Source organism: Paramisgurnus dabryanus, chromosome 5 (assembly GCF_030506205.2).
Source record: "Paramisgurnus dabryanus chromosome 5, PD_genome_1.1, whole genome shotgun sequence".
Lineage (NCBI taxonomy): Eukaryota > Metazoa > Chordata > Actinopteri > Cypriniformes > Cobitidae > Paramisgurnus > Paramisgurnus dabryanus.
The window spans coordinates 5,315,277-5,377,277 of record NC_133341.1 but is presented as its reverse complement, the minus strand read 5'-3'; the positions used below and the strand labels follow the sequence as shown (position 1 = coordinate 5,377,277).

Genomic DNA, 62,001 nt, shown 5'->3' with positions numbered 1-62,001 from the left:
ACAGATCTGCTCTGATGCAGTAATCACAAACATCAGATTCAATTTCGCAGAGTAGCGGGACAAAGCACAATACACATACAAAAAATCTCCACAGATAACTGCAATTTTATGGTTCATACAGAGATGGCGATAAAGAGACAAAAGATACGGATTGCTGCTTTAAGAAACACTTTTTGTGTTCTTAAAAGAAAAGAAACTGTTGACCCTTAATCTCTTTCATTGCATACCTTTTATTATTTGTCTTGAATCTGGAGATTCTGTTCTCTGACCTTTAATTAAAAACATTAAGTAAAATTCGAGACCTGTCATAGGAACAAACTGGTAGAAATCTATACTGACCATGGTGAGCGAAGCTATGAAATGCCCATCTGATGGCCCTACAACAAGGCAAAAAGGAAGAGTAAAAAACATTGCCATACGTTTTGACACATGTTTTAAATCAAACAAAGTAACTCGATGTAAAGACAAGTCACAGTACTGTAATGCAAAAGAAACTACATTAAATTGGTCACATAAGTAGAAGTATATTAAATGAGACAATTCAAGTTTTCCTTGTTTATTAAACTTAAAATCTGGGTGGAGCGATATCTGTCTGCATTTACACTTATTTATACAGTTTTGTCTTTCCATAAATTACTTTTGAAGTGGGAAATCTGATCTGGGGAATATAACTTAGTAATTTTTTCAAATGTGCCAATATACATTAATGTGTGAAGAAGAGTGAAGACTTGCTTAAAGCGATTGTTTATCTTAAAATGAAATTTGTATGTTTATCAGCTTACTCCAAGTCTATCCAAGAAGTAGATGACTTTGTTTCTTCAGTAGAACACAAAGTTTCAGTCTGTCAGTCATTTAATGCATGTGGACCCATACAAAAATGTAATATATGGCCATATATGTACATATATTTTACATAGTATGACATATATTTATACATATATTTGACTTATCTGAGAACACAATATATGCCTGCAACATATATGTACATTTATATGTCCAAACATGTGAAAAAAATATTTGGTTTCATCAATATATGATACCATATATCTGCATATATTACACTATAGTATTTGTTTTTCGCATATATGGACAACATTAATTATAAATATGTGACATGCATATTTGTTTTCCACATATCTATACATATATTTGACTTATCTGAGAACACGATATATGCCTGCAACATATATGAACATTTATATGTCCAAACATGTGAAAAAAATATTTGGTGTCATCAATATATGATACCATATATCTGCATATATTACACTATAGTATTGGTTTTTCGCATATATGGACAACATTAATTATAAATATGTGACATACATATTTGTTTTCCACATATGTATACATATATTTGACCTATCTGAGAACACAATATATGCCTGCAACATATATGAACATTTATATGTCCAAACATGTGAAAAAAATATTTGGTGTCATCAATATATGATACCATATATCTGCATATATTACAGTATAGTATTGGTTTCTCGCATATATGGACAACATTAATTATAAATATGTGACATACATATATTAATTTCCACATATTTAATAAATTTAATACATGCATGTGCAGTGTTTCCTCTAGGATTTTTTTCAGCTGTGGCGGCAGGGGGCGCCCATGATGATTATAAATGTAAAAAAAAAAAATTAATGTAGAATATAGGCTATAGTAAACTAACATGTATTTTTTTATAATTTTCACGCTGTCATTTACTTTTCCTTATATTTATAGCATATTGCTTTTCTATGTTTGATCTAAACTGTATTTTCTTAAAAAAACTTTACACAGCTACGTACGTAGTTCGGATATTTCATTGTAGTTTTAATGTAGTGTGCATTGCAAGTTCGTCCTCGTGTTTAGCGTACAGAGCTGTTACAAAGTCATGCAGTCCTGTTTGATAATCCGCACCGCTGTGATTGACAGAACAACCGACCAGTTATCTGACATCAGCAGCAATTTTATTTCACACCCGTACCATTTGACATAAAGACTGTGACCCCGAGCCGGTCACACCGCAAATCGTGCAGTTAAATATAAACCTTTATCGGTCTTCAGACAGATCTTAAACACAAATAAGCACGGGACATTTAAAAACGAGTCGAATTTTGGTCTTGGATGTTAGACCCGCATTTTACTCTTGTCTATTGAGTCCCGACCTGCATCTACAACACAAATGACACGCAAATAGCCTATTACACCCGTTAGATCAAATATTATGCGGTTCACCCGCGGGTACCCCGACCCTGCTGTTTCGACTGAAAACAGATAAAGCAGTCTCACAGTCTGCCTCAAGTTTCTATTACCAACGTTCTTCTCTTCCACGGGAATAATGTAAGTTTCCTTACAAACAGATTCGACTATTAATGTCTTGCAGTCGCATATAAGTAGTATTCATTATTTAGCCTTTTGTTTTTGGACAAATATCTTATCATTTAATGTGAAACTTTGTGAGTGTTGATCTAAAGCACAGACGATTGACTGACAGCTGAGCGGTCAGCAGCGCGCTGCGGTTATCTATACTGAATAACTAATGGCCAGATAAGTGTATAATATGAGTACAGTGATTCCAAATGAATGTCCAAAAAACTCGTAATATGTCAAATCAAAAGTTTAATAATGTCTTTTCTCGCAGCCCTGCGCTGTGTTGGTGTAGATATGCGCCGGTGAACATCATATGCGTGATGACCTTGCAGCTTAAATTACCCTAAATTTATAGTCATAAAGATAAAAGTAAAACAACATTCGAAACTTCAAATGATGTATTTTTATTTGTGTAAACTCACAATAAGGAGAAAACCTTGTGCTTATTTATAATCATTAAAAACATGACGTGCTTTCTGCTGGTTTGGTTTTAGAGCGCGTCACAAAAAAAGAACAGAAACTCAAATATTTTTTTATTCGTTTTGTCAATTTAATAATTATTTAAGTGCAACATATTTCGTATAGGCTTATTTATTTAATTATTATTTCTCAAACAGAAACGTAGCTTAATAATCCTCTGTTGATTTAAATCTATTCGTGCATGAAACTAAGCCCATGGAGGAAATTATGATATTTTAGGACATTTATTTATAAATGAGTGAACAACGCAAATCCGGAAAGGAATTTATTTCTAGACAGCCAGTCTCGCAGAGCGGACATTTCGGTAGCTTTTTTGCGAGCTGCCGCTGTGGGTTTTGTCTAGAAGGGATACAGCAAATGCCGAAAAGTTAAGGATTAGATTTGGAGGTAGGATTATTAGGATGAAAACAGCGGTTCTGGCTAAATTAGATACAAATACATCCTACAATCGTGTGAAATTTTGTGTTTAGAGTTGGGTTTGGTTAAAGGATTAGGATAAAACAGTGCTCATCCAACGAGATTTCGTTTGCTGTATCCCTTCTATCCACAACCGCAGGCGTGGCGGGGATGTTTTAGGAGTGGCGGGCCGCCACGGTTGAATGTATATAGCGGAAACACTGATGTGATGATGCATTTTTAAAGCTGTGGCATATGGTTATGGTACTTTGTGGATGTATTTGTCAAAAATGACAAAGAAAACACTGCATTATTGTATTAAAAATACTATATTATGAAGTCCTGTTAGTTTTGTGACCTAAAGACCCCCCCCCCCAGGATCACCATCAGACAGGTTTTTGCTTTTATACAGCAAGTAAAAATTATCTGGTCAGATCATCTTTAAATATGTAAGTGAGTGTTCAAGAAGATTTGAAATGTATGATCATTATGGGGAATCAACAGCTATTTTAATTACTTTTAACAAAAATTACTTCTTTAGTTTACCATCATCAGAAAACTGCCAACTAAGTCTGTGTATATTAACAAACAGTGATAAGTTGATACTGATTATTATTAATAATCACAAATCAATTACATTGTTATTTTATTTTATTATTTATTTTATTTTATTTTTTTATTTTATTTGTGCAGGGATTGGTAAAGTTAATAAATAAATAAATAATAAAATAACCTAATGTTATTTTTTTTGTTGCTTTTATATCTTTTACTATAGTGTTATTAGCGAATTTACATATTATTATTATTATTATTATTATTATCAAATCGTGTTAAATGTATTGCTTAATTGATAATAAATAGTCAAAAGAACATAGCATATAATAAAAATTTCCTCACTGCCTATTGAATGCGCCACACCCAGTCCAGTAGGAGGCGCTAATGACCCTTCAGTTGCCAACCGCCACTCAGGCCAAAAGCGCAGAAGAACAAAAATGACCGGGAAAATCTGACAGGACTAATGCTGCGTTCCAGGCAACCTGTAACCCGTAACTCACGACTTCAAAACCACGACTCACGACTTTGATCTGGGAGTAGATCGATCTAGTACGAGTTCACGGGTGGGAAGTCACGGGTTTGACTGCCGTTCCAGTGCACTTTCACCGGTAGAAGGTTGTAAAAACACGAGTTACAGGCTGCCTGGAACGCATAGGGTCGTGAGTCGTGGTTTTGAAGTCGTAACTCACGGGTTTAAAAACCTGCCTGGAACGCACCATAAGGACTGAGAGAAGAGGATAACAGTACAGCGGGGTTTTAGAAGTAAGTTTAAAATATTTAATATATTTTGCATAAGTTTCTTGCTGTCTAGTTTGTTACAGCCTAATTAGTCATTACTGTTGGGGGAGGTTTGCAAGTTTTTGTCGTAGTAATCGTGTAGCTTGCAGTTTACTATGGTTTGATGCTTAATTTTTCTTGGGTGTTTTTGTAAGTAACGTTATGTTTTAATTTAATGTTATTGCACAATGCACAAAACTGTTCAGAATCTTTCAGTTTATATTATTCTGGTTAACCTTATGAAGCATGTACTTAAAGGAACAGTGATTAATAAGGCACTTATTTATGCAGTTAATTCATAATTTACAAAATACGATTTGTTTAAAAAACGCAATACATTTATGTTGCCTAACAGTCACTTGAGAAATAATTCTAGAAAAATAACGTGAACAGACATTTTCACAGACATTGTAATTTAACTGTTACATCTGCATGTAAATTATATAGATAAAAGCAGCTTTCTGGCAACAGGTGGTGTGCTTTATTAATATATTTAAAATGTTCATATCTAATGCATTTTGACATCCCTTATATTTATCTTTATGTAAGAGTTATACTTTTATTTTAGTGAGAGGGTTATGTTTGTGTTTAAGCAGACATTGCAAGCAGGCCAAGCACTTATAGCTTGACATGGCTGGAGTCAATACTACCTCACCAAAATTACAACTAATGTTTGGCTTAATCCTTGCCTAATCGCAGTGTTTTTCCCTTTTATTATTTCTCTTTTTGTAGGCCCATCAGAGTGATTTTCTGAGATCTTTCACATGCTGTATGGTAAGAGTGAATTTCTGCCAGTTGATACCGGTGACAGGTGTTAATTATTAAAAACTATTTATTTAATAATTACTTATTTAATAAACTTAAATTATTAAAGTTTATCTTTGTATTTTTTATTAAAGGTCAGCGAATGGATGGATTATCCAGTCATGGTACATAATGAAAGGTAAATGGCAAGTAATTAAGTAATGTACTAAATGTATAAACTGTAGTGTATTCAGTAGCTACTAATCACATTACCTCTATCACTCTCTCTAAAAGACTTGAGTGAGTTAGAAGAAACTGAGCGACTCTTCAGAGTGAAGATGTTATGGTAATGTAAATCTTAAGTTTTTATATTGCAGTTATATATAATATATCAGAGACAGCACGTCATTTTAACCCTGTTTTATGGTTAAAGGGGTTTTGCACCCTAAAGGCGCTTTTCCATTGCATAGTACCCTACAGGTAAGGTCGAGTCAGCTCACTTTACATTGGCTTGGTTAGCTTTTCCATTGAGGGAGGGATTATAGGGGTGTCAAATGTATATAGCACGACATTCGTTGGTCGACTTATCGAGGCTGTTTTTTAAGATGGCTCCTGTCTATATGTACTGTCTTTATAAAGGATCTTCTTATTAGGGCTGTCACTTTTGAGAAAAATCAAGCACACATATCCCGCGCTTGAGCGTGTTTCTGAAAAGTAATCGTCACTGAAAACAAGCACACATACATAGCCTATGTATGCGCGCGTGCATATACATTAACCCTGCGCGTGCTGTTTGCTTGACCGTTTTTAATGATAGAGAGCACAAACCATTGATATTTGAGAAATAAAACTTACCGCTGAGTTAAGCAGATCTTACTTCGCTCTGTCGTCTATGTGACATGCGACAGTCAGCATGTGATTAATTTTTTTCCCAATTGGTTCGTTCCGAACAGAAACAGTATTTTAACGTTTCCGTTTTTTGGTTCAACCCTAAAGTTGACGTTCCTGAACCGGTTAGAACAAAAAAATTAAGTTCCCGGACCGGTTAATAACGTTCCATGTCAGCTGTGGGACATAAAAATAAGTAGGCTGATCATTAGGACATTAAACCATAAGAAAAATTATGTAGACTAATAAGTTAAGTCTCTATCTTGTCATCGAACATTAAAAAGGCTAAATTATGTAAGCGACATAACTGACATGCCTACATTTGTTGAGTGCACTTAAACACACGCGCACACACTCAGACGGAGGACGAATTCCAAACGGCGCTTCGGGAAGAAGATGCTGCATAAACAGTCGCTCCACATAAAGTGAAAATTATGATGTTTTTCTGTGCTTTATTCGCCAAATGTATTTTATACATCAAGAGTTCTGATCTTTGAAGGGCATAGGGATAATCATGTTTGATTGGAGTTAGGGGTGTCACTTTTGAGAGAAATCAAATTCGAACGGATATCGAATATCATGCAATGTATCCGAATACATTCGAATATCTAGGTGCCCCCCGCGTGCATCAAAAAAAAAAAACCCACTATAATGGAGATTCAATCACAAATTTATTAACAGTGACAGTCATAAACAGGACTGTCTGAATTATTTATTTTACTTTTGAAACAGCAGGTTATAAACTTATGAATAACAACTTATATGAAAAAAACTATTCAGAACAGGTACAGACAATAACTTAAACTGCAGCAGGAAGCCCAAACGGAATTCGCGCCGCAGATTTCGGCGGAAAACTCAGCGGATTTAATGCACGTCATTGACAAGCAAACATATCCTGCGCTTGAGCGTGTTTGTGAGAAGTAATATCTTTGACAACAAGCACACATACATAGCCTATCCCACGCGTTTGTGAGCCGTCATTGACAAGTACATTAACCCTGCGCGTGCTGTTTGCTTGACCGGTTTTAATGATAGAGTGCACAAACCCTTTGATATTTGAGAAAAAATTTTACTTACCGCTAAGTTAAGCAGATCTCACTTGACTCTGTTGTCTATGTGACGCGCGACAGTCAGCACATGATCATTTCAAATCCGTTTACAAGACAAATGCTGTTGTTGTTTAATATAAAGTTTACATTGCATTGTAAAAATGATGAAATTATCTTCATACATGCTAATTTCATAATGTGAACGTATTAGCACAAGCTTTTTTATTCTGCTATAATATTTAATATAAACAATAATATGTCATTTTATATACAAACTATAATTCTATCTTGACATGCACATTAGGTTCATGTTGGTCCAATTTGATTCCCTCTCTTGCGCACAGTTGCTGTCGTCGGTCTCACTCTCAGCCTCCTTCCTATTACGAGGTGTTACTTAAAAAAATGCACTACACATGGTATTTTAAAAACCGGATGGTTTATTTATAGTTCGAATATGGATATTTCACGTCATGTTCGAATGCATATTCGAATATCGAATAAAAAGTGACAGCCCTAATTGGAGTTGGGCCGGACACATTCAAATACATGTGCATCTGTGTGTACAGATTTTTTTTTATTTTAGCGCCTTTTTGCGGTTAAATTGTTTAAAATCACTTAAGTGTTAACATTTGCAAGCCTTTGACACACGTGCAAATGATCAACTTTCACCCTATTTAAATTTGCATATTATTCCGCAAATCGCATGCGAGCCGAACTGTGGGTCGTGATCTGTACAGATCACTGACCAACTGTGATCCGTTACACCACTAATTAGTATTAAAAAAAAAAAAAAAACATCTTGAGATACTTGGTAGCCTACAATATTTACTAGGGCTGGGTATTGTTTAAAATCTTTCGATCCAGTGCCAGTTTCGATACCTCCGTTTCTATACCATTTCCTAACGGTACTTTTTCCCGATACCATATGATTAAAAATCCATTGAAACCTTAACACTTATTAGTTTTTTTATGAAAATAAGGGCAAAAATAAAGAATTTAAGAATATAATTAACAATGCTTTATTTTATGAAATGTAAAATGGTCTTTAGCTTGGACTAACAGTATTTAAATAAGTGGGTTCATTATATCTGCAACTTTGACAAAAAGTTACAATATTTAAATGGGTGACTTGAGTTTTACTGGGAAGATTTGTATGCATGTGTGTTTTTTGTAAACAATACTCAACTTAATATATCAAAATATTAAATACATTTGGGATGCGTTCAATGTCATTTCATTCAAGTGAAATTAGCAAACCAGTTAAATGCATGAAGTTTAAACCATAGACTGTAAAAAATAGGTTTAAACGCATCGTCCATTTTGGGAGATGAGGGCATGAAGGCTTTGTGATGCGGAGAGACAGGCGCGAGTATTTCATAAGGATTGAGAGACAGAAGCTGCGCGTGTGGGTCAAGTTTAAACACCTTGTCGAGAGACTGTTGTGCTTTAAATTGAAACCCCTCTTCACTTTAGGAGAAGCGCCGTTTTGGTTGACGTGCCTTTCACGGAGACAACACGGCCATACTTGCGCTAACTCTAAGACAAATGTCACAAAGACTTTCTGTATTTCTCATATTGCATCCTTTCTACACTTGTGCTGTTGAGTGACTGCGAGTATTTTCAGAAATCCTCCCCGTCACGTGGTGATGGACAGCCAATCACCAGCGCCTTAGGTCCTTACATGCAATTACAGGCTCACACAGACACAGCCGCTTGGCTTTTTGGAAGCGACATTTGGCACAGAAAGATAAATAATTTTTCGATACTTCAAGTATCGGAGTTTTTCGTTCGATACCATAAAAGTATCGACGTTTGGTACCCAGCCCTAATATTTACCTCTTATGATTGAGCATTAGAGACTTGGGCTTGAGTAGGCTACCTGCTGGTGGCAAGCTTCTCATTTCTCTGAGTCAACGATGACCGGAAGTGAACTTCACAGAGTCAAATTGCACAGAAATCTTGTCAAAGAACTGAAAAAATAACGTTATTAACCGGTTACCATTATTTTCAATTAACGGTTCTGTTCTGGAACATATATTTTTGGAAAGTTTCTGGTTTCGTTTCTGGTCCTTGCAAAACATCAAACGTTTCTGGTTTTCGTTTTCGTTCCTTGAACCGGTTCAAAGCCTTGGTTTACATTGGGTTGTAAAAAAGATTATGAAATTCTTCATACATGCTAATTTCACAACGAAACTGTATTAAAGGGACATTCCACTTTTTTTGAAAATATGCTCATTTTCCAGCTCCCCTAGAGTTAAATATTTGATTCAATCCAATCCATTGAATCTGATCAGACCATTAGCATTGTGCTAAAAAATAACCAAAGAGTTTCAATATTTTTCCTATTTAAAACTTGACTCTTCTGTAATTAAATTGTGTACTAAGACCGACGGAAATTAAAAGTTGTTATTTTCTAGGCAGATATGGTTAAAACTATACTCTCATTCTGGCATAATAATCAGTGACTTTGCTGATGTAACATGGCTGCAGCAGGCGTAGTGATATTACGCACTGCCCGAAAATAGTCCCCTGCCATTTGAAAGTAACGAAGGGGACTATTTTCGGGCAGTGTGTAATATCACTACACCTGCTGCAGCCATGTTACATCAGCAAAGTCACTGATTATTACGCCAGTTTGAGAGTATATTTTCTCGGTAAGAATCAAATGTTTAACTCGGGAGCTGAAAAATTTGCATATTTTCAAAAAAAGTGGAATGTCCCTTTAACACAAGCTTTTTATTCTGCTATAACACTATAAACAATAATATATGTAATTTTATATACAAACTATAATTCTATCTATCTGGTTCGTGTTGGTCCAATTTAATTCAGAGCACTTGTTTGGTTTGGTGTTTTCATTTCATTTCATTTCATTTCATTTCATTTCATTTCAATTATTTTAGATGCAATTTTGTAATATTTACGGCTTAAATTCTCTTATACTGTTTTTTAAATATTTAAAATCATTCCGCAGAATTATCCAAAAAATTTCCACAGAAAAAGCAAAAAAAGTCTGCAGAAGCCGGAGCCACGTCTTCCCTCTCTTGCGCACAATTGCCGTCGGTCTCCCTATTACGAGGTGTTAGACTGTAAAAAAAGCGCTACACATGGCATTTTAAAAACCGGATGGTTTATTTATAGTGGATATTTCACGTCATGTTTGAATGCATATTCGAATATCGATAAAAAGTGACAGCCCTACTTCTTATTATACTGTTTGTACACTTACAAAGTTCCACTTGGGGTTAAGTGCCTTGCTCAAGGGCACAACGGTGGTGACCAGGATTCAAATCACAAAATCTAGGCTAGCATACTAGCCAGGTTCCTTAACTGCTGTGCTACCACCACCCCTTTCGGCTTAGTGCTTGCTTTCGAACCACACCCATGGAGATATCTGCCAACAAATGGACAATCATTCATGGGGCTACAGATGCATTCAAGAATTTTCGATGAGAGGTGGTGGAGGGTGGTGTTTGGCACTATGACCCTATCTCGCCTGCAAATTAAATTGGTGCAAAACTGGCCGCCATGCTTGCACTAAGTGTGGCCTTACTTGCCTATTCACGTACTTTGTCACTTAATTTTACGGACTTGCACTAGAAGAAACTGCAATAAAGATTTTTTTTATCTTTGTGATAAGTTTATCCACCAGTGTTTTGTCTGCTTTATACCTAAAACTTTTTCTTTAAAATGTACCTTCTCAGATGCAGTTATGTCAAAGCACTCGTTTCGGCTGGACAGATTGGAACAGACCTGAATGGGAAGATGGCAGAGCTAAGACTGGCAATGTCCAGGAAAAATGTTAACTAAAAATGAGTGTGTTTTTCCCCAGCGAGTGAGTTTGGGAATGTTTTAAATGTGCCTAGAAGTTTGAAAATGTAATACTGAGGGAAAAAAGTGAGCGCTTTGAAAAGGCTTTAAAAAGAAAAAAAGTCTGATGTTGATGTTAAATGAAGTTAAAGTTTTTACTTGAAAAGTTTGTACTTGTTTGTACTTGTCAAGTCTGTGCTGAAAAAAATGCAGTAAAGTTTGTATTTGAAAAGACTTGGAATTGTGTGTTCTGTAGAATGAGTACAAATATATGTGCAGGCTGTATAAAAAACATAGTTGTGCCACTAATATAAGTGAAAGTACATGGTGTCATCATATTAGAAGCATATTTGTATCCCTAATATAAGTGAAAGTACATGGTGTCATCATATTAGAATCATATTTGTATCCCTAATATAAGTGAAAGTACATGGTGTCATCTTATTAGAATCATATTTGTATCCCTAATATAAGTGAAAGTACATGGTGGCATCATATAAGAAGCATATTTGTATCCCTAATATAAGTGAAAGTACATGGTGTCGTCATATTTGAAGCATATTTGTATCCCTAATATAAGTGAAAGTATGTACTATGGAAATAAGTACATATATGCATGTATACATATATGTGTCTTACATATATTTCACATGTATGTCCATATATGGGAAAATATATGACACTTACATGAAAACGGCCATTTTTGCTATATTTTGAAATATATTTTTCATATATGTCTATGTATTTTACATATATGAATTTTGCATATACTTTCATATATGCAGCAGACATACATGGGCACTGATATTATATATGTAATTTACATATATTGACATATATTACATTTCTGTATGGGGATGGTAACAAAATCTTATAAGAGGAAAAAATATGCACAGACAAATCCAAATTAAACCCTGTGGCTCATGACGGGACTCTGATGTCCTAAAACACAACTTCATAGGTGCATACCATCACCTACTGTATTGAGTGCATGGCATGAGGGTGCATATATTTAAAATATAATTTTAGCCAGAGAAATACATTTTTTTTTGCCTTATGGGTTTTTATGAAACTATAAAAACATTGTTTAAACACTGGCATTGAAGTTAATACTGGTTTCACATATGGCCAGACAGGTGTCATTATATTCATAAAATTTTTAATGGAAAACAAACTCAGAGGGAGATTAAATGTTTTTGACCAGCGGATGGTGGACATCGTTTCTGCTCATGTTCGTCTTTTTCTCAGGCGGCAAGTGCATCAATTATACCAGTGGTTCTCAAACTTTTTTGGCTAAAGTACCCCTTTTTATGATTTTTTCAAGCCAAGTACCCCTTAACCAGTCAACAACGTTTGATTTTGAGATACAGCGAAATGAGAGTGAGACAGTTATTATATCTGATGCCCCAGAGCAGGTTTATTGCTTATTAGTATTCATCACGAAACGTCTCGGTTACGGATGTAACCCTCGTTCCCTGAAGGAAAGAACGGAGACGTCACGTCGTGACCGACGAATTGGGAACTCGCTTAGAGAGACCAATCTGCTTCGTATACTACTAAAACGCCAATGAACTTGGCATTGAGATATTTGCATAATGCTGGCGCCGCCCGCCAGGTGCCTTTATAAGCAGCAGGTGCAAATAGGGAAATTAGCTTCTTTTCGCTGAGAAAGCCGGGAAAAAGTGACCAGTCGATAAACAGCAGGGAGCAGCCCTGTGGTGACGGGACGTGACGTCTCCGTTCCCTCCTTCAGGGAACGAGGGTTACATCCGTAACCGAGACGTTCCCTTTCAGTCGGTCACTACGACGTCACGTCGTGACCGACGAATTGGGAATCCCTACCAAAACGCCACTGAGGGCTGACCTCTTCCAGTGTCTGCGTAAAGCCCTCCGGTTCCACTTAAGGAGAAGGAGAATTAGGTTTTAAGGCAGAAGGCCGGGCACTAGATGTTCCTTTAACCCCACAGTAGTGCCAGCGACTGGGAAGAGCCCTATCTGAGCGGTATAGGAACGCTGCGGAAGCCACCGCCCCGTTAAGGGCCATTGGTGGGCGAAAGTCAACCGTAGTTGAGGTATAAATGACAGCCCTGGCTGTGTAAGCAAAGCAGTGCTCTGCTAAGGGAAACGTGGGCTGGAAGGATTAACCCCACGGAATAATACTCCCAAAGGAACCCGTTGGGACACAATGTGGAGCCCAAGCCAAACACGAAGTTTCGTAAGAATACAGCGAGTGAAAGGCTGACAGCCAATGCTCCGCAACAAAGGCTGCCTAGGCAGCGGAGGAAGAGCAATTCAAACCATTACGCATTTTTGCTCTGATGGCCTTCCATACTGAAACTCAATTTGGAGCCTCAGTCGGACGGGTCTGCGTCTGCGTCCCCCGGGGGCAGCGCTTGCAAGCTCACCACCTTATCTCTGAAGGGAGTGGTGGGAACTTTGGGCACGTAGCCTGGTCTGGGTCTCAATGTTACACTCGAGACAGCAGGGCCAAACTAAAGGCACGAATCGTCAACAGAGAATGCATGTAAATCCCCTACTCTCTTCATGGAGGCCAATGCTAGCAGGGTCAGAGTTTTCATTGATAAAAAACTTCAGACTCGCAGACTGCAAAGGCTAAAATCGGAGACCTGAAGGCTTCAGCACCATGGACAGGTCTCAGGAGGAAAGAGGGAGGGCGCGAGGGGTTTAGCCTGCGAGCGCCTCTTAAAATGTAATAATTAAATCATGCTGGCCAACTGATCTGCCGTTGATAAGTGAGTGATGAGCAGAAATAGCGGCGATATCAACAGCCCGGAGGGACAGCCTACCATCTAACCTATGTTAAAGATATAAAAGCACAATGTTAATGGGCATTCTCTGGGGTCCTCGCGTTGCGAAGAGCACCGGGTGACGAAAAGGTTTCATTAAGCGCGTAAGCCCGTCTTGTGGACGGTGCTCGAACCGCGTCGATGGTGTTAGATACCGCTTGCGATAAATCACCTAAACCTTGCGCGCGCTCAACGACCATACATGGAGATCGCACAGGTCGGGCGCAAGTGCCAATGTGCGCCTTCCTTGAGAAAGAAAGTCCTTCCTCAGGGGAATCCGCCAGGGAGGGCTGTCGCGAGGAGCATTAACTATGAAAACCAATTCTTGGTCGTCCAGTACGGACGATTAATAAAAGGCTCTCCTCGTCCTACCTGACTTTGCACAGTGTCTGCGCAATAAAGCTCACTGGAAGGAATGCGTATTTACGCACCCCCCGCGGCCAGCTGTGTGCCAACGCATCCACGCCGAGGCTGCCCTCGGTTAGTGAATAAAATAGGCGACAGTGGGTATCGTCCGGCGACGCAAACAGATCTATCTACGCACAACCGAACTAGTTCCAAATTAGCTGGACCGTCTGGAGGTGGAGTCGCCATTCGCCGGGGGCGCAGCACAGTTTCAACACAGTTTGGTGGTAAGCAAGTGGGTGACTGTTATCTTTAGATATCTCTAACAATAAAATGTATAATTTTCAAGACATTTGCATTAATTCCTCCTATAGCACTCATTTTAAGTATAGCTGAGGATGCAAAGAAGAATTAACACTGTTTATAATGCACAGCCAGACATTCAGGAATGCAACAACACAGTAGACCAGATGTTTTATATGCTTACATAAAGTACTGTATGCTTTGTGGGTACACTTTTTGATTATCTATCCAATATACACGATTGTTCATGTTTGCCATAGGCACCTAAATTTAAATATAAAATGTGATTGTATGATTAATACATTTTTTTGGATGTTTCCATTTAGGTGATCCTAAAGCAACAAAGAGGAACCATGGAGAGGAAGAAGTGGTGTCCAGATGTTTAAAAGGCGGTGTTCGGGACAGGAAACAAAGGCAACAAAGAGGAACCTTTAAGTTTTAAAGGCACTGCTTGCAGAGACGAGTGCAGAAAACAAAGACAGAAGACCTGACGAAAATGTTTTATGATTAAATGTTTTTGTTATGTACATGCACATTATTATTTACAATATATTTCTAAGATACATAAATATGTGACCTTGTATATGAAATCCAGGCTACTGTCTTAACATCTAATGACATCTAAAGTTTGAATTTACTGATTTAACATTGAGTTCAGTCTTTGGCATGACCTTACTGAGTCAGTATTGAAGATGTCAAGATTATGTTTTCAGATAATGTTTTCTGAATTGTGTAGGATGACTTTATGTAGAAAACAGTAAGTCACAAAGAAATACTTTGCTGGGTTTTCACAGGCCGTGTCCCATTTGTACAACATATGTGAATTATCTTGAGACTAAAACTTCTAAAATCCAAACTGTTATATTTTAGCCTTTCAAATGCAGCCACCCTTTGCCTAGAATTTGAAATATATATACCCTTGGGTTTTTTCAGTAATTTTTTGAGATCTCACCCTGAGATATTTTATAAGAGATTTCCATGTATTATGGGCTTGAATTACTTGTTTATTTTATCATTTTGTCCAAGTAATTTGAAAAAAAGTTTTCAATAAAATTTTAGTTCTCAGTTGAAATAAATGTATATGTTGAGACTATATTTTTGTCCACAAACGTAATTGAATCATATACCTTAAGAGTATATTATTTTGAAGGGTATAAGAAATATTTTAGTTAAGTGTTTCAAAACGTTTACACAGTAGTATAGCAGTGTATAATAGTTACAGAATATGTAATTTATGTGTGACACATCTAAATATTCTGTTACTGATTTTAAAAGTTGTTTATGTGTTATATTTGTCAAACGAATAAATTTGCAACGGTTATTGACAGTGGTGTACTTGTGCTTCTGTGCAATAATAACTAAAAACATTATTCTGAATAAGTGTGAATGAATAAAGGTTTAAATTAATAAATAAATGCCCGGTAAAGCCCGTGCAGAGCGTCTGAAATTGCATCGTTTAAACATCGGCCCGAGGGTATTTGCGACGATATGCCGACATCTAGACGTCATCTTCCCAATGAGGAAAGGCTCCCTGAGCGACATCTTGCCGATGGAACTTTGAAAGTCGGCACAACGTCGGCCAGATGTGTGCTGTCTGGGTAGAGGTTATTTTCAGAAGGTCATCCTAAACTTGAGCTAAACAATGTTGGCACAATAATGTAAATTTGACATCAACTAAATAAACTCAAGTACCAATAGGCATGGGAAACAGATATTTAGTCTTTTAGACTGTTTTAAAATTGGACTAATGTGGTCAAACTTTTTAGGGCGAGTAAGCACTGTTGCGGCGGCATTTTGAACCAGCTGTAGCTTGTTTACCTGATTTGCATTGCATCCCCCGGGTAACGAGTTACAATAGTCTATTCTAGAGGTCATAAAAGCATGGATAAGCTTTTCTGCATCTGATGCAGACAGCATATGGCGTATTTTTGAGATATTTCTAAGATGGAAGAATGCTGTGCGACAGACGTTGGAGATATGACTATCGAAAGATAGTTTGCTGTCAAACATTACGCCTAAATTCTTAACCATGGAAGATGGCACCACTGTGCAGCCATCCTTGGGCAACGTGTAATCTGACATATTATGTTTGGAGCGATTTGGTTCCATAATAAGTTTCTCAGTCTTATTGGACTTTAGCATAAGAAAGTTATCCCAGGTGAAAAAGAAATATTTTTAAATAGTATTTTTTGGGACATACTTAATATATTTAAAAGCTACTATACTAAATGCATATTAACCGATCCAGTTCCGCGTACATTTTAAAATAATTTTATTTGTCTATAAATGTCTACACAGTCTTGCGCCCAGCTATTTATCTGAACTCATTTCTCCTCACAACCCCACCCGAGCACTCCGATCTGGAAGCCAAAACTTACTAACGATTCCCTCATCCAGGTTAAAACGTAGAGGTGATAGAGCTTTCTCCATCACAGGCCCAAGGCTGTGGAACAGCCTACCTTTACATATTAGAACTGCTCCCTCTTTAGGGATTTTTAAATCGCTTTTAAAAACCCATCTTTTTTCCCTCGCCTTCCCTGATGATCACGTTTAGTTTTTAAGTTTTGTTTACAGCCTTGCTTGTTGTGATCTATCGTGAGTGCATAGGAATTGCACTTACTATTGTTGGAAGCCACGCACTAAAATTGTGTGTTTCCACTGTTGTTTTATTTAAATAACTTTTCTTTTTTATTTTTAATATTGTTTATTTGTACCTTGATCTGTTTTGCATTGTACAGCACTTTGGGCAGTCGTCTGACTGTGTGAAACTGTGCTTTATAAATAAACGAACTTGAACTTGATTAAATGTATTATATTGAACCCACTTCAAATATATTAAATGCATTTCAAGATATATTTAAAGTCAATTTTAATCTATTTTCATTATATTTAATATATTGAAATTGTGTTAAATTGGAACAACTTCAAATATATTTAGTGCAATTTAAGTGTACTTCTTTAAAATTCATTTGAAATGCACTTCTCATACACTTAAAAATACAGTTAGAATACATTTAAAGCTTAATTTAACTGTGCTTTAAGAACACTTTAATAGTACTTCAGCATATTAGAAATATACTAGCATTACATTAATAGAAATGTATTAGCATCACACTACTATTTTATTATAAAGCTGTTTTTAATATTTAAAATGTTATATTAAAATCATTAAATATTAAGACACATACACATATTTTGAATACAGAACAATTTAATATACTTCATATTGTGTTGTGTACATTACAAAAATATCTAAAGTAAATTAATCAAGCACAGAGACATACATAATCTCTTGACCAAAGAGAAAGAATATAAAATAAATATCATATAAATGCAATTACAGAGCTACTTCTATCAAATTGTACAACATTAACATTAAATGTATTAATGAAAAGTACACTATGAATATGCAATCACTAAATATTCATAAGCAATGATTATATAATAATCATAATGTAATTCTCTGCATAAAAAGTTACTGAAAAAAAATGTTTTAAGTGCAATTTAAAGACGGAGTGCACAATGTTTGAAAAACGCTTTGGAAAAGGAAATTGGGCCGACTACCAAAACACACTTGTAGCCAACCAGCAGTAAGGGGTGTGTCTACTAACCGACATCCTTGCCGGGGTTGCGTATGTGTGTGGTGGCTCTATCAAAAGAAGGTCCAGATTCTATTGGGGTAGAGGCATGTTTGTTTAGGTAATTTCAAATGTTAACATTGGCTTTCAAAAATAGTGCACTCCGCCTTTAACCAACTTAAGATAAACCTATAAAAAGCTGAACTAAAACACAAAACAGTTTAGATATCACATGTTTAAGTGGAGGGTCACTTCTTGCAATTCAGACACCGTAGTAATTGAAGACTGCTTTATCACACGGTCTGTGAAAAGGAAACAAAATATACCAATTAACCAATAATGAATGAACATTTGGCTATCCATGTTTAAAATAAATTGGCATAGATATGCATGTATGGAAGTTTTGTTAACTTCTCAGTTTACCTTTTAAAGCTTTGACTGTGTCCTCATCAAGTGTGTCAGTTTTATCTGTCAGAGCACTCTACAAGTGGGAATGAAGATAGGATTAGAACAGGCTCATGAAATAAAACAACCTGTGTGTATTACAGGATATGTTTTACATTGATAATTGTGTTTTATTTGAACCTAGATCATTTTCCATTGTTTGTCTATTGTGGTCTTGCAAACTTAAGGTTCACCTCTGTTTAATGAGATTTAAGGAAATCAGAATGATGCCAAACAGGGCTCCAGACTGCTATCAAATGGTGGCCACCAAAATTTGAGAGTGTGCCACTGAATTTTACATCCGGTCGCACATGTGTGACCAGCAAATTTGACCTTTTTTTGTGATTTGACACTGAATTTGAAAAAGTACATTGTACTTTCTGAATCTATAATTAAAGTATTTATTAGTAATACAGTATAAATTAGTAGACATGTGAATATTTGGTTAGCATGTTGTTTTACCATGTGTGCCCCTTAATTTTCTGGTTGCGCCTCTAAAATTTTCAGTTGGGGGCCACTGTGCTCCTAGTAAAAAAAGTTAGTCTGGTGCCCTGCCAAATGGTATATGCAAGGATGACTAGGCCAAGTCCCTTACAGCTTTACAATAAAAACAAACGGTTTTTACAAGAATAATTCAAAAGGACAGAAATTAGCCACCTGGAATGGATGTGTTGCAAACGTTTTTCTTCCGAATCACTCCACAATTGTCCCGATTCAAAAATGTCAATAGCAGTTGATCTGAAAAACAACAGGCAGGTAAATGATGATTAATGATTTGTTTTCGTTTTAAGAATTATTTACCCCGAGTACAATATATTTAAGACAATATAATATAATCAAACCCAGCCTCGGCTGTTTTACAATCTCTAATAAAAGTATCCCTTCTTACAATGTCATTTTTGTGTCCATATGTAATTAGAAATACATTTAAAAATAAACAAAAAGACAATAAGGTTGTCAAGATTGAACTAATATAAACATTAGCCATTGAACATTACTGGAGTTATAATAACCATATGGTCATATCATGGTATTTTCAGGTAAGACAGCTCAAACATTCAATTTAAACTAACGTTAGCGTTGCAAGAGAAACATTAGAAAAACTTAAACGTGAAAACAAATAGCAACAACAAACTTACCACCAAGAATAAGTCTTTCTATGTGCTATATCTTCATTTGTTCCTGTCTACTTGGGATCTGGTTGGTCATATTTATGTCGCTGTGCTAAAAAAAAAGAAAGGTTTTAATGATTTCTGAAATGCTTAAGAGAAATGCCTAACGTTAGTCAGAAAATAAAGATGTTCAAATTACCACACGCAACACAGACATAACGTTACATAAAAAAGCTGGGTTAAATGTAATGTAATGTTTACTTATTTAATAGTTAACTTAATAAAGAAATGCGAAAATCTGTCATCACTCACCCTCGTGTTGTCTCGTTCATCTCCAAACAAAAAGCGAAATACTTTTTCCCTCGACGTCAGATCCACTAAAACTGCTCACATTTTAAATTGAGTTGTTTTATCTTAGTCCTCTGGTGAAATACGATCGCCGATTAATTAAATAAATACGTTTAATGCAGAGTCGCCATCTAATTTAACAGTTTATACGTTTAACGCAAGCAACCGCATGAACCTCGTGAACTGAACTCACTGAACAACTACAGCTTTAAATAGCACTTTAAATAGTCATAGTGTTACTATGACAACAACCAATCAGGTTTAGTCACGTGTGTTGTTTGAACATAAACACTAGCAAACGTAAGATTTTAAGCAAATCTTTGAAAAAATAGTTTATTATGCAATCGGAATGATATAATGTTGAAATGTTTGAGGAAAGTTCAATGTTAGCTTATTACAATTAATGAATCATGTTTTGAAAAAAGTATGTTTTATCCAAATATACTAAAACTTCACTAGAAGTACATTTATGTTAAGCATATTTCTTAAAAGTGTAATTATGCATATATTTATTACCAGCATACTTCTAGTACACTTAATATAAATACATTAAAAATTTTCTTAAGTTTAGCATATTTCTTAAAAATGTAATTATGCATATATTTATTACCAGCATACGTAGTGCACTTAATATAAATACATTAAAAATATTCTTAAGTTTAGCATATTTCTTAAAAATGTAATAAAGCATATATTTATTACCAATGTACTTCTAGTACACTTAATACAAATACATTAAAAATATTCTTAAGTTTAGCATATTTCTTAAAAATGTAATAAAGCATATATTTATTACCAATGTACTTCTAGTACACTTAATACAAATACATTAAAAATATTCTTAAGTTTAGCATATTTCTTTAAAATGTAATTAAGTATATATTTATTACCAATGTACTTCTAGTACACTTAATATAAATACATTAAAAATATTCTTAAGTTTAGCATATTTCTTAAAAATGTAATTAAGTATATATTTATTACCAGTGTACTTCTAGTATACTTTTAAAAAATACGTTTAAATGCAATTTAACGTATTTTTAATACACTTCAAATAAGTATGTTGGAAATACAAATGTATTATAAACATACTATTTGTATTTTAAGTATATTTTTAATACATTAAATACTACGTCTTTTTGACCTGGGATGTGCCATCCAGTCCCTACTATCACTAATGCAGTCTGTTAGCTTAGCAAACTGGTGGGTTTCGCTAGGATGTGACGAGATGTAAAGCTGGGTATCATCCGCATAGCAGTGAAACCTTATGTTATGTTTCCTGATAATGTCTCCTAGAGGTAACATATAACGAGAATAGGATAGGGCCTAAAACTGATCCATGAGGTACGACGTATTTAACGGGGGAGTGATAGGACTCTTCCTCATTTACATAAACAAAGTGATATCGATTGGTTAGATACGATCTAAACCAGGCTAATGCCTGACCACTGATGCCAACATAGTTTTTTAGTCTATTGAGTAGGATTCTGTGATCTATTGTGTCAAAGGCTGCACTAAGATCTAGTAATATAAGGATTGAGATTTCACCACGATCGGATGTTAATAGGAGGTCATTTGTAACTCTAAGCAGCGCTGTTTCTGTGCTATGGTGGGGCCTGAATCCTGATTGGAACTTTTCATATGTATTATTATTCGCTATGAATGTGCGTAGCTGGCTTGCCTTTACTTTTTCTAATATTTTAGTAAGAAAAGGTAGATTTGAGATTGAGCGGTCTAATAAGTGCTAGTTTGAAAGCTGTTGGAACGTATCCTAATTCTAGCGATGAGTTAAAGATATTCAGTACCGTGTCTGACACTACATGAAATACCTCTTTTAGTAATTTTGTGGGAATGGGGTCTAATATACAGGGCGATAATTTAAATGACGTTACTAATTTAGAGGGCTCTTCTATTCTAGTAGGTTTAAATGACTCAAGATGTTCGTATGATAATCTAGTGGTAAATGTACTATTGGGTAGAGTGGTGGCTGCTTGCATGGTTTCTATGTTTTCCCTAATAAACATAATAAGTTCATGAAGTCGTTACTATTGTGTTGGAGTTTACTATTGGTTTCTGTTTGTTGTTTGTTTCAGCAACAGTGCTAAAGAGGAAACGAGGTTTGTTATGATTTTCTTTAATAAGCGTACTGAGATAGGTAGATCTGGCGGTTTTAATAGCCTGTCTGTAGTGTTGAACACTCTCTTTCCATGCTGAACGCCATACCTCTAACTTTGTGTTTCGGTAGTTTCTTTCCATTTTTCTAGCTACTTTTTAAGAGCTGCAGTATGATGGTCATACCATGGAGCTGGCGTTTTTTCTTTGAATGGGAGCAACGGCATCCATCGTGCTAGAGCAAACATTGTTCAGGTTTTCTATTATAATATCCAGATCTTCAAGGTTATCTGCTACATGTTTCATTTGAGACAGGTCTGGAAGAGTGCTAATAAAGCTATCTTTAGTGGTGGAAATTATTGTTTTGGCTAATCTGTAGCATGTTGTAGACTGAGCGGTCTTATCTAGAAGTATTGTGTATGACACAAGGCAATGGTCTGAAACGGCATTCCCTGGTGAAAAACAAATATACTTTATTGTATTTCAAGTATATTTAACTTTGCAATAGTACATTACAAATATACTTACAAAGAAATGTACTTTCTTTAAACATATTTAAAGTATGCTTACAACATATTTGCACATATTTTTTACAATTAAACTTTTAACATACTTCAAAATAATTATACTTTAGTATATTTTCTAAAAGTATACTTTGGAAAAATATACTTAAAGTTAAAGTTTTGTGCAATTTTTAAAGTATACTAAATTTAAACTTATTTTAAAATGTATTTTAGGTATACTTTATCGGTATGCTTAAAGTTATCATTATAATAATGCACTGACAGCATATTTCTAAAATACATTATTTAGTATTCTTTAGAAACAGTATATTTTAAGCACATTTTGAAAGTATATGGGGTGTACAAATGTATATTATTTATTTTATGGAGAAATAATGTGGGCTTAAAATTACGAGAGAGCAGTATGTTCAGTTACATTTGATATTGTAGATGTATACATTTGTAATATACTATTAACATAATAAGGTACACTTTAACTTCACTATAGTCAAGCATTGGATAAACCAATTAACTGTGTTTTACCACAAAATAACCATGGTTTTGCTAATAATAATCAATACACAAAAAAAAAACATGGTTACTAAACTTTTACCACAAAAAAAACATGGTTCATTTTCGTAAGGGGAATATGAGTATTTGTTTTCTTATAGTTTTTGAATCAATTGCATACCGCTTTCAGCTGTACACATTAATTAACTTAAACAGTTTTCGTAAATGCATTTCAGAGAAAAGTGAATTCTGAGATTTGAATAATGCATCTGACGTGTGGGATGACGTCACGACGCACGTATTTTGATTTTTACCAGTCGTTCAAGACAGACGGATTCAGTCCCATGGGTACGTTAAAATATCTTAAATTTAACATATTTGATTATCGTTTGACCATTCTGAAGTTTATCAGTAGACTATCATATTTCGAATGCGAAATGTTGTCAATAACGCGGTGTCTAACGTTAACTCGCTATTAGTGATAAGCTGCTGTGTAGCTTAGCTTAGCTTATAGCTAATGTTAAAGGTTTGAAAGATAGCACTGTTAGCCTGTTATATCGAATTAGTACACCCGATTGTTTTGTTAAATATATGTATTGGTGTGTATGTATATGTAATGAATAAAGGTAGCGTCAGAAAATCTGTTTTTTTAATGTAGCGTGAAAGTTAACCATTTATTGACTGTTTAGAGGTTGTAAGGCTTTTACCTCACTGTATTCAGTATTAATGATGCTGCATTCTTTCCTCAGAAGCTAAAGTTTTTCAAAGACATTTGTAGGGAGGACTTTGCAGCTAATGGTAAGTCATTTTAAACTCTTAAGATATAATAATTCATTCGTAGTAGTAAATCAAGCTTAACGTTCTATACATATTGGGGCGGTTTCCCGGACAGGGATTAGACTAGTCCTAGACTAAAATAAATGTAAGAGCTGTCCAAACTGAAAACAACTTGCACTGACATATCTTAAAATACATCAGTGTCCTTTGTTTTGCCTCAAAATGCACACAGGTAATGTTTTTATTAAGGCATGTTTTTTAAAACTAGTTATATTTCTTAATTAAACTAAGGCCTAGTCCTGTTTTAAGCTAATCCCTTTCCAGGAAACCACCCAATTGTCTGCTTGTTGCATTTTCTTTCCGACAAGTTTTACATTTAAATGTAATACAATAAAATCTTTCTTTAGGAGCTGAAGTATTTTATGTAAGGAGGATTTTGCAGCCCATATAGGCAAGTCATTATAATGAAAACTCTTAGGGGTGGTTTCCCGGACAGGGATTGGCTTTATCCAGGACTAGACCTTAGTTTAATTAGGATAGTTTTAACAAACATGCCTTACAAAAAACATTACTTATGTGCATTATGATGTAAAACGAAGGGCACTGATGTATTTTAAGATATGTCAGAGCAAGTTGTTTTCAGTTTGGACAGCTCTTACATTTATTTTAGTCTAGGACTAGTCTAATTCCTGTCTGGGAAACCGCCCCTTAATATATATGATGACATTTTAGTCAAGCTCTAGTTTAGGTAAAAATATATCTGCTATACAATCTCTGCCAGTAAACTATAGATTTAATACAGTAAGTCTTAAATAAATGTAATGTTTTAATATTAAACACTTTTTAATTGAGCTTATTGTCTCTCTTTTTCAGATTTCCTTAGGCTGAACCAAAACCTGCCAGACTAAAGTTGATTTGGGAGGGAAAGACGTTGAAAACTCAATCATCTTGACATTCTTCAATGAGTAATTGTTAAATTTATAGGCAAATACTGTACACTTTGAATGCTGTGAATAAAACTATATTTTAAATATATTTAAAATGAATTGTTTTTGACTGTTTTAATCAGCTTTTATTTATTTGGAAAAAATTATTTTGGTTATGTTACCAGCTGAAGTAATCTATTCCCAAAATAGCACTCTTTAAGTTAACTAATCATTATCGCACTTGAAGTATACTCATTACTAGTCTAGGTGCAGGTATGTAATAGTACACAAAATGTAATATACTTAGCATATTCATTTTTCACCAGGGCAGTTTTTAGAATTTTGGATTGGCCAAAAATAAATAGAATGTACGCAAACAGTCTATTTAAGGTATACTGATTGTATGTTTGCAAGACACTCATAATACATTTGTAATGTACTCCTAACATAAATAAAACACACTCTAAATCCACTTATCAAGCATGAATTTAGCACAAACACAGTCATGTGCTTAAATTGTACTAAATACACTTAAAGTTGTTCCACTTTAGCACACAAAAGTACACTAAATACACTTAAAGTTGTACTCTCTTACAATTAATATACAACTAAAATATATTAAGTACAAAATTAATTGTTCCAAAATAGCACTCTTTAAATAAACTAATCAATAGCACACTTTAAGTATACTGGTCATTAGTGTGACTGCAAGTATACTTAAGTATATCAAAATTAAATATATTTAGCATACTATTTTTTCACCAGGGTTGCTCTGGGGTGATATTTCGATGTCATTAATATTGAGTCCGAGTGACAGAATTAAGTCTAATGTGTGCTTACGAGTATGCGTGGGCCCTGACACGTTTTGTTTAATACCGAGAGAATTTAGAACATCGATAAACGCACGTCCTAATGCATCTTTAGAGTTATCCACATGGATATTAAAATCACCAACGATAAGAGCTTTATCTACAGTGACTGTAAGCTCAGATAGGAAGTCTGCTATTTCTTTAAGAAAATCTGTGTGGTATATATATGGTAGCTAAAATGAACGAAAGCTGTTTGTTGTTACGATCAGTTATTTCCATATTTAACAGTATTATTTCAAACGAATTAAATTTTAGTTCGGATTTATGGTTTACTTTGAACATTTTGTTGTATACTGTAGCTACACCACCTTCTCTCCCTTTTAGACGAGGAACGTGTTTATAATAATAGTCTTGTGGGGTGGATTCGTTTAAACTGATGTAATCGCCAAAGCACATTCTATTAATAGTTTCAATTGTAATATTTATTACATGTTTTTATATTAGCTTGGCTTGGTGACATAACCCAGTCAGAGGTAGATCACGAGTCTTCACAGAATGCGAGTGGTAATGTTTTGTATGAATGAAGGCTGCACAACTTGAAAATACGGTACAAACGACGTCCTGTGTCGATTCAAATGACGTGCTTATTCTCAAATTTAGGACGACTTCAGAAATGTTTGGAAAATTGTAGCTTCTGTGGAAGCTACCTCACTACTTGGTCAAAAAAGAAGCTTAGCTACTGAAAAGCTATTTGATTTAGAAAGCAGCTAAACTACCGCCAAGCTACTGAAAAATGTAGTTAAACTACTAGCTTTGCTACTTGTAGTGAAGCTACTGCCCAGCACTGTTCGCAGCTGATGTTCCTTTGAAAAACATAATTAAAAATCTAACAACCATCAGTGTAATAATGTCTAATTATGTGAATGTTTTGTTCTTTAAATAAAAAAGTGCTTAATTGAACACGGAGTGTACTCAACCATTTTTTTTTACAGTTATTTAGTTATATAGACTGCAATCTACACATGCTTTTATCACAGTCATGGCCCCTAGCGGAGTCAAGTGGGATACGGTATAGCTAAGAGTGCTCCAGACCAACCTTCTGAACGAATGACTTGCGATATGTAACTAAGAACATTTCTGGAAACACGTATTAACGATAAGGTACAGCTTAAGGTACAACTTTGGAACTACTAACAACTCAGAAGGTTTCAGGGAACCCAGCCCAGGTCCCTTTAAACAAAAAAATACAGCCTATAAACTCTATAAGCCTTACCTGCTTGCTTGCTTGTTTGTTTTCTTTATCTTCTGATGTTGTTTCAGTTTGTACTAAAAAATATAATAAGAAAATGCATCAGGGCAATTTTTTTGACACCAAGTATAAAAAAGTATGTGTAAAATATATGTAATAAAAAATGTCTACCTTTGCACAACAAACAAAGAGCAGTCTCCTGATTCTTTTGCACACATTTGTCATGTATGCTCATGCCACATGTCGAACATTTGGCCTATATGTTTGTTAGAAAAGACTGATTTGTAAAGGCCACCTTTTTTATATGAAACATCATTTAAGACTTGCAAAAATGGCAGACACCACATATGCCTGACATTTCTAAAGAAAGCAAGAAACACTTGTTGTACAGTTTTATAATCCAAACCAACATAAAACTGTAGATATAAACCTGTATTGTACTTACCAAGTGAAGTGAAGAGCAGAATTGCTAGTCTTTCTCTTTCCTCGTGAAGTGAAGAGCAGTTAATATAGCCCTGGCCCCCTCGAAGAAGAGCCTCTGCAAACTTACAAAAAGGTGACAAAGTTCTCTAATGGGTTAGTCCACCCAAACATAAAAATTCTGTCGTAATTTTCTCACGCTTAAGTTGTTCCAAACCTATATACATTTCTTTGTTCTGTAGAACCACTTGGTTACAAACATTCTTATATAGACCCTTTTACAGTTGGTAAACATTGTGACGTATTTGTGTGGGCAGGGCTTAGCTGGAGGCTATGTTGACAAGCTTAAACTAGCACGTTTTAGGAGGGATTTATTAAAAATGGATTCAGAAGAAGTTTCGGATCTGTCCGAATATGTACAGTCACTGATTCTGCGGGACCGTGACAGGTATTTTTGTAAATTAACTTGCGATTTTAACCAGGTTTTAGATATTTTCTAGACAACATATGAATTACTGGGCTAACTATGATTAGCAATTTGGATTATTTTAAGAGACTATTCAAACGATGGCATACACATCTATCGCTGTATGTTTGTTTAACATTTAAGCTAAACAATAGCGCTGTTGGCGACTTTTCACCTATAAAACAGAAACTTGCTGATTTGTACTAGATAAAACCAACACACCAGTACATATGCATAGATTATTTTACCTGATATGAAGTGTGCACTGCAAACACAAGTATTATTTATGATCGTCTCCGTCTAGTCTGTACGCCGTATTGCATTCAACCACAATTGTCTTCTTGATTTCTGTGAAGAAATGTCTGCCGGGATCCGGTAAAACTTTATTTTTGAACCAAAAGTGCTGTTCCTTCTAATCTGGGAGCCAAAAACACAACAAGATGACATTTAAAGTCAAAAACTCAAACTTTTAGCGCGCCGGCTATGAGTTCCTACTTATTTTTTTCCTCCAGCTAGAGCGATGACGTCACAGTGACGTAGAAATTCATACAGGTTTGGAACAACTTAACAGAATGTTTTGGGTGAACAGTCCCTTTAAAAGCAGTATTACAAAATGCCATGAATTAAACTTGATAATTTTTTACATTCAATTCAATAAAATTTTATTAATATAGCGCTTTTCACAATTTGGTAATTGTATCAAAGCAGCTTTACATAATAGATGCAGTGAAAAGCACAGAAGATCGACAGATAGCACAACATAATACACGAAAGCACAAGCAGCTAAATTTGCTGCGGCTCTAAATCAACATTATAAGCAAACGTATTACTAATGTAACGTATAGAAGTTAAGCCCAAAAAGGCTGACTCCCTGGGTTGAAAAACCCCCTAGGAGAAAAAAACCCCGGATTTTAAGCCGGGGAATTAAAAAAAGTCCTAGGAGGAAAAAACCCTTGGGATATAAATATATATATATATATATATATATATATATATATATACACATTGAAACGGAAGGAGATTAAGCGGAGATTAAGCGGGTTCTGCCGGTGATCATTGGTCAGGCATCAGCTGGACATCACGTTGAAGAACAGCCAGTAGATCAGAAGTGTGCCGACTTTCACATTTACCAGAACTGGATCTGTTTGTCTCATTGTCCTCGGGATCGAGGACGAGACAGGGAGAGAGAAACAAAATCTTATTAGCGTAGGGGCCGTTCGCATAAAAAGCAAGTGTCACAGGGATGTGGTTTTAGTCAGCTCGGTTCCGGACAGGCTAACTATTGCTGGTTAAGTGTATAACATATAGTTGATGATTTTAGAAAAAAATTTTGGGCCCAGGCCGAGTATATGTATGGGGCCAGAACTCGTTTGACTAAGGCCAGAGGCCCCACTGCCGTCGTTAATACTAACGTACAGTGGCAAACGGTTCTGTATGACATACTATTTTAAGATTATGGAAAAAAGCCAAAATTGCAAACCGACCGTATTTGGCAATAAAGACTCAATCGACAACTAATTCAAAGTTTCAGTATATTACTAAAGAGTATTAATGACATTTACCATGCTTTGGAGTGTTGACGAAAAAAGGTTTTAATTTATTAGATAAGTGCCCTTACTAAAACAAACTATGTGAATGCCTTGTTAAAGAGAAAAGTTTTAAGTCTAGATTTAAAGTTATCTACTGTCTCTGATTTTCGGACGTCGGTTGGTAAATCATTCCATAGCTTAGGGGCTAAGTAGGAAAAGGATCTGCCACCTTTAGACACTTTTGATATTTTAGGGATAATTAAGAGTCCAGAATTTTGTGACCCCAATGCACGTGATGGATTGTATTCTGATAATAATTCTCTAAGATATGAGGGTGCTAGGCCATTTAAGGCTTTGTAGGTGATTAGTAATATTTTAAATTGTATGCGATATTTAACTGGTAGCCAGTGTAAAGATGCCAGAATTGGGCTTATGCGGTCATACTTCTTAGATCGAGTAAGAACTCTTGCAGAAGCCTTTGAACTAGCTGAAGCTTGTTTACCTGATTTGCATGGCATCCTCCGAGTAACGAGTTACAATAGTCTATTCTAGAGGTCAAAAAAGCGTGGATAAGCTTTTCTGCATCTGATGCAGACAACATATGGCATATTTTTGAGATATTTCTAAGGTGGAAGAATGCTGTGCGGCAGACATTGGAGATATGGCTATCGAAGGCTAAATTGCTGTCGAACATCACACCTAAATTCTTAACCGTGGAGGTTGGCACCACAGTGCAGCCATCTATGGGCAACTTGTAATCTGTCATAGTATATTTGTAGCGGTTCGATAACAAGTATCTCTGTCTTATTGGAGTTTAGCATAAGAAAGTTATGTGCCATCCAGTCACTTATATCGCTGATGCAGTCTGATAGCTTAGAAAACTGGTGTGTTTCGCTAGGATGTGAGGAGATGTAAAGCTGTGTGTCATCTCCATAGCAGTGAAACTGTATGTTATGATTCCTGATAATATCTCATAGAGGTAACATATATAACGAGAACAGGATAGGACCTAAAACTGATCCCTGCGGTACGCCGTATTTAACCAGGGAGTCATATGACTCTTCCTCATTTACATAAACAAAGTGATAGCGATTGATTAGATACGATCTGAACCAGGCTAGCGCCTGACCACTGATGCCAACATAGTTTTCTAGCCTATTAAGTAAGATTGTGTGATCTATTGTGTCAAAGGCAGCACTAAGGTCTAATAATATAAGGAGTGATATTTCGCCACGATCGGATGTTAGGAGAAGGTCATTTGTAACTCTAAGCAGCGCTGTCTCTGTGCTATGGTGGGGCCTGAATCCTGATTGGAACTTTTCATACGTACTATTATTTGCTAAGAATGTGCGTAGCTGGCTTGCCACTACTTTTTCTAATATTTTGGAAAGAAAAGGGAGATTTGAGATTGGTCTAAAGTTATTTAGATCTCCCTGGTCAAGGTGTGGTTTTTTAATGAGCGGTCTATTAACTGCTATTTTGAAAGCTGTTGGAACGTTGCCTAATTCTAGTGATGAGTTAAAGACATTTAGTACTGGGTTAGACACTACAGGGAATACCTCTTTGAGTAATTTTGTGGGAACGGGGTCTAATATACAGGACGATGATTTGGATGACGTTACTAATTTAGATAGCTCTTCTATTGTAGTAGGTTTAAATGACTCAAGATGTTCGTATGGTAAGCTAGCGTTAAATATATTACTGGGTAGAGTGGTGGCTGCTTGGGTACCTACAATGTTTTCCCTAATAATCATAATTTTCTTAGTAAAGAAGTTCATGAAGTCGTCACTATTGTGTGGGAGTTTATTAGTGGGTTCTGTTTGTTCTTTATTTCTAGTCAGTTTCGCAACTGTGCTAAAGAGGAAGCGAGGGTTATTATGATTTTCTTTAATAAGATTGCTGAGATACGTAGATCTGGCGGTTTTAATAGCCTGTCTGTAGTGTTTAACACTCTCTTTCCATGCTGCACGCCATACCTCTAACTTTGTGCTTCTATAATTTCTTTCCATTTTTCTAGCAGCCTTTTTAAGGGCTGCGGTATGATGGTCGTATCTTGGAGCTGGCGTTTTTTCTTGGATTCTCTTTATCGAATTGGAGCTACGGCATCCAATGTGTTAGAACAAATACTGTTCAGGTTTTCTATTACAATATCTAGATCTTCAGGGTTATCTGCTACATGTTTCATTTGGGACAGATCTGGAAGAGTGCTAATAAAGTTATCTTTAGTGGTGGAAATTATTGTTCTGGCTAGTCGGTAGCATATTGTGGATCGAGTGATCCTATCTAGAAGTACAGTGTATGACACAAAGTAATGGTCAGAAACTGCATCACTCTGAGGTGATATTTCGATGTCATTAATATTGAGCCCGAGTGACAGAATTAAGTCTAATGTGTGCCTACGAGTATGCGTGGGCCCTGTCACGTTTTGTCTAATATCGAGAGAATTTAGAATATCCATAAACGCTAATCCTAATGTATATGTTGGGTTATCAACGTGTATATTAAAGTCACCAACGATAAGAGCTTTATCTACAGTGACTACGAGGTCAGACAGGAAATTTTATATAATTTTATATGTCAAAATGGCTGAACAAGTACATTCGAAATTCGTCCTTGAAAAATAATACAATTCGTATTATATTCGAATTATAAAGACCTACTTTATCTTGGAGAAAATACTCCTAAAAGCCCACAAGAGGGCGCAGCACAAAGCCCCAATAATATAAACAAATCATGCACAGCATATTTTTTCTTAAAACGAATGTTATAAACACTAATAAATTAAACATAATTTCTTAAATTCATATGCAAAGGAACAAAAGTGCATATAGATATCTGGAAGTGCAAAATGCCTCAACAGCGTTAATAACAGTGTTATACATTAATTAAATTTACAAAAAAATGTACAGAGCCTCAGTCAATACAGAACACAACGGTGTCTTAATGAAATCAAAATTAACCAGTATATTTGTGCACCTGTAAATGTACAAAACGAATGCCATACATAGACAATGCATATTAATATAGGGCATTTTATATAATAAGTAGATACATTTACGTGTTTCTAATAAAGAATGAAAACGAATGAATCTTTATTTAAGCCAAAATAAGTGGGAAAGATCGTTAGTCATTTAAATTTTGTCAAGCTTAATAAACACTATTCACAACAACTTATATTATATTTTGTGTGTTCCTTGGTTGAAAATATGTAAAAATATATGCGATCTAATAAAGTACAGAACAGAAATGTTTAACTTATGCGCAGAGCGGAGCCGTTAATAAAGCAGACTCTCCGTAATTAATAGAGGACGTGCTGAAACAGTCGAGTTGGCAAATGATCATCATGTTTATATTTCAAGCAGATAATGTTGATGAAAAACTTGCATATTATCAAATGTCCAGGTGAAAGTAAAGTTTCCAGTCAGTTATAAAAATAAAATCCCAGCGGCGTTACATTGCAACTCTCTCATATGCGGTGTAGACTCTGTAGATGCACATATGGTTTTAATGTTGCTAAACAAGCAGCTGAATTATGGCACTTTCGTGTTGATCAGTTATTTTAAACTTTAAAACTGCATTTAGAAGCAGACGACACTGTCATCTCAGCTAGTTTCACTTTGCGGATGAATTCCAGTTGATGCTCCAAAAACCAAAGAAGCATCAATCACACAGCCCTTTTAATATGTATTCTGTCCGACTCGTAATCCCCACTGTCTTTTCTTGCTATTTTTCAAATGAATAACGCTGGCTTGGTCCGCATAGTTGGCTGAGCCGCTAGCGCTCTGTATAACAATCCGCGTCAGTTACGTCATCATCACGTTGCGTGAGCTTCCTGACAAAGGTAAAATTCGAATGCAAAGTTTTACGTTCGAATATGCATATTTTTTTTACATTCGACGAATATTCGAAATTCGAATTAAAATTTGACAGCCCTACTATAGATTGTAGCAAGGACAAAAGAAAGCTGTTTATGGTTACGATCAGTTATTTCCATATTTAACAGCATTATTTCAAATGAATAGGCTCTTTGCACGTAACTACTTCCTTACCGGAAATGCGGCTTGGTCTTTTCCGGTCTAAACATGGCGCTGTTCTACACTAGATGTTTGCAAGAGTTGCCGAAACTTTCTATAACGGACGTACATCGCCTTTGCAAGTCCTCCTCCAAATCACCTACCAGCAAATTAGAGAAGGGCTTTAAAATGTATGCCGCTTCATACATCCACGGATATGAAGGTAACTTAAGTCTAACTTATATCTCTCAGACTTTATGGCTTACGCTTGCTAGGCTAATAAACAATCCCGGTCTGACAGAATGTGCGTGTTGTAATGTAGTACTGTTTTTTAGTGTTAGGTGGAAAGTGTCTCGTTGTGTCCTGTACTTGTACGTGCCTAACTTCGTATTGTTTTAATATGTGATTGGCATTAGTGTCAAACAAAGACAGAGCCACAAGTGAAGTCGCTGTACAGGCTTTCTGTTTCAGATCCATGAAGAAGCACGAAAAACCTCATTGTGTAAATGTAGGGTTGCACTTGTAATTTGTGTCAGAGTTCCGAGTTCTGCAGTTCCAAAAGGTTCGAGTTCAAGTTGTGTGTTGTGCTTAACATGGTCATGTTACATTTTGACCTTCGTTATCGCTTTGTATGTGCTCACTGCTCAACTTCCAAAAACTGCTCAAGCCTCTGGCCACTGTTCTGCCCTACAAAGGCAAAAGACCTTAACTCGCTATAGTGTAAAACTGAGAAAAATGACTTTAAAGTTTAGACCTTATAATAATTTTAGTTGTCAGTTATTTTCTTCAAGATACTTATCTACATGATAAAGGAGGTCTTGAATGTCCCAAAATATCAATAACTAATTTTTGACCAAAAACGAAGTTACTGCCTTTTGCCTTTGTAGGGCAGTGTTGCTGCCTTGCATGTGCTTAACTTTTCCAAAACCTGCTTAAGTTGTTCAAGCCTCTGTTACTGCTTTCTGTGTGTTTTATTATGATGTGTTTGAATGGGATTGTGTTTACAGTGTGCAGCTTCGGAAGCCAAATATTATTATTATTATTATAATGCTATACGTGCTGCACACCACTTCTCACGATTTCATTTAAAGACATCAATTTCTGTGTTAAAAAGTATACATTCATGCCAACAGATCACAAGTCCAATATGACCATATAGAGTAATTACGACTGATCTATCAACAGATGGTCCTCAGGGACACAGTTCCTGTCATTATGGTGCGGTGCAAATGCTCATGTGTGGCGGGGACAGCTCTATGCAACCACACAGTTGCCCTATTATTCCAGACAGCTCACTTCTCCCAGCTGGGTGTGCCAGTGGTTCCTCCTGTACACAGCTGTACAGAATCCGAGCAACAATGGCACAAACCCCGAACAGCAGTAAGTTACATAGCAATGCATGGTTCATATGGGATAGTTTGCATATATGTATGTCCTGCATTATTATGTACCAGTAGCTGCAAACTAAAACCTCTGTTTAATAAATTCTCAAGATTATGAGTGTAGTATTTTCAGTCAGTTTTTCCCCAAACTTCACCTGGAATCAATTCAACCTTAACCATTACACATACAACCTTATCACAGCTGAGACTAGGGTTGCATTAACCGTGACTAATCATTTGCAAAACAAAAGTTTTTGTTTACATCATATGTGTGTGTGTACTATGTATAATAATTATGTATTAATAAATACACACGCATTTAGATATTTAAGAAGTATTTACATGTGTATATACATTTTTATATATAATTGTTATTATAAATATTTAACTCATTCCTCGCCATTGACGAGTTATCTCGTCAATTATGAGTTAATATTTAACTAATAATATGCCTTTCTGGACGAATTTCAAAGTATAAGTGTAATACCGCTTTTATCCACTGGATGGCACCAAAACCGAATTTATCAAAAACGGAAGTTAAAAAGATTTCAAGATTTATTTTAACTGCCTTTATGTTTGATAATATAGCTGCCAACTCTCACGCATTCACCGTGAGACTCACGCAATTGACCCCATTCTCACGCTCTCACGCCACACATCCATTTTCTCACGCAGGCTCTTGCCCACCATTGAGATTCCCATTGAGTTTAATAAAAGACATTAAATAATTGAATAAAAATACCTAACTGTAAATACTGTAAAACTCTCTATCTGGCGTGCCTCAAACAGCATAAAGCGCTTGTCAAAGTCAAATTATGATGCGAAGGCCAATCAAATCAAAGAAGGTGGAGTTATTGTTTACAGATGCCGAAGCGCCAGCTACAAACTACAGAGAGCGAGTGCGCGGCTGCGCGATGGTGAAAGAGCAACGCACGATGTAAGTAGCTAAACCAGTGCTTGCAGTACTGACACTTTTATATTTTAGCGTACCTTCACTGTCTTTTGCGTGCCACCACTTCTCATGTTGCTAGTACTTTGCTGCAAAGAGTCAAAGAGCATTTCACTTTATGTGGCGCTGCGCAGGAAGTTCGGCAGCGAGGATATCAGAGTACCGCGAGAGCAATTCGAAATGTTACAAAAGGGTCCGCCTTTACCTTTGCTCTCGCGTTACTCTGATGTCATACGCCGATCAGTCAGCTCTGCACCAGTCGAACACACAAAGCGTCAAGGTCTGGATGAAAAGCAGAGACTTGCCCGGATTCCACGCACGCAGATACCCTCAGAAAACAGCAATTTTAATCAACCATCACTCGCGTGTGTATGTTTGCAAGCAGTACAAGCCTGCGTGATGTTTGCGGTAACAGGTTTTAATAAAAGAGAAAAAAGTCAATTGATATTTGACATCTATAAACAATAATATATACAAAATATAATTATATGGTCTTGACATACACATCTGTTGCTTTAGTTTATATAAACTACTCATTTGGTTTATTTGATTGTGACAGTCCCTCTATCACCAATCACAAATCATCACTTTACGCTTCTATTTCTCAGTGGATAAACTGAATCAAAGCTGCTGTTATTTGCAGTTATACTTTTTACAGAGACCAGTAGCCTATTCATTAGATTTTAAGAACTTTTTTGGCACTTTTATCAGAAGGAAAGCATAATAGAAGTGTATAAAATAATAGTAAAGACTCTAATCTCAGGCATTTAAACTCAGTAAAAGCTTTTATTTCAATTTAATTTCTAAAATATGATTCGATTTGTATTGTGAACCATTTTAACGCAGTCTTTTCCAACTATTTAACACAGAAATAGCTCAAATCCACGCTATTATCAATTGGCAAATGGTTAGGACTTATATAAAAAATTATTAAAGTTGGCAGCTCTGTGATAGTCATTCTGAGTCTGATATCTAACATAAATTTGTTTACAAAAACGGAATTTTTTAAGCTTTTTGCTCAAAATGTTGTATTTTTGAAGAGAAATATCCATATTTCAGTGGTTAAATTAAGTGGAAAAAGTAAATATATAATGAAAGTTTTTTCCCCATTTTGTTTGTTTGTTTGTTTGTTTATTGTTTGTTTGAAAGCAAAGGGTGTGTTCTTTAATTTGATATAATTTGTATGTTTATATATTTATAGAAGATAATTTTTCCTGCAAGGAATTTTGTGAAACTTTTGTTAAAATCACAAAAATGCAGGTGGGCAACTTTTCTCAAAAAGGCTGGCGGTGAATGAGTTAATCATGTGTATTTATTTATACATAATTATTATACACAGTACACACACATATATGATGTAAACAAAAACTTTTATTTGTTTTAACTTTTTAAATTGTTATGCAGCCCTAGCTGAGACTCTTGGCAACATGTATTTTGTCACAATTTCACAGGGTGTAAAACCAGGTCCAGTTGGGAAAATGGTGGTTGTTAAGCCTGTGCAGGGTCGGATGGGTAAAGGAGGATTACAGTAAATATTAACTTAACAGTTATTTTCATGATTTGTTTCCCCCATTGTTATGTCAATTTTTTTGATTTTTTGAACTCTTTATGATTTTTTTTTATAAAAGGAGCACCCTCTACAGAGGAATGACTGGCCCTCTTCCTGACCTGTCGGTACTTCGTGTGGCCGAGGTGTACAGCGGTCTAGATCCACTGGATATGCCCCTGGTGACAAAAAAGGGCATGAGCATTGACAAGCCCCTTGTGGATTTTGAATTTGGACTGGTACAGAGGGGAAGTGTAATCTCCTATCAACAGCCGAAACTTCAAACACAATGCACAGAGCTGCATAAGAATGCCCCGAGTCCTCCATGTCTTCCCCTTATTACTCACCAGCTGTCACCAACAGAGTGTGTGTGCACAGAGGAAGAACATTTACACATACAAAGTTTGCAGTTATCTATTGAGATGGCCCATAAAATTGAATTGTCGACATGGGGTCAGAGCAAAGATCCAGAGTGGCACGCGTTGCGGCGAATGAGGATAACCTCCTCAAGGTTTAGGGAAGTTTCCCATGTTAGAGGTTACAGTAGTGCTGAGCATCTTGCAGAGCGAATTATTAAAGGCACCAGACAAACTGCGGAAATGAGAAGAGGTTCAGATATGGAGTTTCAGGCAGCAAAAGAATATGCCCAGTGCAACAACGTCAATTACTCCCCTTGTGGACTTGTGGTTCACCCACAGGCCCCATGGCTAGGGGCCTCGCCGGATGGCCTTGTTTATGATCCCAGTGTTACACCCGCTTACGGTTTGGTTGAAATAAAATGTCCAAATGCTAAGAGTTACATTGACTGCAAGTACTTACACATGTCAAATGGTGCTTTTAAACTAAAGAAAAGCCATGCCTATTTTTGGCAAATACAAGGCCAGCTTTTAATTACTGGACTTCAGTGGTGTGACCTCTTTGTGTGGGCAGAGGAAGATTTCTTTGTGCAGCGACTGTACTCAGACAAAGAAGTTCAAGAAACAATTAAGCAGAAGTGTGATCATTTCTACTTCAGCATCTATATGCCGAAGTATCTCTCAATGAGACGATCACAACTGATTGGCAGGTAAAGAAATCTGATTCATTATGATGTGTATTTTATTGTGCAAATGGGACTATGAATTTGACTTAATATTATACCATACTTGGTGTACACTGCTTCTAATTTACATTACATTTCCAACTCAATGGGATTGATAAAAACTCTTACATGATCTGCAATAAACTGAGTATGCTAGCTTGTTGCTTAAAAAAAACATAGTTTAATAAGTAATGTCAGATTTATAAATAAACATTATACATTATGGCATCGTTTTACAATAAAAATCATTGTTTATAATGTTGTTGTGTGAGGTCACATCTGTTGTCACTGTATCAGAATTTATTAAGAAATAAATGATTAATACTTACAGAAACCTACAAGTTTTGAATGTAATGTAAACTTGTCAGAACTTCTTGGCCAATGCTGTGACAAGATGTTTATTTTGATAATTGCTAAGCAACGGCAAAAATTTCATTAATGCTTCCAGCAATTGACAAAGGTATAACAGAATCAAAAAGTTTATTCTCCTTCACCCTTCGGATGACTCGCTCAACGTGCACTCTTAGACAAGCAATTTTCTGTGTTTGGAGGACACTGGGTGCTGGCATCTGGCTTTTTTTATTGAGAAAAGGTGGACAGTACACCTTACACTTCACACAGTCAGTGATCAGGAAACCTTTGTCAACCATCACGGCCATGTCATCAGTTAAAAGGTCAGCTAACCCTGACCGCCTAAAGAGTTCTTTATCACTTATTGACCCCTCATAGAGAGAAGAGATGAAGGTCACTGGACCATGGGGGGCAATCCCGATAAGTCCTTTCATTGTACAGTGAGATTTATATGTAGAGAACATCTCACTTTGGAGGAGAGGCGAGGAAGGGGTCTGACACTTGAGCTCTGTACAGTCAACTATTATCTGAGTATCAGGGAAGTCTTTGAAATCATCAGGAAGGTGAGCTTTAACATCTTCAGCCTCAATCCAGATGGACACCAAGCCCAAGAGTGTGTACAGGTAGTTGGTCCATGAAGAGATAATGCGGCTTACAGTAGAGATGTGAATGTTGAAACGATTTGCCAAGTCCTGCTCCTTTAAACCAACGGACAAGTACATTAGGAAAAGGACTAGCTCATCGATGGGTTGCAATGATTGTCTCTGGTGAGAAAACACACACAAACATCATTAAACCTAATGTAACCTCTCTAGTCTAATAGATAAAAGGATGTGAAAATATCATTACTCAATCATTCAAAATACAACAGCAATACTACTCTACATGTACATTCTTTCTGCTGTAGGGCTTCGTGCAATATTTCTCTGTGAACACTCATGTACCTTATTGACAAGTTAATTTATTTATACCTGGCACTATGACTGCAATAGGCTACTCAGGCACCTTATTTATTGATTTATACCTGGCACTTAAGACTGTGAATTCGGAGTAGATCAACATGTTACTTAACTGTCTATTATCTATTGCCTTCTACATCAATCTATTGCCTGCATTAAAAATGGAATAGAAATAACCTGTAATGACAAATGCAAAAACCAACCGTGTGTGTGGGACGGACAGATGTTACTGCTTCATTCAATTTTCAGCAGCTTTGGCCCTCGACGCACGAACCATTTTATGCACCAATGGTTCAACCAATCTCCAAAAAAGCATGAGGTTATGGTAACTGGGAAATCTATGGGAACAGAACAGAAAGAGTACAGAACGTTACAATATGGTCCAAGTTACTAAGAGGTATCTTGTTCGCATCTTACCGTGTATAGAATCGAATGTCGTCGTCAGAGTGGGCGAATCTTTGCAATCCAAATTTACAGATAATTCTCAGCTCCTGGATCTCTTTCTTTAATGAGTCGATTTCTTCTTTTAATTTCGTGTTTTCGTCGACTGCCGAGTCCACGAAAGCGGGTTCTGGGACAGATAAATAGTCATGATCAGCAGCAGGAGTGTAGTCCATTTGTTGCCCATCTTCTGCTGATGCCAGCTCAGGCTGAAGTTTGCTTACTCTGTCCCAAACGCTCAGTCTTGGTGATGGAATGGAGTAATCATTCCACTGGAACAATAACGGGACGGCTCCTTTCTTTAGTTGCCTTTTCCCCTCCGGTGTTTTCGGCTGAATGATCTGCTCCGGTGTGAAGTGCAAACTACAAACTTTGCTGTGTCCTGTAACAACGAACTTATCACGACGAATATTCACCAGCCACCGCTTTCTGAGTTCAACATCGCTAGGAAATCCATCGTAGCTTAAAACGCCGTTGAATTTAGATGATGACGTGCATGTGGGAACACAACAATGTTCATGATATTTTCTCTGTTGCCTCTGGAAAAAAACTCTATCTTTTTTAAGACTCATTTTCCGCTGTTTACGCCGCCATATTTCGCCAAACCGGAAAAGGGTGAGCCGTATTTACCCGTTGCGGATATGACGTCATGCTGATATGTGCAAGGAGCCTATTAAATTTTAGTTCGGATTTATGGTTTACTTAAAAATGTTTGTTGTATATTGTAGCTACACCACCCCCTCTCCCCTTTAATCGAGGTTCATGTTTATAATAGTAGTCTTGTGGGGTGGATTCGTTTAAACTAATGTAATCGTCTGCTTTAAGCCAGGTTTCTGTTAAAGAGAGTGCATCTAAGTTTTGGTCAGTAATTATTTCATTGACAATGGGTTCTTTATTGGTAAGCGATCTAATGTTAAGAAGGCCGAATTTTAACATTTGAGGTTCATCTGTAAACGTATTGTTTTCTAATTTTATGTTAGTAAGATTTGTACGAGACGAGGTAAACGGTGCTATGTATTTGTTTCGAGGAACGCACACAGTTGAAATGTGTTGATACTCTGGTAAGATAGACTCTAAGTTCTGGGATATATGTGATCTTGACATGTCAGGGCAGCTAATAGAGCAGCTAACAGATGGACGGGTAGGCAGATCTATCTGTTTCCTGACCTGGGCCCTGAGTAGTCAGACTGTATTAGAATTAAGAGTATTGGTCAGATTTCTAGAGAGTATAGCATTTCTTTCCGATGATGGATGAAGGCCATCTCTCTTTAGAAGGTCAGGTCTCCCCCTGAAGTGCTTCCAATTGTCTATAAACCCTACGTTATGCTGAGGGCACCATTTTGACATCCAGTGGTGAAGAGACACTAATCTGCTATAAGTTTCATCACCCCAGTAGGCAGGGAGGGGACCAGAGCATATAAGTATCGAGTCTCCAATAACAAGGGCACCTTTAACAGATGTCTCAGCCGGTGTTTTGCTTAGAATGTCGAATTTGTTAGAAATTACTAGGGGGGACTTCGATGGGCATCGAATATGACTACGCCGCCTGACAGTCACCCAGTTAGTCGGCCGCCTTAACTCAGTTGCCGGAACAGAGCTATGTGTACTACGCGTTACCTTAGGCGCACCCGAAACAGTGTTTGAAACATTAACATTAGTATTAGCGGTCTTACTGTCCTCATCAAGCGTTCGGATGCGGGCTTCTAGTTCTGCAACCTTCTCCGTCAGCCTTACTACTTCAATACACTTAGCACATGTAAACCCCTCTGTGCTGACGGAAGAAGCTAAACTGTACATGTGGCAAGTAGTGAAGGTTACAATGACAAGCGGAGTCTTACCGTTTTCATGCTGGGCGATGGCTTCTCCATTCGCCTGAACGCGGTCCGTGAAGCTACATCGAGACCGGTGCTCGCTCGTTGCATGCCTCGGTCATGTCCGGGTGCCTGGAGCCAGGGTGATGTGAGGCATGCTGTACCGTCTATTGCAAATGCCGGGACACAACTCCTCCACAGCTTCCCTCTCTGGTGAGGAAAGGTCTGAAAAGCATACATCGGATGAGTCCGCCATTAGACCAAAAAGGAAGGCAGATTTACAGTAAACAAACAGTGAGGTAACAGTAAACATTAAACAAACTTCAGCCGGCACGTTTGTTGATGCTAGCGGGCTATATGCTAACACTAGGTGTTTACTAGTGATAGATCGTTTTACTTATTAATGCCGTTCAATAATCGTCACGGTAAAGTATCCCTAAGATAAACTAGTACGTTATATTATATAGATAGGAACGAGATAGTAAGAAAATAGGATTTAGATGATGAACTCGACGAAGCTCCAATGCACGGAGCCCCGTTTCCCCGTTTGTTGATGCTAGCGGGCTATATGCTAATACTGAGTGTTTACCAGTGATAAATCGATTTAGTTATTAATACTGTTGGATAATCGTCACGCAAAAGTATTCCTAAGATGAACTAGTAAGTTATATTATAAAGATAGGAACAAGATAGTAGGAAAATAGGATTTAGATGATGAACTCGACGGAGCTCCGATAACAGTCAACATGTGCATATCCAAATGTGTACACGTGTAATGCATATGTAGTGTAAATGAAATGTAGCACTAAATATTTATAACAGATATATCACTAATAATTCAATATGTAGACAAATTTAAGATTCAGAAAATAAACATTTGTATTTTATGAGATTTTAATGTTTTACCACACTTTAAAGATGCCAGAAGAAATTATATCTCTCTGAATGGCATGCTCTCTTGTGCAAATGTCCCATGTTCCCAGGATTCCCTTTGCTTCGGCAAACATCCTGTTAGGATGGATACCACATGAAAAGGACAGGTAAAGATAAAATCTAGTTAAAAGGTGAAATAGAGAAACCTATTCTACATACATACCTCAAATTCTCAGCTATTTTCTGACAATTGTCTTTCTGCTCACCAAAGGAATTTAGGTAGGTTATTGTTCTATCCACGATGTTGCAGTGCTAAACAGAAAATGGAAATAGCAGGTAACAAGTTGTATAAAACTCAGCAAGATAATATTTGCGTGTATTCAGGGCTCCAGACTGCCACCAAATGGTGGCATTTTGCCACCAAATTTTGAGAGTGTGTCACTGAATTTTACATCCAGTCGCACAAGTGCGACCAGTAAATTTGACATTTTTTTTGTGATGTGACACTGAATTTGAAACAGTAGCCTACATTGATGATAGATGCAGAAAGTACAAAGTATTTATTAGTAATACAGTGGAAATTAGTAGAAATGTGGATATTTGATTAGCATGTTGATTTTCGGTGTGTGCCCCTAAATTTTCTTGTTGCGCCCCTAAAATTTTCAGTTGAGGGCCACTGTGCTCCTTGTGAAAAAAGTTAGTCTGGAGCCCAGGTATTACTTTAAATTTACCACAATACTTTTTTTTTTAAATACATAAAAGATAAATAAAATTTTCTACTTAGATTTAGAGGAACTTACAAAGAAAGTCCAGTGATTCCCTCCCTCCAGGTATGGACCAATAACAACTTCTGCCTTTTTAAGAATGTTATTCTGCAAATGAATGAAAAGGCTACATGAAACACTGCCATCTTGGATAGGAAAATAAATTTTTGTAAACCACGTGCACTTCATTATGATAGAACTACACTGTTTTGTATATTTACAAAGAAATAATGCATCCAATTCACTCTCAACAAAAAATAACTGTATAACGCATTCGATTACAGCCCGGAAAGTACTGCGTAATTAAGACGAATTTACAGTGTAACTTTCTTTAATTATAGGGGTGGTTTCCCAGACAGGGATTAGTCCTAGACTAAAATAAATGCAAGAGCTGTCCAAACTGAAAACAACTTGCACTGACTTAAAATACATCAGTGCCCATTGTTTTGTGTCAAAATGCACACAAGTATGTTTTTAGTAAGGCACGTTTGATAAAAGAAGTTATATTTCCTAATTAAACTAAGGTCTAGTCCTGGCTTAAGCTAATCTCTGTCTGGGAAACCATCCCATAGTGTACCAATAAAGTACTTACATGTAAGTATAAGGGAACAACAATATGTAAAGTTTGGGATATAAAGGGGTAACAACCAGGAGAATAAAAAAATATAATTACAGAAAGTTACACTGTAAAACTGCTTTAATTATGCAGTACATTCCAGGATATAATCAAAAGCGTTGCCAAAAGAACACTGTAAAAGTAATTCTTACCTTTACAAAATTATGACTTGCTGCCCTGACCTTCCCATCAAGAATATTGTTCAAGGTGTGGCAATTGATTGCCACTAAACCTGTTGTCTTCTAAATTACACATGAAATTTTATATATTAAAAATTGAGTAGTTAAAATAAATGCTGTCAGTTTAATTTTGTATGTGTTTTCTGACATAAAATGCATAGGTAGATAAGGTTATATTACCATGCTGAGCAGGTAAAATATGGCATTCATGATCTGAAAAGGTAAAAAAGGTAAAAATCATAATAAGTAAAATGATGCTTATACAGTAGACTACAATGTTCAAATACAGTATTATAAATACACAGTATGTGAAATGTATTAAATGCAATAGAAATTATTATTATTTTTGTTTGTTTGTTTTTCTTTTTACCTCATCAGGAAGTTGCTGGTTTTGTAAAAGAGATTGAAAGCTGCTGATATATAGGGAATATGGCCCTATTTTCCCAATTTTGGTATCAGAGCTTAACTTTCCCGAGATCAAAAAGTGTTAAACTATATGGGTACAGAATATAAACACACTATTATGCTCTTTCTTCTCCATACACTTATAGAAACTGTGCTGCTAAAACACATACTGTTTCATTTGCATATTAACTGCATATAATTAAAAACAATGCTTTAAACAAGAAGAATATTTTTTGGGCTTAACATTAATTTTGTTTGTACTCAGTGCTTCCTTGTTAAAAGAAAAAAAGCACATTAGTCCACTCCTGCCCCGAAAGAAGGCACATTACAATAAAAATTAAATTAAGAACTCCTTCCCTGAAGCAGCTCATAGTTCACTATCAATAACACAGCAATATGAACTATTGAGTATTCCTGCCCTGAGAGCAGCTCGTAGTTCACTATCAATAACACAGCGATATGAACCTATTGAGTACTCCTGCCCTGAGAGCAGCTCGTAGTTCACTATCAATAACACAGCAATATGAACCCATTAAGTACTTCTGCCCTAAGAGCAGCGCGTTTTTCACTATCAATAACACAGCGATATGAACCTATTAACTCTTTCCCCGCCATTGACGAGATATCTCGTCAATTAAGAGAAAACGCTTCCCCGCCAATGACGAGATTTTCCGTCTTTCCGCAATACCGCTATTATCCACCAGGTGGCGCCCTTCCGCAACTTTTTAAACCCGGAAGTATTGCCCTATGGCAAGTTGCTGCATGTCCATGTCTGTTTTAAAGATCGCTCTGAATGGGATCTCTATGAAAAGTCCGTCACAAATATGGAATTATTTTTGCTTTTTGCTCAAAATATGGTGTTTTTGCAAAAACCTACCCATATTCAAAAGCTGATTGCAAAAGAACCACTAAAGGTAGGATGAAACGGTTTCTTTTGTTTGAAAGCAGAGGGTCTGTTCTTTCATTTGGTATATTGTATGTTTATTTATTTAAAGAAGAACATTTTCTGGAAGGCATTAAACTTTGGTGAAAATCATGAAAAACGCTGGCGCTGGCTGGCAACTTTTTTTAAAAACGCTGGCGGTGAAAGAGTTAAGTACTCCTGCCCTGACAGCAGCTCGTAGTTCACTATCAATAACACAGCGATATGAACCTATTAAGTACTCCTGTTCTGAGAGCACCGAATTTATTGAGTACTCCTGCCCTGAGAGCAGCGCATACACTTAAAATAACAGCAGTTTGAATCTATTGAGTACTCCTTCCCTGAGAGTAGCGCTTACACTAAAAATAACAGCCATTTTAATCTATTGAGTAATCCTGCCCTGAGAGCAGCGAGCAATACATTATAATAATGTCACACAGTGACGATTTTAAGGGGCGGAACCAAAGGTAGGGAAGATTGGTTCCGCCCGGAAGTGTTCCCACCCGGACGGAAGAGCGGAAACACCGGAACTTCTGGTAAACGCCGAGAGGCAAATCAAGCTAGATTAAACACAGGTGTGAGTAGCAAATATAGCGGCTGGGGATTGGATGATGTAAAGACGGAGAGGGATATAAAGAGAGCTTCAAACACGCAAAGGGGCGTGTTGTGGTAGCAGTGCTGCGTTATATATTAGGGTGTATATAAAAATATATTGGGTGTGCTGTCGAACCGTTCCGGTCTGCAGAGTGAGGATCTGGGCGAGGTCGCATTGGTAGCGGCAGGAATTGATGTGTACTGGACAAAGAAGCAGAGAAGGATACAGAGCCAGGGGCTGAGTATATTATCCATTTGAAAGTTTCTAAACGAAACGACCTACGTACATCATTGATGTGTTTGAGTGTTTATTGAGGAACGACTCACCGGAAGTGCCGTTGGAGAAGACTTTAGCAGTGGATTCCCAGGTGAAAAATAAATATATTTAAATAGTATTTTTTGGGACATACTTAATATATTTAAAAGCTACTATACTAAATGCATATTAAATGTATTATATTGAACCCACTTCAAATATATTAAATGCATTTCAAGATATATTTAAAGTCAATTTTAATCTATTTGCATTATATTTAATATATTGAAATTGTGTTAAATTGGAACAACTTCAAATATATTTAGTGCAATTTAAGTGTACTTCTTTAAAATTCATTTGAAATGCACTTCTCATACACTTAAAAATACAGTTAGAATACATTTAAAGCTTAATTTAACTGTGCTTTAAGAACACTTTAATAGTACTTCAGCATATTAGAAATATACTAGCATTACATTAATAGAAATGTATTAGCATTACACTACTATTTTATTATAAAGCTGTTTTTAATATTTAAAATGTTATATTAAAATCATTAAATATTAAGACACATACACAGATTTTGAATACAGAACAATTTAATATACTTCATATTGTGTTGTGTACATTACAAAAATACCTAAAGTAAATTAATCAAGCACAGACATACATAATCTCTTGACCAAAGAGAAACATATAAAACAAATATCAGAGAAATGCAATTACAGAGCTACTTCTATCAAATTGTACAACATTAACATTAAATGTATTAATGAAAAGTACACTATGAATATGCAATCACTAAATATTCATAAGCAATGATTATATAATAATCATAATGTAATTCTCTGCATAAAAAGTTAATGAAAAAAAAAATGTTTAAGTGCAATTTAAAGACGGAGTGCACAATGTTTGAAAAACGCTTTGGAAAAGGAAATTGGGCCGACTACCAAAACACACTTGTAGCCAACCAGCAGTAAGGGGCGTGTCTACTAACTGACATCCTTGCCGGGGTTGCGTATGTGTGTGGTGGCTCTATCAAAAGAAGGTCCAGATTCTATTGGGGTAGAGGCATGTTTGTTTAGGTAATTTCAAATGTTAACATTGGCTTTTAAAAATAGTGCACTCCGCCTTTAACCAACTAAAGATAAACTTATAAAAAGCTGAACTAAAACACAAAACAGTTTAGATGTCACATGTTTAAGTGGAGGGTCACGTCTTCTTGCAATTCAGACACCGTAGTAATTGAAGACTGCTTTATCACACGGTCTGTGAAAAGGAAACAGAATATACCAATTAACCAATAATGAATGAACATTTGGCTATCCATGTTTAAAATAAATTGGCATAGATATGCATGTATGGAAGTTTTGTTAACTTCTCAGTTTACCTTTTAAAGCTTTGACTGTGTCCTCATCAAGCGTGTCAGTTTTATCTGTCACAGCACTCTACAAGTGGGAATGAAGATAGGATTAGAACAGGCTCATGATATAAAGCAACCTGTGTGTATTACAGGATATGTTTTACATTGATAATTGTGTTTTATTTGAACCTAGATCATTTTCCATTGTTTGTCTATTGTGGTCTTGCAAACTTAAGGTTCACCTCTGTTTAAGAAGATTTAAGGAAATCAGAAATGATGCCAAACAGGGCTCCAGACTGCTATCAAATGGTGGCATTTTGCCACCTAAATTTGAGAGTGTGCCACTGAATTTTACATCCAGTCGCACATGTGCGACCAGCAAATTTGACCTTTCTTTTGTGATATGACACTGAATTTGAAACAGCACATTGTACTTTCTGAATCTATAATTAAAGTATTTATTAGTAATACAGTCTAAATTAGTAGACATGTGAATATTTGGTTAGCATGTTGTTTTACCATGTGTGCCCCTAAATTTTCTGGTTGCGCCCCTAAAATTTTCAGTTGGGGGCCACTGTGCTCCTAGTAAAAAAAGTTAGTCTGGTGCCCTGCCAAATGGTATATGCAAGGATGACTAGGCCAAGTCCCTTACAGCTTTACAATAAAAAAACGGTTTTTACAAGAATAATTCAAAAGGACAGAAATTAGCCACTTGGAATGGATGTGTTGCAAACGTTTTTCTTCACTCCACATTTGCCCCGATTCAAAAATGTCAATAGCAGTTGATCTGAAAAACAACAGGCAGGTAAATGATGATTAATGATTTGTTTTCGTTTTAAGATTTACTTACCCCGAGTACAATATATTAAGACAATATAATATAATCAAACCCAGCCTCGGCAGTTTTACAATCTCTCATAAAAGTATCCATTCTTACAATGTCCATATGTGTGTCCATATGTAATTAGAAATACATTTAAAAATATACAAAAAGACAATAAGGTTGTCAAGATTGAACTGATATAAACATTAGCCATTGAACATTACTGGAGTTATAATAACCATATGGTCATATCATGGTATTTTCAGGTAAGACAGCTCAAACATTCATTTTAAACTAACGTTAGCGTTGCAAGAGAAACATTAGACAAACTTAAACGTGAAATCAAATAGCAACAACAAACTTACCACCAAGAATAAGTCTTTCTATGCGCTATATCTTCATTTGTTCCTGTCTACTTGGGATCTGGTTGGTCATATTTATGTCGCTGTGCTAAAAAAAATGAAAGGTTTTAATGATTTCTGAAATGCTTAAGAGAAATGCCTACCGTTAGTCAGAAAATAAAGATGTTCCAATTACCACACGCAACACAGACATAACGTTACATAAAGAAGCTGGGTTAAATGTAATATAATGTTTTACTTATTTAATAGTTAACTAAATAAAGAAATGTGAAAATCTGTCATAACTTACCCTCGTGTTGTCTCGTTCATCTCCAAACAAAAAGCGAAATACTTTTTCCCTCAACGTCAGATCCACTAAAACTGCTCATATTTTAAATCGAGTTGTTTTATCTTAGTCCTCTGGTGAAATATGATCGCCGATTAATTAAATAAATACGTTTAATGCAGAGTCGCCATCTAATTTAACAGTTAATACGTTTAATGCAAGCAACCGCATGCACCTCGTGAACAACTGAACTGAACAAGTTTCAAATAGCACCGTGACGTGTTACTATGACAACAACCAATCAGGTTTAGTCACGTGTGTCACGTGTGTTGTTTGAAAAACACTAGCAAACGTAAGATTTTAAGCAAATCTTTGAAAAAATAGTTTATTATGCAATCGGAATGATATAATGTTGAAATGCTTGAGGAAAGTTCAATGTTAGCTTATTACAATTAATGAATCATGTTTTGAAAAAGTATGTTTCATCCAAATATACTAAAACTTCACTAGAAGTACATTTGTGTTTAGCATATTTCTTAAAAGTGTAATTATGCATATATTTATTACCAATGTACTTCTAGTACACTTAATACAAATACATTAAAAAATATTCTTAAGTTTAGCATATTTCTTTAAAATGTAATTAAGTATATATTTATTACCAATGTACTTCTAGTACACTTAATATAAATACATTAAAAATATTCTAAAGTTTAGCATATTTCTTAAAAATGTAATTAAGTATATATTTATTACCAATGTACTTCTAGTACACTTAATATAAATACATTTAAAATATTCTTAAGTTTAGCATATTTCTTAAAAATGTACTTAAGTATATATTTATTACAAGTGTACTTCTAGTACAAATGTATTATAAACATACTATTTGTATTTTAAGTATATTTTTAATACATTAAATACTACGTCTTTTTGACCTGGGTTTAAATACGGGGTGAAGAGGATTTCGTCCGCCCTAAGGAGAAGGAAACAAAAGGAGAACATTATTTATCACTGTGAGTACTTGGTACCTTATACAGCGTGTTATTGTGGAGATTGCTCTGTTCAACGTGTATTGTGAGCCTTCAGTCAATAGGTTAACGGCCCTACCATGGAGCAGAGTGGTGGGAGAGCCGGGAAGTAACAACCGCGGCAGTAGACGTCTATCTTACTGGTTTCCACTTTTACAACGCCCAACCGGTCCCGGGAACAGTACGAGGAAGACGGGGCTTTGACCTTATTTTTCACGTAGAGTGTGAGAAGTGCTGTGGGTGAGTCTGTGCCTTTGCTGTGAGTGTACACTTAAAATTAGTGCAGTGTGATGCTGTGTTTATGCTGTCAATGCCCCTTTACTGAATTCGCCGTGGGAACACGAGAGGCTGTGGAAGCCAGTGAACCAACTTACATTTTATGCTGTTTGTGACCCCTGTATTGAAGACCCAGGTGTAGCGCTCTTTCGACGATCCTTTGGACTTGCCCTGGCTCGGCGGAGACGGTGGTAAAGTATACTGGTGTACTATACTGCTGTGAGTAAAGAGAACCAAAAAGTGCTTTATGTGTACGAAGAAGATTGTACTGTTGTAAAAAGGGTGGTGTGGATTAATCTCACCTGTTACGGAGCCTCTTCAAAGGTGCGCCTCTGTCCAGTTCTCTGTGGCCGTAAGTGGAAGAGAGGAGAGGGCAGCGTTCGGCTCGACGTGACAGTGTCAGGCTCCCCCTAAAGTACAAGAGACCTCTGGGAAGGCTCGAGCCACGACGTTTCACTACATAAAGGTCTGTGAGTATACCTATCGATTGGTTGCAGTGCAGTCGCCGTAAGTCCACCGTCCCCGAGCAGTATTTGTTGTTGTAATACCTGTTGAATGTCCAAAAATTACTACCAGCTAAAGGAACGATTATAATAGACGCAGCTGCCAAATATTACTTGCCTCTGCTTTATGTTATGAGCCGCCAAAGTGACCAGCCGAAGTCCAAGTGTCTGTAAACGTAATCCTCTGAGTTACAGCTATAAGCCTGCAGAAGGAGAGAGCCCGAGTCCAACACCTGTGAAATACTTACCTTGTATGCTGTCACGAGTCACCTGGGATAGAGCAAAAGTCCCAGTGTCTGTAAACGTAATCCTCTGTGTTACAGCTATAAGCCTGCAGAAGGAGAGAGCCCGAGTCCAGCACCTGTAAAATACTTACCTTGTATTCTGTCACGAGTTATCTGGTTGAAAGCAAGAGTCCCAGTGTCTGTAAAAGTAATCCTCTGTGTTACAGCTATAAGCCTGCAGAAGGAGAGAGCCCGAGTCCAGCACCTGTGAAATACTTACCTTGTATGCTGTCACGAGTTACCTGGGTGAGAGCAAGAGTCCCAGTGTCTGTAAAAGTAATCCTCTGTGTTACAGCTATAAGCCTGCAGAAGGAGAGAGTTTGAGTCCAGCATCTGTGAAATACTTACCTTACACACCGCTACGAGTACCTGGGTGAGAGCACGAGTCCCAGTGCCTGTAAAAGTAATCCCCTGTGTTACAGCCATAAGCCTGCAGAGGGAGTAGGGTTGGGTACCGAAACGTGGTGAAGCCTATATGGGCGGTACCTACCGGACCGAATCGGAACACGGATTTCGGTGCCTCATTTCGGTGCCTCTTAAATGCATGAACGGTTGACTGAAATATTTTGCTCTCTGTAGCGCAAAAAGCATAATCACACAAGCACAGCACAAATGCTAGTTAAATTATACTGCACTCATATGGTGTTAATAATTTCCTGACTTACAAAATTCACGTGAATGTGAAAGTCAGAAAGCTTTGATAATACATAGGATTCAAGTTTGATTTATTTGCTTAACTTATGTAAGGTTGTTCATATATTTCATTGTTGTAGTTTTAATATTGATTAAAAAACCAATCATTTGTTTTGAAAAATCTAAGGATCTTTAGATTTATTTATGTTATAGGTCCGTTTCCGTCTATTCGTTTTTGTTAAATGTTATTTTTAATATAAGCGAGCCATTTTACTCATTCATTGTTGTTCTGTTTTAATAAAAAATAATAATGAACAAATAAGCATTCGTAGTAGGCCTAATGAAAAATTATGTCTTTTATTTATTTAAGTTTTAACGCAGATATTATTCGTCGAATTCGTTTTATTAATAAACAAGCTGTTTAATATAAGCAAGTTTGTCATTGGAGCTACTTTTTAATTGGGGTTGAGTTTTTCGTTAAAGCAGACATATCATGCTTTTAAATATTTCCTTTTTACATATAAATCATCTATTTGTGGTCTATATAAAGCGGAACGGCAATGCTTGGGTCTGAATTCCTCATTATTATAGCTCCACAGGCCCCTTTTCTACCCCTTTTCTGATGTGCGTCTGAGAGCAACTCATTTTGGTACTGTCAGGAAACGGACTCAGAGTCAAGTGCAAGTTAAATAGTTTATTTAGAAAAATATAGAAAACAGGAGAGCAAGTCACTGGTAGATCCACACACGGCGTACACCCGTTGACTCACTCCGATGGAAACACTACTGTGGGAATGAATCACTCCCACAGTAGGGGAGAGTGAGTCGGCGCTACACAATAATTCAGTACAGATCCAAAGGAAGAGAGAGCCACCCACGCGCTCCGTCGAGAACGCCAGCACTGTCACCACACGCAACAGAGGGATGAAACACGCCGCCCTGAAGGTGGATGACAGGCGGAGATGGAAGTCCAAGTTCTCAGACGGGTAATCCACAGTGTAATCCAGATGTAGAAGGACCACCCGGAAACCACTGGTCACCGCCTAAAAACAAAGCGAACCAGCGGTTCCGAGAAACAACAGTCGTTAGAGTCAATATAATCCACAAGGTAAAATGGGTGAACTCCACTCACGGGTGATGATGCAAACCGGAGAGAGGGAGACAGCTGGTATACCGCCTAGAAACGAAGCGAACCAGCTGTATCGAGAGACAAACAAAGTCAGTATAATCCAATGCTCCTACAAGCGAGCGGTCCGGGTGAAGACGCGTCCCCGAACGCCGAAACCAAACCTGGGGTAACAAAGGAGAAGACAGAGAGCGACTGACAAGACAAGGCAGGGCAGCAGGACTGTGATAAAACAATGAGCGCGCAACAAAGGACAGGACTACGTGCAATATAAAGGGAAAGGTAAACGAGACACCACCGGTGAACAATCAACTGAAACAAGGGGGCGGAGTTAGTGAACACACGAGGAACCGGCACCACAGGTAAACAACACACACACACACAGATCACACAGCCATCGATCATCCAGCAGTCATGACAGTAGCCCCCCCTCCACGACCAGCACCAGACGGACCGGGAGACTCACCCTGTCGCCGACGGAGGTCCTCGATCAGCCCAGGATCCAGCAAATCCCGACCCGGAACCCAGCTCCTCTCATCAGGACCGTATCCTTCCCAATCCACTAAATACTGAAATCCTCTGCCCCTGCGGCGGGAGTCTAGTAACCTCTTAACAGTGTAGACAGGGGCACCATCCACTAGACGAGGGGCGGGGGGATTGGGGGCAGAGACAGGGGGGTTATAGCGAGCAAACATCACAGGTTTAACCTTGGATACATGAAAAACAGGGTGAACCCGACCAAGAGAAAGGGGTAACTTAAGCTTAATCGTCACCGGATTAATGACCTTAGAAATACTGTATGGCCCAATGAATCTCGGAGCCAGCTTACGAGAAGGCTCACGGAGAGACAGATCCTTGGTAGAAAGCCATACCTTTTGACCACAAACGTAACGGGGTGGAGGTCGCCGATGACGATCAGCTGCAGCTTTGGTTCGTCTGGAATTAGATAATAACAGTGTCTTAGCTCTCCTCCAGGTGCGTCTGCACCTGCGTACGAAAGCTAACGCAGACGGAACCGCTGCCTCGGGCTCCTGTGATGGAAACAGGGGAGGTTGATAACCGATGGAAAGTTCAAACGGGGACAAATTGGTAGACGTAACGGGAAGAGAATTATGAGAATACTCAACCCACGGGAGCTGATCGCACCAGGAATTCGGATATTGTGACGACAGACAGCGGAGCGTTCTACCGAGATCCTGATTAGCCCGTTCGCATTGCCCATTGGTCTGCGGGTGATAACCAGAAGACAAGCTGGCCGTGGCGCCAATTTGTCTACAAAACTCCTGCCAAAAACGAGAGATGAACTGAGGACCCCTATCTGACACTACGTCAGTCGGAATACCATGTAACCGAAAAACGTGATTAATCAAAACCTGAGCCATCTCTTTTGCAGAAGGTAGCTTGGGCAGGGGAATGAAATGAACCGCCTTCGAAAAACGATCCACCACAGTTAGAACAACCGTGTTACCATTAGATGCCGGTAAGCCGGTGACAAAATCAAGAGCTATATGAGACCAGGGGCGGGAGGGCACGGGCAAAGATTTAAGCAGACCAGCGGGTGGTAAATTAGATGCTTTATTACGAGCACAAACCGAACAGGCTAATACAAACTGTCTGACGTCAGTGGACATAGAAGGCCACCAAAAACGCTGACGGACGGCAGCCAACGTTCTCCGAATACCTGGATGGCCGACAAATTTGGACTCGTGACCCCACCGGATGACATCGGAACGTAACCGCTCAGGAACCCATAGGCGACCCGCTGGACACCCCTCCGGAACTTCCCCCTCCCGGCCGGCCTCTCTCACCCGCTGTTCGATTCCCCATACGAGGGCGCCGACCACCCTCCCCTCCGGGAGAATGGTCTCCGTCCTCTCCGAATCGGACTTTTCGAACAGACGGGAGAGAGCATCAGGTTTGGTATTTTTCGAGCCAGGCCGGTACGAGAGGGTGAAGTTGAAACGATCAAAGAAGAGTGCCCAACGAGCCTGCCTAGATGTTAGTCTTCTGGCCGAACGGATATATTCAAGATTCTTATGATCCGTCCAGACCAGAAAGGGCTCCGAGGTTCCCTCCAACCAGTGACGCCATTCACCCAAAGCGAGTCTAACCGCCAACAGCTCCCGATTCCCTATGTCGTAATTACGTTCTGCTGGGTTTAACCGGTGAGAGAAAAAAGCACACGGATGTACTTTCCCATCAATAGACGATCGCTGTGATAAGACGGCGCCTACCCCGACATCAGATGCATCCACTTCCACTATAAATTGTTTAGCCGGATCGGGAATAGAGAGGACAGGCGCAGAGATGAACCGGGATTTTAACACATCAAAGGCCTCCTGAGCCTCTCTACTCCAACGGAAACATACATTAGGTGAAGTGAGAGCGGTGAGAGGCTTAGCGATCTGACCAAAATTTCTGATGAAACGCCGATAAAAATTGGCGAACCCCAGAAATCGCTGAAGCTCCTTCCGAGTGTCGGGTACTGGCCAATCGGCAACCGTCTTAACCTTAGCGGGATCGGGACGAATTTCTCCCTCGGCAATGACAAAACCCAGAAACGAAACCGACTTTTTGTGGAACTCGCACTTCTCCGCCTTAACGAATAGCTGATTCTCTAATAGCCGTTGTAAAACCATGCGAACGTGCTGAGTGTGTATCTGCATGGAGGGAGAAAAGATGAGAATGTCATCGAGATACACAAAGACAAATCTGTTAATCATGTCACCCAGCACTTCATTGACCATGGTCTGGAAGACAGCTGGAGCGTTACAAAGACCGAACGGCAGAACGGAATATTCCCAGTGTCCAGAAGGTGTATTAAAGGCTGTCTTCCACTCATCGCCCTCTCTAATACGTACCAAATGATAAGCGTTGCGCAGATCTAATTTGGTAAATACGCGCGCTCCCTGTAATAACTCGAATGCTGATGACATTAAAGGCAAGGGGTACTTATTCTTAACAGTAATGTCATTCAGCCCTCGATAATCAATGCACGGACGAAGAGACCCGTCTTTCTTTTTTACAAAGAAAAATCCAGCACCAGCTGGAGACGAGGAGCGGCGAATGAGACCGGCTTTAAGAGCGTCATTAATGTATTTATCCATAGCCTCTCTTTCTGGTTTAGCTAGGGAAAATATGCGACCCTTAGGCGGAGAAGTGTTGGGAAGTAGTTTAATCTCGCAATCATACGACCGATGAGGAGGCAGAGAAGTAGCCCGGGACTTACTGAAAACCTGATACAGATCCGAGTACTCCGTCGGGACCCCTGAGAGATCGATAGCCGGGACCTGCGAGACAGAACAAGAGACAAGAGAGGGAGCAGGACCAAGACAAGAAACATAACACGAAGACTTCCATGATAACACAACATTGTTCTGCCAATCAACGTGAGGATTATGTTTGGATAGCCAGTCATGACCTAAAATGACTGGCGATTGTGAATCCTCTAAGATGTAAAATTCAATCTCCTCACGATGATTGCCAGAAACAAACAAACTCACAGGGGGTGTGCGGTGCGTGATCACAGCCATATGCTGGCCCTTCAATGTCCAGGCAGACAAAGGAGAGGAGAGAGGGATGAATGGAATACCCCAGGACTTGGCCAACCCAGCATCCAAAAGACACGCCTCCGCACCGGAATCCAGCAACGCCTGTGACGAGAAAGAGTTAATCATGACAGGTAGTGTGGTGCTGCTTACGGGAGATTTAAATGACGATGCGCCCACCGAGACTCCCAGGTTCATCGGCGGGCGTGAGCTTTTACCGGACAGGTGGCCGCCAGATGCCCCGGCTTGCCACAATACAAACAGAGGCCATTAGATAGCCGACGACTTCTCTCTCCAGCAGAAATTCGGAACTTGCCCAGCTGCATAGGCTCCTCGGAGGGCGTCTCTGAAGCGATCTCCCCTGGTTCTGACATCAGGTGGCGAAATGAGCGACGCAGATCTCTCTGCCGATGGCGAGACTCGACCCTCAGAGCCAGATCGATGGCAGCTTCCAGGGACGTGGGTGGCTCCCTCAGTGCAATCTCGTCTTGAATACCTGGCGTGAGACCCTCGAGGAACTGTGCTCTTAATGCCGTGTCATTCCAGTTGCAGCAAATAGCGAGCGTTTTGAATCGTATGGCGAAATCTGTCACAGAGTCATTACGTTGCCGTAATCTCACCAACTCAGCCGCTGCCATGTCTCCCTTGAGTGAGCGGTCAAACAGTTTTAACATCTCCTCCTCGAGAGCCTCAAATGAAAAAGTAAAAGGAGCTTTAGCCCCCCAGGCGGCCATACCCCAGTCTCTCGCCCTTCCAGTGAGTAATGTCAGGACATAGGCCACCTTGGAAGTGGATGAAGAAAATCGACGGGGCTGGAGCGCGAAGACGAGAGAGCACTGCTGTAAAAAGGGTCTGCAGGTGTTGGGATCGCCATTGTAGGTGGGGGGTGTAGCCGTGTGTGGCTCCCGTTCAAATGAAGCGGCTTCCCCGGATGAGGTTGAGGCTTCATGGCGAGGAGTCACTTGGTCCAAGCGATTGCTGAGCTCTTTCAGTTGCTCAGACAGGATGCTGAAATCTCTGGCAGCAGCAGACAATAACGACGAATGTTGGTCGATGGCCGCCCCCTGCTGGTGAAGGGCGGTCTGTACCTCCAGACTCTCTAAACTTGCTGACTCCATTTTTGGCGCGCTCATCTGTCAGGAAACGGACTCAGAGTCAAGTGCAAGTTAAATAGTTTATTTAGAAAAATATAGAAAACAGGAGAGCAAGTCACTGGTAGATCCACACACGGCGTACACCCGTTGACTCACTCCGATGGAAACACTACTGTGGGAATGAATCACTCCCACAGTAGGGGAGAGTGAGTCGGCGCTACACAATAATTCAGTACAGATCCAAAGGAAGAGAGAGCCACCCACGCGCTCCGTCGAGAACGCCAGCACTGTCACCACACGCAACAGAGGGATGAAACACGCCGCCCTGAAGGTGGATGACAGGCGGAGATGGAAGTCCAAGTTCTCAGACGGGTAATCCACAGTGTAATCCAGATGTAGAAGGACCACCCGGAAACCACTGGTCACCGCCTAAAAACAAAGCGAACCAGCGGTTCCGAGAAACAACAGTCGTTAGAGTCAATATAATCCACAAGGTAAAATGGGTGAACTCCACTCACGGGTGATGATGCAAACCGGAGAGAGGGAGACAGCTGGTATACCGCCTAGAAACGAAGCGAACCAGCTGTATCGAGAGACAAACAAAGTCAGTATAATCCAATGCTCCTACAAGCGAGCGGTCCGGGTGAAGACGCGTCCCCGAACGCCGAAACCAAACCTGGGGTAACAAAGGAGAAGACAGAGAGCGACTGACAAGACAAGGCAGGGCAGCAGGACTGTGATAAAACAATGAGCGCGCAACAAAGGACAGGACTACGTGCAATATAAAGGGAAAGGTAAACGAGACACCACCGGTGAACAATCAACTGAAACAAGGGGGCGGAGTTAGTGAACACACGAGGAACCGGCACCACAGGTAAACAACACACACACACACAGATCACACAGCCATCGATCACCCAGCAGTCATGACAGGTACTGTCTTTTTAAATGCAAATGAGACACTTCATACCCTCCCCCCTCTCCGGGTTTCAGAGGTGACACGCGGTTAAACTCCACCCCGTTCGGCCATTTTTGTAGTTTTATAGCAGAGATACAATTATCTAGCGGCACAGAAACTTCTTATTCACAAATAAAATGTCAACAACGGAAAACTTGTCCATCCAGCCATACATGTTCGAGCCAGAGTCGGAAACGGAGCGAGAGGAAAATGAAGACCACGAACCTGCAGAACAACGTCTTCATATGGATGTATCGCAATGGTGCGTGACTGTGGCCGTTTTTTAATCCGAAGGCTGCAACCTCCGGAGGTCGCATTTTAGGCTGCATGCATCAAGACGGTCTTATTTCAGAATATTAACAATTATGAAGTTGACCATTATTTTTAAGTTAATCGTAAATTGTTGTAATATGCGCATGACTTGCGAATGTAATGCTCCGTTAACTCAAACCAGGCTTGATGACCATGTGCGACCCCCGCAGGCTGCAGCCGTATGATAGAGAAAAAGCCTGTATTTACAGTAACTTCTCCATCCATGCCCAGTGCTGCAATACTACCTACGACTATTTAACACTCACAAAACAAAATATAAGTTATATTATAAACAGTTAAAGAAAAGCACTAAGTGGTGAACTTTGTGTTAATTTATCGTCTAAAGTTTAAATTTAAAAAATGTTGGAGACCCCTGTACTAGACCAATCATGTGCTCAGGTGTTCTTGTGGTAACTGTGGAACCATGCCAACTGAAGTTGAAAATCGATGCTGTTGAGAAACTCCTAAGGTCAGTGTGCTTTGTTACTACATATTAGGTTAGAATATACACAATCCTCCATAATATATTTAACATTGTTTAGGTTAAGGCTCGAATGGAGGAAGTATCCAGTCAGCTGATGTGCATGGTGGATCATCCTGGATTTGAGCCTGTGTGTCTCAATGAGTATTCTCTACAAAATGCAATAAATGTTTACAAAGCACAGTTTGGGCCATTACGTCTAAGAGGAATGGTACAGTAAGTGAATTTATGTTTTGTCCATTTATTGAAAAACACATTTACAAAGTTTCCAAATACTAAGAAACAAGATATTGTACAAATTTTCATTTCAAACTTCATTTCAAACTATTTTCTGCTGTTTGTGTTTTAGTCGTTACAGATATTGTGCATACAGGTGCTTTGTTTCATGGTGCTGGGGATATCTGGGCCGGAAAGTGCGTGTTGTCCTGCCGTCTTGTGTTGTCTTGAGAATACGGCAGGAGTATCCAGACAATGAGGGACAGTATGTGGGCTTCAGACCGGTCCTGGATTGAAGCGGGAGACGTAAGCAGAGACCACTGTTGCCTTGTCTGGTTGTGGATGCTGAGATGAGAGGGTTGGTGGAATATTTATCTTTTCTACCTCATCTATGTACTGAGTTGGGTCAGGGAAAACTTGTTCAAAGACCAGCTCCATGATGTCATCGACATAATCTGTAATTACAAGCAAAATAAGTTATGGAAGTTATTTGCAAAGTTTGTTTTTTTGCACTGCCATTTATAGTGGCATTGAAGTTATTTATTTTGTTTTGTGACTTTGGTCAAATTTTTATTACTCTGTATGAGAACTTCATTAATGTAATAATAAAAACATTTTTATTGTTATTAAAATGCTGCTACAATGATTTAGATTTATTGCAATCTGGTTACCACATTAATACACATACACATTAATAGACTTACTCAAGGTTGCTGGTGTTTTGATGGGCATAGAAGTTCTTTCTCCCTTCTTGTACTTGGGGCAAGACATTCTGTACATGGGCTCTCCATTTGAGGTGGTAGCTTGCAGACGGTCAGAGTTTTCATTAAAGTGTATTGCCGCCAGGTACAGCCTATTAGAATAGAAAAGAAATATATATACAGTCTTGTTCAAAATAAAAGCAGTACAATGTGACTAACCAGAATAATCAAGGTTTTTAGTATATTTTTTATTGCTACGTGGCAAACAAGTTACCAGTAGGTTCAGTAGATTCTCAGAAAACAAACAAGACCCAGCATTCATGATATGCACGCTCTTAAGGCTGTGCAATTGGGCAATTAGTTGAAAGGGGTGTGTTCAAAAAAATAGCAGTGTCTATCTTTGACTGTACAAACTCAAATTTTTTTCTGGGATTTAGCAATCCTGTAAATCACTAAACTAATATTTAGTTGTATGACCACAGTTTTTTAAAACTGCTTGACATCTGTGTGGCATGGAGTCAACCAACTTGTGGCACCTCTCAGCTGTTATTCCACTCCATGATTCTTTAACAATTCATTCACATTTCTTGGTTTTGCTTCAGAAACAGCATTTTTGATATCACCCCACAAGTTCTCAATTGGATTAAGGTCTGGAGATTGGGCTGGCCACTTCATAACATTAATTTTGTTGGTTTGGAACCAAGACTTTGCCCATTTACTATTGTGTTTTGGGTCATTGTCTTGTTGAAACAACCATTTCAAGGGCATGTCCTCTTCAGCATAGGGCAACATGACCTCTTCAAGTATTTTAACATATGCAAACTGATCTATGATCCCTGGTATGCGATAAATAGGCCCAACACCATAGTAGGAGAAACATGCCCATATCATGATGCTTGCACCTCCATGCTTCACTGTGTACTGTGGCTTGAATTCAGAGTTTGGGGGTCGTCTCACAAACTTCCATGTGGCCCTTGGACCCAAAAAGAACAATTTTACTCTCATCAGTCCACAAAATGTTCCTCCATTTCTCTTTAGGCCAGTTGATGTGTTCTTTGGCAAATTGTAACCTCTTCTGCACATGCCTTTTTTTAACAAAGGGACTTTGCGGGGGAATTCTTGAAAATAGATTAGCTTCACACAGACGTCTTCTAACTGTCACAGTACTTACAGGTAACTCCAGACTGTCTTTGATCATCCTGGAGGTGATCATTGGCTGAGCCTTTGCCATTCTGGTTATTCTTCTATCCATTTTGAATGTTGTCTTCCGTTTTCTTCCACGTCTGTCTGGTTTTTCTCTCCATTTTAAGGCATTGGAGATCATTTTAGCTGAACAGCCTATCATTTTTTGCACCTCTTTATAGGTTTTCCCCTCTCCAATCAACTTTTTAATCAAAGTACGCTGTTCTTCTGAACAATGTCTTGAACGACCCATTTTCTTAGCTTTCAAATGCATGTTCAACAAGTGTTGGCTTCATCCTTAAATAGGGGCCACCTGATTCACACCTGTTTCTTCACAAAATTGATGACCTCAGTGATTGAATGCCACACTGCTATTTTTTTGAACACACCCCTT

General features: G+C 37.9%; 2 protein-coding genes and 2 long non-coding RNA genes across 4 annotated transcripts; 2 read left to right on the top strand and 2 right to left on the bottom strand.

Annotated features, from left to right (window-relative positions):
• Positions 1 to 4,343: 4,343 nt before the first annotated feature.
• On the top strand, positions 4,344 to 11,455 carry LOC135744756 (uncharacterized). Its single transcript, XR_010530855.2, has 5 exons — positions 4,344 to 4,564; positions 5,312 to 5,353; positions 5,479 to 5,522; positions 5,618 to 5,669; positions 10,965 to 11,455. It is a non-coding gene; the product is annotated as an uncharacterized lncRNA (long non-coding RNA).
• Positions 11,456 to 17,914: 6,459 nt separating this feature from the next.
• On the bottom strand, positions 17,915 to 49,647 carry LOC135744703 (uncharacterized). The gene is made up of 5 exons (XR_010530810.2): positions 49,288 to 49,647; positions 49,002 to 49,086; positions 19,205 to 19,285; positions 18,527 to 18,584; positions 17,915 to 18,405 (listed from the first exon to the last, which is right to left on the bottom strand). It is a non-coding gene; the product is annotated as an uncharacterized lncRNA (long non-coding RNA).
• Positions 33,378 to 38,281, top strand: LOC135744729 (uncharacterized). The gene is made up of 4 exons (XM_065263042.2): positions 33,378 to 33,544; positions 34,507 to 34,701; positions 37,104 to 37,180; positions 37,281 to 38,281. The coding sequence occupies exons 1-4, from the start codon at positions 33,515 to 33,517 to the stop codon at positions 38,266 to 38,268; spliced, it is 1,290 nt and encodes a 429-aa protein (XP_065119114.1). The 5' UTR covers positions 33,378 to 33,514; the 3' UTR covers positions 38,269 to 38,281.
• On the bottom strand, positions 38,701 to 40,633 carry LOC135739495 (THAP domain-containing protein 1-like). Its single transcript, XM_065263058.2, has 3 exons — positions 40,007 to 40,633; positions 39,793 to 39,927; positions 38,701 to 39,394 (listed from the first exon to the last, which is right to left on the bottom strand). Exons 1-2 carry the CDS (start codon positions 40,600 to 40,602, stop codon positions 39,828 to 39,830), a joined length of 696 nt encoding a protein of 231 aa, XP_065119130.1. The 5' UTR covers positions 40,603 to 40,633; the 3' UTR covers positions 38,701 to 39,394; positions 39,793 to 39,827.
• Positions 49,648 to 62,001: the final 12,354 nt, after the last annotated feature.

Excerpts from the sequence above, each read along its gene's own strand:
- LOC135739495 (XM_065263058.2), bottom strand. The coding sequence starts at position 40,602 with ATGAGTCTTAAAAAAGATAGAGTTTTTTTCCAGAGGCAACAGAGAAAA. Across the intron at positions 39,928-40,006 it reads GACATTCGATTCTATACACG|ATTTCCCAGTTACCATAACC; the intron begins GTAAGATGCGAA and ends CTGTTCCCATAG.
- LOC135744729 (XM_065263042.2), top strand. The coding sequence starts at position 33,515 with ATGCCGCTTCATACATCCACGGATATGAAG. Across the intron at positions 33,545-34,506 it reads ATACATCCACGGATATGAAG|ATGGTCCTCAGGGACACAGT; the intron begins GTAACTTAAGTC and ends ATCTATCAACAG. Across the intron at positions 37,181-37,280 it reads ATGGGTAAAGGAGGATTACA|GAGCACCCTCTACAGAGGAA; the intron begins GTAAATATTAAC and ends TTTTTATAAAAG.